Source organism: Seriola dumerili, unplaced genomic scaffold (assembly GCF_002260705.1).
Source record: "Seriola dumerili isolate Sdu_G_001 unplaced genomic scaffold, Sdu_1.0 BDQW01000017.1, whole genome shotgun sequence".
Classification (NCBI taxonomy): Eukaryota; Metazoa; Chordata; class Actinopteri; order Carangiformes; family Carangidae; genus Seriola; species Seriola dumerili.
The window spans coordinates 7,045,463-7,117,551 of record NW_019174272.1 but is presented as its reverse complement, the minus strand read 5'-3'; the positions used below and the strand labels follow the sequence as shown (position 1 = coordinate 7,117,551).

Genomic DNA, 72,089 nt, shown 5'->3' with positions numbered 1-72,089 from the left:
GAAAGTTGGATTGCTATTGTTGAACATTGATTTTATTCGACCTGGGCTCATATCATTGGTTAGGTAACAGACGGCAGTATTTGCCCTGTGTTTGCAAAGTGTTTTTGCGGAAATATTTTATGCAGTGTAAAAAAAGTTTTCAAGCTTTTGCAAATATTCAGGAGACTGGTTGAATTTGCAATAATTCTTCCCTTTATAGTTGGATGTAGAGTCAAAGGGGATTAATATACATTCCTACTGGCATGTTTTCTTTCTTGTTTTAGAGCAATTAGCTTGTGTGTGTATATGATCCTGTGCAGTTCCATGCATCTCTGCCCTATTGTTCTAAATTCACTGACAAAATGGGAAAAACACAGGAATAACAACAGAGCACCTCATCATTGTGGTGCAGGGAGTCGAACCCCACGGTTTACATTCCATATGAAGAATATAATGTCCTGTGCTCACATGTATCACTTTGTACTTTGTACAGTGTTGTTGATATTTATTTTTTTTGTCAGATGAATTTTCTCTAAACAGTTTCAATAAAAACTGCAGGGGTGATACACGTTTACGACCATCTTTTCTTACGAGGTGTTTACTGCTCTGCCCTGAGAGATGAAGGTTACCATGTGAACTGAATGACAGTCTGAAGAAGCTTGGCCAGCAAATCCAGCTGGGGATGAGTAAGCCTCTGTGTCTGAGTGGGCAACAGCAGTGGGCTTTCAGCATTTGCTTGGTTGCAGCAGTAATCATCAATGTTCTCTGTGGACCTTTAGTCAGCGAAATGCTTTCAGCTGCCAAAACACAAAAATAAAACCTGTTTATTCTCTGATCATACGGTAATTTTTCCATATAATGGTGAATTACTGAATAAGGCATTGTCATCTTCCACACGGGCAAATTAATAGATCTCACGGCAATACACACACCTTCTTTTATCTCTGTAGGAGACTGTTGTGGCTGGATGAGTCATTGTTTAGTTTCCATTAAGGTAAAAGTCTCATCTGACTTCTTGGTGTTCATGCAGTGGGATTATCAGATTTACAGTCCTCTCTCTGGAGTCTCTCATACACACTGAGCCTGCTCTCTCAAATTAGCCTCCTATTCCAACAACCTTATATTTCTATTATAGATCTTAGTTCATCCTTTTTGCTCTGCTCCTGTCACTTTGCTTTCATCACTGCTTTTATCATAGAGGCCTGTGATGAGTAGAAGAATAGTTATTACCTCCACCAGGGAGGTTGTGTGTTCACTCGAGTCTGTTTGTTTGTCGGTTCGTTTGTTTGTTTGTCAGCAGGAAGTACTGAACCGATTTGCACCAAACAGTGTAGGGAAGAAATAAAATTTTGATTCTGACCTGGTTTAAAAGGGCAGATCCAAGAATCTGGGCATGTTTCAACACTTTATCTCATTTCTCAGGAAAGAATGATGTTAAAAATCAAACACACTTAAGGTGTTGAGATCTATGACTTTGTACAATTTGTACAATTTTACAATATTCTGGATCTGACAGTCGTGTAGGATTTTTGGCCTTGGTGGAGGTATGTGCTCTACTTCTAGTTCTTTCTGTTTTTCCATCTGTTGTTTTTCCTTTTTTTTCATTCATTATCATTCATTCTCTTCTCCTCTGCCTTGCCGACAGTATTGCTCCTTCTCCTCTCCCTCTCCTCCCTTTTTGCTCTTCAGTAGTAGTGTGTTACACTCATGAGACATCAGCAGGCAGGTAGTGTAGCGATGGGTGGCTCAGAGAGGTCAGACCCCGGTGATAGTGGCAGCTTCATTTCTGATTCTGCAGCACGCTGAGGCTCGTGGTTCTTGGTGGGGAGATAGAGAGAGTGTGAAGGGAAAAAAAGAGAGAGAGAAAGAGGGAGAGCAAGTGGAATCCAGACTAGGTTACTCCTTCTGCCACTGCTGCATGATGTTTAATATGCCTGATAGAGGACGACTCGCTGAGGTCTTATACCCGGGACAAAATGCTGCAGAGCTGAGGAGCTTAGACGGTAAATCCTGCCTCCATCCCATTTTTCATTTTGCCCATTCTCCCTTCTTTGTCATTTGCATTCATATCTAGGCCTCGCTGCTTTTACATATCTCTGTCGTGATCATACGTTAATTCAATATCACTCGTTTCTTTTACCTCACTCTTTACCCTTTCTTCTCTGCTCTATGTGATATTTCTTTTGTCCTCTCCTCTTTTCTGTGTGTGTGTGTGTGTGCGTGCGTGCGTGTGTGCGTGCGTGCATGCGTGCGCGTGTGCGTGTGCGTGTGCGTGTGTTGAGGGATGTACTTGTTGACCTCTGGGAGTTACACTTGTTTTTCCTGTAAATCTGTGATTCAGCAGTCAGTCTGCATGCTACTGTGCATACACACGCATGCTCACAAACACACTCATGCACACAGATATACACTTGCAGGCGGCAGACGAATACAGTATTAGTGGAGTGCAAGCATCTGTGCCTGCGCTCACAGACTTAAGCTGGAGGGGTTATGTAACTTACTCTGCCATTTCAAATGATTTGAAATCACAAGGGCTTGCTGTGCTGGACTAGATTACTGTGTGTCTGGGCCAGCAGTATGTGCAATATAGTCATATACTACATGTTATACTATGTGTATGCCATACTATGTGTACATGTGAAAACCGGTTCTTGGGTGTTGAGTAACAGAAGGGAATCCTCTCTTAAAGACCCTGACAGCACAGTGGCTTGCTAACACTCGGCATCTGTGGTCTTTCCTTCAGCCTCATTAATGGCCTTTCCTCTGGCTGCAGCTCGGCTGCAAGAAACAAACACATAATAACAAGAAAAAAGTGTCTCTGGACAATATATATATATATATATATATATCAGGGAGCACTACTGACATTTTGAGAGGCAACAAATTAGCTGTACAGCTACAGCAAGTGCCACAGTTAGGTGTGATGTACTATTTGTTTCTGAGTGCAACTACTCCCAGGAAAAAGTCAAGTGCTTTTTCTCTTGTGTGGCCATGAGTTTTATTATAATGTAGCTCCGCTGAGTTGTATCACACTGTGTGCCCGCATATTTTTTAGAGGATTAGCATTCAGTGTCATAATTAGATGTGAAGTTAACCTAAAAGGTTTTGCAAGAAGAAGGGAGGCTGCTTTAAATCCCATCCCGGAGCAAGTCTAACTCCTGTGCATGTCTGTCTATGTTTGATATCTCCATCAGATATCTGCTGTTTGCATAGAATCGCCCCATGGTAGAAAACGTTTGCAGTTTTTTTTTTTCCTGCTCAGCCATTGGCAGGATTATTACCCATCATTAGGCATCATGCATATTCAACACAACAAGGGATGAAAGAGAGAGAAAGACAGACAGAGAGAGAGAAAAAGACAGCGAGAGAGAGTAATGAGGTTACCCCTGCTCGCCAGAGATTATACACAGAGCTTTCCCAACTACAAAAGATCAGAAGACTGAACACTGAGAATAGGATGGGGAAAGCCTCCTGTGTTAATTAGTCGTTGCAGAAATAATACTGTAGCTTGTGAACCTCATTCCATCGAGATGTTTCTGTGCATTGAATTTACGGAGGAAAGTCAGCAGCAGCGAACATAGTTAATGTGAACCGTATATTCACCATATGCTGCTGCTGTGTGATCCCAGGGGAGCTCTCCATGGTGCTGAACACTGAGATGCCTGCGTTCAGGGCTCGCAGCTGAGGCTCGGCTGTTTTCACTTCTTGTCCTCTTTTGTTAACCTCTTTAGCTTGCTTCAGTTCTGGTATTGTAAATGATAATTAGTTGTCAAGACTGGATTTTATTTATTATTGATAAACCAGCATTTACTTGATGTATTTGTAATATGGGAAGCAGAAGCTAGAACCTGAAAATGTTTGGTGTTTTTTTTTTTTTCTTGATGAATGACGGTTTATCAGGTTTATTGGCTGATTTAATCCTGTTGATCGACTAATTGAATATTTGATCATTTCAGCACTGGTGAAAATGCTAGAATGGCAGCATTAACACTACATAATCCACAACGTTTTCTGTTCCTCACTCTGGATCTTGGCAAAACCTAAAGCCAAATCATACCTTTTTGTAGACCATTGGTTTTCAAAGATATACTATCATCTAACAGAAACCCCCAAAAGATAGTTCACCATGAGAACTCTCCAGACTGCACAGACCTACAAGAGTCATGGAGGTAGTATAGATCACTGTGGATGTACCTGTCTTGTGCATGCATTTGCATTGGTGCCACAGAGGCACGAATGCTAGATCCAGCCTTAGGGGACGGTCTTTCTCATCTGTCTTCATCTGCTGTGCAGTAAACGCCTCTTCACTTAAACAGGAGCTCATTACTCACAATGGCAGCCATTTGAATCTTTTATCAGAGGGATTTTTAATTGAACATTGGCAAATGTGTTCCAAACAAATGGGCCTGAGAACAAGCCTGAGAGCTGGGTATTTGCATGTGTGTGTGTTTCTGCAAATGTGTGAGTGAACGATTCATCGTGCATGTTAGTGCAGTGTCATAGCCGTCTGGTTCTGAAAACTGCACACATTAGATACCAGCCCACATGGGAGATGGCAAGCTGTCTGCGGAGGCTCTGTGTGATTCACTCAAAGGAAATCGTTCAGAGTCAACATGGTAGTGTATGCTGTGCATATGTATACTTCTTTTTTTTTATGTCGAATCTTTTTTTGCTGGTGTCATTTAAACATTTAAATCATCTTTGCATGAACCAGTTTTAACGATATAGTGAATAAGAAAGGAGGATTTTAGGTGATAGAAATCCCATAGAAACTGCAGTAACACCTGCAGTGGCTAATATAGCTCCCTGCTGAGTAACTAAGTGAATCATCTCTCAAACATTGATGTGACAGTATATATCCTGTTTATCTGAACTATTCAGTAGAGATTCTGAGAACAAACGTCTCTTGATTTTGTGGCTTTTGGTTGTGCTAAATTTAGTGGTTTGTGAAAAGTTTGCAAAGCCTGACCTCATGATTATCCATTTTATTCTCAAACATAACTCTAACCCTAAATTTAAACAAATCCCAAACACAGAAAACATTTAAATAATCCTTGAACATAATTTTAATTCTAAATCCAAACCGCAACCTTACCATTATCTTAACTCGCCTCACTTCAGAGGACATTTATTTCCCATGTCTTTCTGTCTATGTGAGGTTTTTAGTCCTTGAAAGGATAGAAATACTAGAGCAAATACACACATTGTACATACAGTTACGCAGGATCATTGGTGGACCAGCTATGACAGAAAAGGGGTCAAAGACTTAATCATGCCAACTGTCACTTGCCTGGGGTGAAGTGCCACAAGGTTACAGATCCTGATTATTGTTGGCACTCGCAGGGCAAGAGGTGAACCCGCAGATCTAGCAAAGTAAAATATCCTCCATTTAAATGAATTCCTACATATATATATATGTATATTCAAAGTCAAACCAAACTGTGAGCGTTGCTGTGATGAAGTGCACATTCATGGGCTCTCACATGTATTGTCTGCTGTGGCCTTCTGGTCGCTCTGCTGGTGCTTATTTTAGTTTTGCAGAGGGACACGTGGTGCCATGCTACCAGAGAGAGAGAGAGAGAGAGAGAGAGAGAGTGTGTGTGTGTGTACATTGCTAGCTCACACTGACACTGATAAAATCCTGTTTAATTCTATACGCTAATCTTGGAACATCCAGCTGCACTTTCATTCCCATCCATAGCAAGGATGTTCCTCATACACTGATAGAAAGCTCCGTCTGCTGATAAACAGAGGATCTGATTGGTGATGTAACATTTTCATTTATTTTTACTGTAAGAGCAGTGCAATAGTGGGCTAAGCATTAAATGAATGCCCATAGAGAAGAGGTGTATTTTCTACCCTTCACTACTGAATGCATCCAAGCTTGGCAGAATGTGTTACCTCCTGATTAGAGTGAAGTCACAAAGAGATGTGGCATCTCCAGGGCAGGACTGAACACACAGGCTGCTTTGATGGGGGTATCCCATTTCTAGCTGTCTGCCCCTACTGAGAAGCCAGCTCAGATGAGTTGTCTGAACAGCACTGATAGACTAAACAAGTCGTCCTCTGTGGAAACTGTGGCAGACTTTAGTCATGTTTTGGCTCTAATCGCACATTGTGAAGAAAGCTGAACTTCTTTTCATTGTAATTCCAGCTAACGCAGCATTCAACTGTCAGCTCAGTTAAACGGCTGCTTGATGGAAACATAACAGACATTCAAAAACCGGCAGGAAGGAATATTATAGGTGTCAGCTAAGCAATGGAGAAACCTTATATTATTACAAATGGACAGAGGATGCAATCTACAGTATATATGCTAACATATTTAAGTCCTTACATTTGAGCCCTTCAGTTTATACATCCATATTCATTAGATGTTTTGACTGATGTCAGCACAGCAGAGATGTAACTAGGATGGCAGTCAGTAGAGCGCGTAACTCCGGCAAGGCCAAACAATCATACATATGTCTGTCATAACATAAATGATTTATTTGTCATAAGACATAGTAAGTCATAAGATCCATACATTATTTCCTGAGAAATTGATTAAGATGTTGAAAAATTTTGCAATGTTAAGGAATGTGACAAAAGAAAATCCTGGATCTGCCTCTTTAACTGGATCGGAACCAGTATTTCATGGTGGCCCATGCCTCATCCCTCCACCAAGGTTGGTGCAAATGGGGTCAGCAGTTTTTGTGTAATCCTGCTGACAAAAAAAAAGATAAGCAAACAAACCAACCAGAATGGAGAACATACCTCCGCCAAGGCCAAACAATCAACATTTTCTTCCACCAGATCCTTATTATAATCTGGGTCTACACCAAACTGTGCAGACTCGTAGATCTCAACACTATATATATGGCCCAGCCCTCCACCAAGTTTGGTGCAAATCAGTTCGTTACATTTTGTGCAATTCTGCTGACAAACAAACAGACATGGGTGAAAACATAACCTCCTTGGCAGAGGTAATTAATAACATTAATTAAGGCTGCATTCCATTCAGAATTATCAGTGCCAGGGCTCTGCTGTTGTGCATGCCGGCATCCTTAAATGGGCCAGAGGCATTATTAAGGTTATTAGTTACACCTGTGCTTTTGCTGTTATGACAAGTGGAAACCTCTGCTGTAAAACATGGTCAATAGACTCAACAACTAACAGTATGGGAAAAATGGGGGGGGGGGCAGATTCACACCACGGCTTGTGAAACTTGTAAGTTGAAGTTTTTTAAACAGATTTTTGGCTGAATCTTTTTCAGTACATTATTCATCACAACGCAGCATTCAGTTGTCACTACAGTTGCACATCTTGATGGAAACATGACAGACTTTGAAGAAACCTTAAGAGAATATCAGGTGTCAGTTATGTACTGATGGGCCCTTACATTATGACTAATGTGAGAGAATACAATAGTATACTGTGCATGTCTGAGCATACTGAGTTTTTATCTGATTAACATGGGAGACAGAAAAGACCTTTTAAGAGGAGGCTGTTCGACATGTTACAGTGCAGTGTAGTCTTGTAAAGAAACTAAAGCAGAGTTTTTCCTGCATAGAGAATAGGGAGGAGGCCGCCTCCGTCAAATTTCGTGCTGCCTCTGCCTCCCGACAAAATTCTATTACTTGTTTGCAGCTGTACACCGCTACAGCAATGTAGTGGCGCTGTTTCGTAATCCTTGCATCAGGCAGAGCCATCTGAAAAAGAAGAAGAATATGAACGCGCTGGATTTTCTGCCTGCGGAAGGAAGCGGTGACCTGATTTTGTGGCTCTTCAAACAGGTGAATAGGGTTGCCACCCGTCCCGTATAAGACAGGATCGTCCCGTATTTGAAAATAAAATGATTCTAGTACTTGTTTTCTCAGTACTCTGTGGATTTGAATCAATGCGGGATGCAATTTGTCCCGTATTTTTGTTCATGTAATGTCCTCAGAGTGCAGTGAATAATGTAATGTCAAGTAAAACCAAACCAGTTGCCACCTTTTTTCACATAAAAGGGGGCAACCCTACAGATCCAGACATCATTAGTTCTTCTAATGTGGGAAAAAATGGTAATTCATGTTACTGACGAGATATGGTTAATGTGTCAGGACTGAAAGTAGGCCTAGTCCATTTACATTCATGATCACTACCTTTCAATCTTCTTCTTTGGGGACCCACTTGTTAAAGAACTGCTCCATAGCACTACTATAGGTCAGAAACTCCACAGGGAACCTTTAATAATGTCTGCCTTTCAATTAGCAGTGTCAGGTTTAAGGCTTTGCTGTTGTGCAATTGGCTTTACACAGGGCTGTCGTTAATGTAATTAGTAACACCTGTGCTTTTTTCTGCTATCACAAGTGCACATGTTTGCTGTGAAAAAAGTAATCAGGCCTAACAACCTTACATGAAGAATGGAGAAATAAGAGTGATTCAAGGAAAGGCAAGGCTTTTAGCTTTTAACTTAATTTTTAATAGTCACACTGGTGGCATCAAAATTTTAATTATCTAATTCTTTGGGTTAATACTTGTAAAACTAATTCTCTCCACCCCTAGCCGTCCTTTTTTGTGTAATCCTGATTAACAAAATTTAGCATGCTATTTTGCTTAACTAAAATGGTGAACATGGTAAAGATTATACTTGCTAAACATCAGCATGTTAGCATTTTGCGCATGTTAGCATGCCCATGTTAGCATTTAAGTTAACGCACCTGTGCGCCTAAGTACAACCTCAGAGTTGCTAGCATGGCTGTAAAATCTTAGTCTTGTTAAATTACAACTATGAGCGGCCAACCTGAGTGAAGCCCTTTAAACAGATTTTTCTTTGATCTTTTTCATCACATTATTCCCAGAGGACCACACGCTATTCACCTGGCGGCCCTCGGGCCAGCTCCGACCGGCCTGCCGATCAATTGTTTAATTGCAAACATTTTTTGGCTACAATAAATCCTCTAAACCACAGCGAGGCTGTAATAATGCAGCAGCTTTCTTGGTGAACAGTTTCACCAGTCCCAGACAGTAACAGCAGTGTCAGTTGTCAAAATGTTCCCATATTTCAACTATAGCCTAATTAACTATATTAAACAGCCGTATTGATAAGGTCAGATCTCTCTCTCTCGCTCGCTCTCTCGCTCTCTCGGAGCCTGTGTGTGTGAGGGGTGGGGGCAGCTCTGTCTCATGCTGGAGCACCTGGAGCTCACAGACACAGAGAAGCTGCTCGTAGTGACAATGGCAGAGAGAACTAAACATTCAAAGTGTGGTTCAGTCTTTTGCATGTAAGAGCAGAAACACGAGCGATCTCTGGAAACATCCAGTGAAAGTCCGTCACATACAGACGGAGAAATGTATAGTTTTCGACCGACTAGCTCACACACAGAGTTAATTATATGATGGGTTAATGAGGAAAAGTAACCATTAACAAGCTGATAGCTCTGGGTGTGTTCTTACATTCAATCTGAAATGGACAGAAATTCAGTTTCAGGTTCAGATCACTCAGAGCAGGGGGTGGGGGGTGTTGGTGATGTTAGGGCTGCTGGTAAAACTACTGCCCATTAAAATTACTGTCACAGCAAAAGTCCTGGTGTAAATCATTGAGTATTACATTTCCATCATCACAAAATTAGTCTATAATAGTGATTTGTTCAAAACAATGCTGTTAAAGTTTGCTGAACAGTATAATATCTTAACGGTTTCCAGATAGCTGTGTGGCATCAAATGCTTAGGCAAGTTCAGCTCATCTTGAACTTTAGCATTCTCTTTGTTCTCTTCTGTTGTTTGCCTCACTTAAAAAATGCTGTGATGTAGCATTGTAAGAGATGTCAGAATTAATCAAATTATGTGCCAGACAGCTGACATGATGTGTTGTAGAAAACTATGTGTTTACTTTTGTTGATATCGCAGCTTATGTTGCACAGAAAATCAAATGCAATATGGCAAAATAACAGTTTTGAAAACGTGGTGCCATGTTGTGTCAAGTGTATAATGAGAATAGCTCAGGGAAACTTAGCTTTCAGGAAATGTGGTCCCCTGAACAACATAGTTGAAAAGCCCTGCCCTACACCCTCAACATTTGAACCTTTCAATCATTCCAGCCTCCTGTCTGTTTTCCAACAACAAAAACATTTTGTAATATCTATTAGATAATCTCTGGAAATCTCCCTCTGCCTCTCTGTTGCACACACACATACATATACACATGAACACACACACATGAACTCACATACCTAAATACTGCTGAATGACGAAATGCTCCATCTCTCTCTCTGTCTGCCTAGTCTCACTGACTTCTCTCAGGAAGCTTCTGTTCCTTACAAACCATAGCAGCCGTCCTCTACTTTTTTTTTTTTCTCTCCCCAGGAGACTGAGATCAGCACCAGAAGGAAGGAGTGTGAAGCACTTGAGGCGGAGGTGAAGAAAAAGAATCAAACATGTCAGACTTTGGTAAGTGCTCCAAAAATATACCTCGGCCTCTGAGTGAAAGGATGGAGGCTGAAATTGATTTGTACCTGAGAGCCTTGCCTGCTATCATCACACACAAATGTCCCCGGGGAAAATGAGTGGCAGTCTACTGTAATGACAGCTTGGTTCTCAGGCGTTGATGACTGAAATTGAAAAATTGGAGCAGTTAACTGCAAGTTGCAGTGTCTGTGGGTTGGGTTTTGTTTGTATTGGGAATACATTTGAGAATGAGAATGAATGAACATACACTTTGTTGCAATAATTATATTCTGTGCGTGATCATGCAAAAATAGAGGGAAGTACAGGGTGTGGTGCTATGATGCATCTAAACAAATCTGTAAAATGCAAGTAGTATCCTCAGGCTGTGGCTTTATTAGTTTATTGTGTATACACATCAGTTCATGGAGGTCAGTGCAACATACAACAGTGCACGGTGCTGTCTGTGTTTTTCAGGTAATGGTCACCACTCTAAAAGGTCAGAGATGTGTTACACAAGTGGTTGGTGTTGCTCTTGAAGGACATTTTCTCACAATGCCCCAGAAATGTCATTCTGCCTGCTGGAGTGGCCTTGACTCAGGCAGCCCCATGTTAGTCTTTTTTGCTCATGAATGTTGAAAGTATGACAACAGAATTCAAATCAAAGGTTAGTTTAAGTTGTGTATATATATATATATATATATATATATTCTGTTGGTGGTAGGGATGGCTCAGGGGTTAGCTATATCACTTCACATGTTGATGCAGAGTTATTAATTATCAGAACTGTAGACTGACCAACTAGCAGTGGCCAGATAAAGGTACCCTCTGGTGCTGTTGAGCAGTGTTTTGATGAGTGGGTTTCCCGTTTGCTTGTATGTTGTCACGAACACAGGAGTGGCTGTGATAAAAGATGGTAATACACCACAGTGATACATCAAAGAAGAAAAGAAGACTGAAAGCTGATGTAAATGATGCATGGCTGAGGTATGACTAGCTTCAACAAGCTGAAGTGCCTCTATTTCATCACTGGCAGAGTTCAAGGTAGACTGAAGTGAAGTGCTGGAGACCAGATGTCTAGTAATTTCCTATGGCCATCAGTAACAAGTGTTGTCTATTGGTTTGGGTGATTAAAATTTCTCATCAATCTTTATTGTTAGGTTGTACTGGGGAGCAGGGCTGAATGTTGAGTACACTCAGGTAACCACTGACCAGCAGTGGCAATTAAAACTATTGTTTTAGTTGGGAAACATACTGAACATCAGGCTCTATCAGTCTCTCACCGCAGGCATCATAGTCTTAAATCACAGTATAAATAAAGCTTAAGTAAATGATTCTGGTCCGAGGGGTTTTACCATTACAGTTACAGGAGCCTCACTAAGTAGAATGACTAATCACTTTATATTACAGTATACTGAGATGGAGAGCTCTGTTCAGCTTCTCTTTAATTTTGTTCTGAGAGAGAATGCCATGTTACTGCTGTGATGTTCCTGCAGCTACTCAGATGAGGTCTCCATGGCTTCTGCAGCAAAATGTTGAGTTTAATTTTAGTTGAATTTATGAGAATTTTATTGAATGTTTAAGTGTAGACATTTGTAAACTTATGGTATATGGTTTGGGACGTGGGAAAAACAATACAGGGTGTTGTAAGACTGAAATAAAAGCTGTTTTATGAAAGTTGAAGTTCAGCATTACATAAAAATGACACGTTTGTAACCTGTAGAAGCAGAAGTAGGCACAGAATGGTACAGATGGCCTGGAGGTAGATTTTTTTTCCTATGAAAGGCAGGAGCTGTAGGGATTCAGCAGTAATTTAAATGGCACTGTTTGGTCATAGACCATTTGAATTCATTCCCTTATGCCCCTAAGCCATCCTCTTTAGATGAGCTGCCCCAAATTTACACTCCATTAGGACTGTTTTCTTTGCTGCCCTCCTCTCACGTTCCCTGCCCACAGCAGCACTTCCCTCCTCGCCCATTGTCAGCCTGCTGAGTCCAAGGGAAGCTACCCAAAGGACAAACTGTCCCCAAATGGTGAGCAGAAATGGCAGGCTGGTCTCCACAGACTGCAGCACAGCTCTTATCTCCTCCTGCACTGAGCTCTGAGAACAGAGACGCAAACACAGACAAGACCAATGAACACTATTGTGAGGGGATGGCGAGTTGACAGTAATGTCACTCCCTGTTTGGTCCATACTGGCTTACCTCTCTCTCTCTCTCCTCTCTTTTTCTCCTTCTCAGTGCTCTCCTTCTCAGGTTAAAGTAAACATACAGAATTAGGTGCAATTGTTAACAACTCAGTGTAGCTGCTCTGCTGGTGGACTTATAACAATCTGTTTACCTGACACTGACGGTATATGCTGGAATATACACTGATTTTTCTTACCAAGTCTTGAAATTTCAGGTGGTATTAATGCCATGTTCCCTACTAGTGAGTTCAGCTGTCGTGTATATAAACACATAGACTGACTTAGTGTGTGAGTGACAGTAAACACTGGCATAGCCATCTGGCACCTCCACCTTCCTGAGTATCGGGTGTATAACTACAGACCATCAGCAGAGTATGCCTCCACTAGCATTTAAGACCTGTTACTATGGCGACAAGCATTAGCTGTGCCAGCATCGCTCAAATATGTAACAGTGCTAATTGAACATCAATACTGGGGAAGACAGCAGGCAGACTCAACAAGTCCAAGGACTGGACTGTGGAGCTCTGCTCTCAAGTGTAGCTCAATAGCCAGTGTGTCTTTGTGGTCAGATTAGCTTTCATCATGAGCCGTTTGCAAACACAAACACCTTCTGTCAAAGGCGTGATTGGCATCTCTCATTGCTTCGCCACACAGCATGCTTTGTATGTGCAAAAGCAAAAACTGTCAGAAATAAATTTCAACATAGACTCTTATTTCTCTTTGTTTTTAAAATCTATTTATTTTTTGCATTTTACGAAGTGCAGTAAATTCAGATACACATTAGTCCTATAAATGATTTTCAATATGGATTTCTACTTTTGTTTGTTTATTCATGTACACCACGGTGTGCAAAACTGAAGAGGAATTCATGTATGTGCTGTTAAAGCAGTGTGCAGGGCCACACACTGTAAAGCGCAGCTTTTTAATCAGTACAATTAAGCTGGACAGGTTTAGCCATTTTAGGCATCTTGTTGGGCTCAGAATTTTCTCAAATTGAGTTGACGCTTTACTGTCATCTCTTAATATCCATATTTAAAGGTCATCAATGTTAGGGGAAACCAGTGGTCAAGAGGAAATATACTGTATGTGTATGTCTTTACTGCAGATGGTCACGGTAAAGAAATAAGAACCAAACTGAAAAGGTTCAGCTGATCATTAGTACTGTTGTGATGGGCTGGCTGTGCTGAACAAGAGCAAATGATGCTTACACTAACTGACTCTACAGAACAGGGAGTAAGTGGGTGAAATATTTGCTCATGTGTTAAATGGCGGAGTTGATTCATCTGTCAGGCTTGTCGAAATTGAACACGTAGCTGTGGCACACCAGGCTGAGTCAGCCCGTGTCTGGACAAAACACACGGCTGCACTGCTTTCAAACACATGAATAACCCAGGTACTCTGCACCAAGCCTAATTATATTGTCCCATTGTTTATTATTCATGGAACTGTCCTGGTTGTCAAGAATGAATAGAAAACTTCCCTGTTTATCACAACACAATCATGTGTTTTAGATTTTTTTTAAATCTTTTTGCTCACTAGATAGTATTTTTTGTAATATTAGAAATTAAAAATAGTATATCACAGTGAATAATGTCAATGATGATCAATTAAACTGTTTACATCAGTTAAACCTACTGTTTATGTCATGGAGGCTTTAATTGGTCATTTACTATTATCTAGTCTCTAAATCGTTACAGATCATTAATCAATGAATTTATCTTGTGTACATTTTACGTGTACATGGGTGTTAGTCCTCAAAGCAAATCTCAAACAGCAGCAGAAAATCTCATGTTTCCAGCTGAATAATGTTGGAGGCAGCTCAATACAGGCCACAATGCATTCTCCCTGTAGTTCTCTCCATCACTGGGCTCTCAGGCTCTCCATAAAAACGTGTCTTGCCAAGGGATTATGACGTATACTGATCTGTTTAAAGCGTTAACACGCCAACAATACAGGACAAAGAAACAGCTGATTCTCTGTGTTCAAGACAATTTGGTTTGCACCACTATGTGTGTGCTGTCACATCCAAATTCCAAAAAGGATTTTAAATGAGGAGAGCAGTCGTGTTAAAATGCTTAAATGAACAACAAGCTTTAAACTTCAAAGGTATTTTTATGTCGTTCTCATCAGTGTGCATGCATGCTGTAAAATATGAGCTCTCTGTGTTTTTTTCAGTGGCTGTTTGTCCTTCAGAATGGACACCTGGAGGCTTAGCCAGCCCACATTAGCACTGAATTGAAGGATCAATGGATATGAATAGGAATGCCAATGCAATCTAGTGCTTGCACGGGAAGCATTAAAATTGACTGGACACAATTGATGCAGGTTGAAATGCCAATATTTTTTTGGATGTGAGGGAAATGAAATTAATGGAAAAACAGCAGATCTCAGATGTGACTTTGGTACTGTCTTCAGGCTGTTGTTTACTTATTGCTGTTTGTCCTTCACAGTATTTCTCCTCTATGGTCTGCATATGTGCACTTTGTTAATACGCTTCATGTCCATGTCAGAATTTATTATCATCATTATTATTAGATGTAGTGAGTAGTAGCAGTAGGGTAGGGGTAAAGTAGAGTAGTAGTAGTAGTAGTACTACTAGTACTAGAAGAAGCAGTAGTATTTCAGATAGTATGAATTAGGGATGTTCCTAATGACTAATTTCCCTTTCGATGAAAGAGAAATTTAGGTTTAGACTAGTCGACGAGTCCAAAAGTAAGAAAACAATGTATGTATAGTGACAATTATTATACCCAATATAATGGACTCATAGTATGTACAACCAATGGTCACTAACCAAGCAATATATACAGTACCATCATGCATTGCACTCGCACTGAAAGAAAGAAAAGCGGTGCAGAATAAATTACCCCAGTAGTGTCCCAAAGTTTTTTTTTCACTTTGCCAATGAGCTCACTATATAGTCATCTACACAGAACTCACTAGATAGTGAGTAGGAAGTATGAGTGAGTGATTTCAGGCAATCATTGCCAAGTGTGGCCAACGGTAGCAGTGCTAGTAGCCTTCTTACTTTGCAGGTTAATGTTCACATGCCATTCATTTTCTAGATCAATATGCTGCTAAACCACCCTGGTTTTACAAGATGTCATCCCGCTACTAGGTGGGACTGATCTGTCCCAGTTTCCACCTTGCTGCAAACCGACAAGGTGCAAATTAGGACAGATCAGTCACACCTAGTGGCGGGTGGCTACATGATATCTAAGGTGGAAGAGTTAACCAATTAATAATTAGTTTAACTCAATAGTATTTCACTTGCCAACTAGTGAGGGTAGCAACTACTACTCATGCACATCTGCAGTATGGTAATTTTGTCTGCATTAGATCAAGATAAAGATACCTGAAACATGTTTTGTGCATTTCATAATCACAATCTTCCAAGATAATTAATTTCTTCATTTATACAAATAATTTGAGTACAGGTCAGCAGATCATATAATACATGTAACTGTTCCGTCAGTACAGTATATGCATTAGTGCACATTGCACATTTAGGTTTGTCATAGCAGAAAAAGCACAGGTGTTACCATCAACAGTTATGATGGCTCTGTTCTATTCATGTGTCCTGGTAAGCCATGACAGTGTAACGGTGAGGCAGAATGCACAAACCCCTAAACTGAAACAGCTAAGTGAATTCAGCCATTATTAATTTTATTATTTACACCTGTGACTTTCCTACCGTGACATGTCAAAATGTCGACTGTGAAAAAGGCCTATTGCTGCGACCAGCCCCTTTTTTCCCTTTTTTTTTTTTTTTTTTGGTGTGCATTTACCAGAGAACCCGCGCTTATTTTATAATGCTTTGTGAGCATCTCTGCAGCAAAGAAAATTGCTAAACATTTTCCAGTCTGTTAACATGTGTACCCTTGCGTGCATGTTACTTTTTCATGATAACTCCTGTCTCCATTTGCCCCCGGAAACATCCTTCATAAGTAAAACATAAGGTAGCAGGAGCAAGCACACCATCACTAGCCATTAAGAAGCACTGTATTTACTGTAAATGTATCATGCATGAGCCAGTAGGTTTCTTGGCTCCTGACAACACTTGGCCTACATGCTGCCGTGGCTGCATGTAGAGAACTCTCCAGTTGATACTGCAAATTGCATCCACGGCACGCCTCACAACTGTTGATTGAATGTAATTAAGTTTTCCTCCTCTGCAATGAAGTGATTTTTTTTTTTAACTCCCATTTATACGTACTTGGTAGGAAAGAGTGGAGAAAGGAGACTTTTCATGAGTGTGTGTGTGTGTGTGTGGTTTAGAGGGTATCAGAATGCATGTTTGGTTAATATCCACTGCTATAAAGAGACAAATAATATAAATGTCCTTGTTTTTTTATTACATCTATTCCGATATGTTAAAGACACTGATATAAAAGCTAACATTATTATTGTTCTGTTTTAGTGGCTAAAATGGCAGCTTCTTTTGGTCAGTGCTTTCTAGAACATACTAGAGAACCTCGAGCAGTCTCCTCAGATGAATAATGCAGAGGCTATAACTAACAAAACGTTGCGTTTGAGTGCTGTGCTCTTGTCAAATCACGGTGACTTACTGGGTTCTAAATTCTGTTCTTTTTGCATCTTTTGCCTAGGAGAATGAGCTTCAAGATTTTCTCCAGGAGAACAAGCACTTGAACCTCCAGTTGTTCAAAAATAGCCACAAGGCATCTGAGTATGAGAAGGTAAGAGACAAAAAGCACATAGCTTTGACTCTTTGACCGTATACTGTATACATCTCAGCACACGCCATTCACATCTGTAATGATTTAGACTTTTGGACTATACTGTCTGTCCTATCAGTACATCTAAGACACAATTTTTAACCATTCTAGTGGCGTGGCTGTCTATATTACAATGCTGGTCTATTGGTCTGCTGTTGTCGGATAGATTGCAGTGAAATTTTGTACATACACAGAGGATGAATCCCAGTCACTATTTTGATCCCCCGACTTTTTCTGTACACCACCATGAGCTTGACATTTTTGGTTTTTTAGTGAAATATCTTGAAATTTATTGGAAGCTGTGAAATTTGGTACAGACATTCACTGCGCCCTGAGAATGAACTTTGGTGATCCTATGACTTTTCCTCAAGTGCCACCAAAGGTTTTAAGTGACATGTCTTGGCAACTATTGGATGGATTGCCAGGAAATGTGGTAAAGTCTCTCATATTCCCCACAGGGTGAATTGTTGTAACTTCAGTGATTCCTTAACTTTTCAGTTAGTGCCACCATCAGGTCAAAATTTCTGTTTGTCAGGATTTTGGTTTCTGACTGGACGAAACTAGTGAGATTCTCATTAGCCTCAGTTATACTTTTTGTTTGGTGCTGATGAGCAAATGTTAGTAATGCTAACCGCTAAACTAAGTGTGCATTATACCTGGTAAATGTTAGCATTGTCATTTTAAGCATGGTAATAATCTTATATTTTACATTTTGCACAAAGCATCGCTGTGCCTATGTGCAGCCTCACAGAGCTGCTAACATGGCTGTAGACTCTGTAGTTTTGTCATAGACCACGACCTCCCTGGTCTTACATTAACACTCTATCAGATGACTTTCTGGGCCATACTATAACTATAACGAACTGGCCTGAGGATTCTGGGTAAATTGAGCTGTTTTCCACTTTTCAGCATATGAATGCAAGCAGTGAGCTTCCAAGTCAATTAAAACATCCTCACCTTCCCAAGTCCTCAAAGGCCTTCGCAGCTGATAACACAAAGTCAAAGTAGATCAACAAACAAAGAGCACAAGGCCTCTCTCAATGGACAGAAAGGCAATTTCCTGAAGGAGCTGATTGGCAGGTGGTTGCTGTTGGGGTTGAAGAAGGGCAGAATGCTGGTTATTGATGTCTTATCAGGACTGGGGTGTCTCTTGGAGCAGCTATCCTGAACTGTTATCACACTGACGGATATGAGAGCAGCACTCTGCAGGGCAGTGCGGATATTAGCCCTCGCTTACACCCCCGTGTTCTGATCCCTATCGTATCTGAATGAACTAGGAGGGGCTACAAACGCCACCTCCCTACGCCCATAATAGACTATTGACCTGCTTCTGCTGAATCCAATATAGTTTTGTTTGATCTGTCTACATTAGGTCTGACAGTCGCTCCTATCCATGCGGGTAGTTTTTACTGTATGGAGGCGGGCTGTTCAGAGGCAGACTCACTAGTTTCTGTTTGTGTTTTGCTTTGCTGGTGTTTGTCGAAACGCCCTCCTGGAGGAATCATTAGTCATTCATGGCTGCTCTGAGGAAGGGGCTTTACCACATTACAGCTGCAAGAACCAGTCATGTCACTGCCGATTAGGGGCTTTTAAAAAGCTGATTGAATAATACTGCCTCTTAAGAAACAATACAACTGGTCTGTGGAAGACAGATTATGAAGAATATGTAGAAATAGAAATAGTCACAATTTTCAGATATTGCTCATAATGGCAGTATAGACCTCATTGGTGTTGAATTGATGTACAGTATTAACAAAATGTGCCATTGCTTCATTCCATTGAATGCTTAGTGCTTGGTTAGCAATGAAGCATGAATAATGTATTAATGTTTTGGTCTACAGCCATTACAGTCAGTGAATTGTGTTACTCTTGCATTATAATAACATTTAAATGCTTTTATCACCAAAACCAGCCAGCTCCCACTTCTAGCCTGTAACAACTTCTGCCTGTTATAAGTACTTGGAATGCTTTGAGTGGCATTAAAGCAAATCTTTTTTTATACTCTGGTGCTTAAAATCAACACTGAACACCAGAAAAATAGGAACAGCTGTACAATTGAAATCAATCCAAATACACAGCTCTACCCTTAGGAACTATATTATGGTCATTTGTTGTTGATATTGTATCAGAGAGGCACTGATTCTACGCTGTTGTCAACTGGGAGACTGTGTGGTGTTATTGGATTGGATCATATTGAATGGTGTTCCTGACATTTTCTCCACCCTAGAAAAAAGGAAAAGTGGAAAACTGTTGGGCCACTGCTGCAAGTGTCAAGTTAATCTGGCTGTATTTGATTTAAAATAACACCACTTACAAGAGGGATGGAGATATGACCAACAACCTAACAAGTAGTTGTTTTTGTGAGATGCTGACTCTGACACTCTCTCCTTCACCTTCAGTTCCTTTGCTTGAATCTAAAGAAAGTTTTTCCAGTGCTATTCAGTGAATGTGTCATTTTGCTACATTGACTTCGTCTGCATTTATGCATTCAATTTAAAGCTCTTGAAATAGTTCCTTATTCTTGGCAACATGGTCTGATTAGATAACGGTGATGGCACAGACTTTGAGCCACTCTTAAAGGTATCCTGTGGTGTTTTTGACCGCTAGTAGCAATATTGTAATGAGTGAGTGGCCATTTTGTTTGTATCTCATGCATTTGCACATACACTTTGACACACATGCCTGCTGATGGATTCAGAATATTACACTGATCATCCTGTGGCAGCGATGCACCAGCAAAAGTAGCAAGGCACCAGTGAAATGCAGGGAAGAAGCAGGCTGCATGTTACAATGCAATACAAAAAAATCTGCCTTGTAAATGTTTTATAGGAAATACATTCAGAATGTTGTTAGGTCTTAAGGATACACACAGTGTGCTTTGATGAAGAACATCCAATGTAAACAAAACTTTATTTACAAGAAAACTGCACAAGGGACCTTCGTTCTCTATGCAACAAAAACCCAGGCTGGGCACCTGCACTAAAGTAGTTCCAAAACAAAAAATGCAGCGGTAAATGTGCATTATATCCATCCATTTATCCATTCTCTATGTCTGCATTCTCATCTGTGTCAAGAGAGTGAACACTATATCTGACCACAGCCACACTGAACAAAGAGGGTGGTGGCTTTGGAGAGTTTTGCCTCATTAAACCTTTGCGTAGCAGGACAAAATGGTCAGGCCAGGAAATGTGAAAGGGCAGCCTCTTTCATAGATGAGCTAGACAATGACCTCTCTCATATCTGCAAAGAAAGACATGAACCTGCTAGGATTCCTAAAATGCCTTAAAAAAAATCAGTTTGTGGTAGTGTGAAAACCAAATATAAAAATGTAACAGATTAAAACTTTAAAAGCCTGGTTTGACCCAAAGAAGATAAACTGTAGTACAGCTACACTCTCAAACTCAGTCACTTTGCTCCTTGCTTGTCCTGTCTGCACAGGTGAAGTCTGAGTATGCCCAGCTCAAAGAGGCCCTTGGTGCTGTGACGCAGGAGAGAGATTTAGCCCTGTGGGAGAGGAACCAGCTCCAAGGCAAACTGGAGAACCTAGAGCAGGTGCTCAAGGTGAGGATGCTGGCTCCAAGGGCAGACGCTATCTGTCAATCCTGGGTGCATTTTCTAGTTCTAGTAGTCCGTCTATCCTGGGATCCTAATTCTGGTGTTTTTTACGGAGCCTAACCCTTTGCCAGTGCCCCTTCTCCTACCTGTGCTACACTGCCTCCATCTGGTTTTCTTCCACTATACTGTCTAATGTCCCTGACATGTCTGTTGCCTTCCAGTGTCGTGTTGGGAGTTCTGACCAGCGGCTGTGAAAGAGTAGAAGCTTGGAGCAGTCTGCCCCACTTTCCTTTCCTATTCCACCCTTTGATGTTCTCCTACCCTCCTTAACCTTTCCCTCCCTGCCTTCCCCCTGTCCCCTCTCCCCCAGCTAGATTTATAAGGTATCACTGCTATGTCCATCTGTTAGGGAGCAGTCCTATTCAGTCCCATTCTGAATGCTTTCTGTCCACCTCAGTGGCTGTGCTTATCTCTCCCTTTATCCGTGGGCTGCTTACCAGACATACGTATGGTCACCTGGCTATATGACCACAGCACTGTGGAATGTAATTTTTGCATGAGGCAGGACTAAGAGTTTGGCTTGTGACGACGGGGAAGGGGAGGAAGAAGAGATAGAGAGACTGGGTCACCCTTCATGATGATAATGTCACCTACAAGTTTGATGACATTACCTATCTTAGACCTTAATTTTTACTGGCATGAAAATGTCATTTGCTTCTTTCACCTGACAGTGTTGCAAATATTCACATATAGTGGGAGCAGTGATGTGACTGGATGACACGGGCATATTGTATTATGAAGAGCCTAGCATTCAGTCCCTTGTATTGTATGGCTTCTTTTGTTGTTATGGATGACCACAGACAAGTGAGCACGCTATGGAGTTTGCTCACCCTTTTCATGTAACGTAAAACCCTGTATTGATCATGCAAAGACAACATCGCTGAGGACAGCTTTTCAAACAGTCCCAGTAACCAGACTTCTAACAGGTATTGTGTTACCTAAAGGGGGCAGCAAACCTGACTGTGGATTGATGTTAGTTTTTTGTTCACACAGCAAAGCATCTCTAGTCCTCATCCATAAGCACCTTTGTGCAAATTTGATCTGATCTCTCCCGCGGATCATTTGACATAAACTGTTCTCACACGGCATTTGCTGTGGCAGAGTTTATGTCTTTCTTGGTGTTAAGGGTTTAAAGCTCAGTACACTGTTAACCAGCCTCTGTATGTGTGATGTGTGTGCACATGTAACACCTGTGTTGTCTCTGAGTGTGGAGGAGAAGACTGGAGATGCATTTTGTGTTGGCTCAGTGCCGTTGGATTTTAGTTCCACTAACAGCAGCCCTCTCTATGCTCCCCCCCACAATCCTCCCCCCCGGCTCTCCACCCTTGCACCCCCTGCGGACAGCATATGCGTGAGGCTGCGGAGCGGAGGCAGCAGCTAGAGTTGGAGCATGAGCAGGCCTTGGCTGTACTCAATGCAAAGCAGCAGGAGATTGACCTTCTTCAGAAGGTAAGGGAACTCATGGTACATAACACTCACAGCACCAGAGGGTGGGGCTTTCTTGTTTGCCCAGCCGGTGCCTGTGCCTGTGTCATGGGTCAAAGAGCTTTTTGTTGAGCACTGGTGCGATACATGCAGTGCAACAAAGGTGAAAGTCAACTCAAAGACTATACTATAGAGAGCAGAGCAAAGAATAGAGCTCTGTACAGGCTATAACACTCACTCCTCTCAACATTTTCATCACCCTCCCAATGCATCCTCTTAACCCCATCGTTCAGCTGTCTGTCACTCTCCAAACCCTGAGTGCTCAACATTTCAGGAGCACTCTTGTTTGTTACCAACGAGCAAATCAAACATTCAGAACCCAGAGTAGATATGACACTTTTTAGAGGCTTGCTTAAACAAAAATGCTGGCCCAGGCCATTTGGTGGTTGGTCTTCCTCCTCTGTGCACTGGAGCTGACTGTAATGTCAAAGCAAGCCGAGCAAAGGCTGAGATTGCTGATAGTGTGAACGTGATAAGAATTGTCACCAATGCCTTCTCTAGAAACTGTGTGTGTACCCCAGTGTCGCTGGTGCTGCAGTGTTGCTCTAACTTCACAGTCAGCCTTTCACAGGCAGAGTTCTCAGCTTCTCATTAACAGAAGCTCATTACTGCCTTATCTTCCTTCAGACACTGGCTGCACTCTGCATTCTCCTAAATTAATTGCCTGCAAAGTAGATTTATGAAATTGTAAAGTCCACAGATGCTCCCATATTCATGTGGAACACTTGTTTTCCTCAACAGATGTTTCTAGTTCCCATAAGAAAAATGGGATGTATTATGCTATGTTTCTGTACAGTGTAATGCTTCTATAATACCCAAACCGTATTCCTCTTGAATGCACTAATGAATTTATTATTGATGGAACACAATTTAAAATTTGTTGGAAATGATTTTTGTTTGCACTTTTCTTAGATATAACCACTGAAACATACACCTTGACAACATGTTCATTTTTTGAAATAACCATCTACAGTAGGCAATCATTATATAAAGAGAAATAATTGTTCAGTTTGTTTCAGAGAGGTGTTGATTTAAGTTGATGGTCATTTTAGCGGCTGCAGTTTGAGTTTGTGGTACTGTTGAATTGTACTGCGTTAAAATGGACAGGTGTTTCTATTATTTTGTCTACCCCATTTATATCAGTGAGAGTAGGCTGAATAACAGAGGTGTATCTCTGTATGGCATTATAACCTTCATGAGGAGTTATTGCAGGACCGTTCTAATAGACTGCATTAGTTTTAGCGAAGTGTACCTAGTAAACTGAGTTCACAAGTACCTGGGATCACAATGTCAGGACAGTTTACATAAATCAGGGGTCTTAAACTCAAATTACTGGGGGCCAGTAGACAGTTGTTCTTTCTTGGGGGGACACTTGAATTCTCAACTGAAAAAACTCTCTGAACTCTGTATACACTCACCAAATGTTAAAGGAATAGCTCTCTTCAACTCGTGGCCAGAAAGTGAATAAACATATTTCCCACAATGTAAACTATGTCTTTAAATGTCAGTAAGTTGAAAATGACATGATTTCTATCTTTGCGGGAACCATGGCTGTATTTGATCCCCGGGTCTGTAGTTTGAGACCCTTAGTTCAAATGTTCTCATGCATTTGGTATTCACAGGTAAGTGTAGAAAGTGACATATACATGCTTCCTTTATTATATCAACTTTCTTGCATGCACATAATTGTTTCATGATGCATTAATTGACTGTTTTGACATTAAAAGAAACTTAAAAAGAATAAATAAAATTGAAAAATTGAAAATGGTGTAAGAAAAGCCACAATATGTTTAGCTAGTTGTTCAGTTTATATGAAAAGAAATTAATATCTGCTAAAGTCAAGGCACTGTGGGTGAATGTTAACTATGAGGAAAAGAAATAAACTGCCAGTAAGTTTCATCCTTCAGTGCTGCTTCATATTATGTGGACAGAGATGAGTGACTTTCCTTTCACCCATTTTCACCCTCAGCACCAATGAATGAAAAGCTTTTCCATTTTGTTTTTCAAGACCTTTCATTGGTGTTTTAAACTGAAACTAAACTGCAATATAAATGAAAGTGAACTGAAACACTGCACCCTGTGTTTCCTAGGCTCAGGTTGAGGCTAAAAAGGAACATGAAGGCGCTGTCCATCTGTTAGAGGTGAGCGTCTGGACTCCGGGGGGGGGTTGTGTGTGTTTATGTGGTTGCTGCTGGAGGGTAAGGGACTAGACAGCCCTGGGGCAGACCTGTGTATACCTAGAGCCATTTCCTGCTCTTCTGGACCTCGCTAACTGAATCTTTGTGCTCCTGTTTTTTAGTTCTCATTTTTTAGATTATGAATCCGGGCTGAGTATATGTTGTACATTTTCACAATATTTCTAAAATGATGTGTGAAATACACATTCAGCCCTTTTTCAGAAAAGTGAATAAATCAAACACAGACTGTCATTATCTACCTTTTTATTTCTTTTTTTTTCTATTAGCCTTATAATAGGGGGATATGTATGCGTGAGTGTCAAAGCAGCCCATAATTTCAAGAGTCTTGTGCTTTCAAGATGTGTATGAGTGATCACATGTGTAATTGTGCTTTATTTCTTTCCTACATCTCTGTTCACTGTACGGGTGTGTGTTTATGCTTATACAGAACCACTTGGACAGCATGCAGGTATTTCAGAACTGCTTTTATTTATTTACTTGATATTTTCTTTACAACTTTCCCAGTAAAGTCACTATGGTATACAGTCTCCACATGTTTACTTTGGCCCAGGATGTCTGGTGATCTAACCTCACGTATCAAAAGAACTGTTCATCATGATGTCAGTTTTGAATTAATTTAAAACCTAATAAATATACAAGTGGTAGTCAGAGAGTAAAACGTAACATGAAGCATACACCAGTTATGAACTGATTTAATGTGTGGTCATTGCTTGGTTTTCTGAACAATTCAGAGCTGCTTCTTGGGCTTTACCACCAATGTTTCACATTTCCAATCAAGGCAAACTCACAAGTGGAGGGCTTTTTGATGACTGACAGCATAAACTGGACGTCTTTCTGACTTGATCATAAAGAAAAATTCAACTGCACTCACTTAACAATTGATGAAAAGATTCAGAAACTTTCAGAATATTGATCGACTGCCATTAAAGATAAATACCTGGGGCCTCACTGACTGACCTCATTTCCACATAATCAAAGCCCATCAACTCACTGAGTCATGTAAATTTAAATTTATAGGACCAGACATGTTTTTAAAGTGTGTGTTTACAAAAATATGACTACAATAAAGAAATTTAGAAAATATGTTTAATTAGCAAAATAAACTGCAATAAAACGTCCTTGTGCATTGCAGGCATTTTAGAATGAAATATTAGTCATTGTATGTATATAATGATGCATATAGTAATTATTAGCTGTTTGAGTATATAAGACTGTATTGGTATCAAAGGATCACATAGTATGCCAAATAGTGTTGAATGTGATCCTTTTCTGCTGTAGCTTTGCATGTGTGTTATCCAGCATGTTTTAAAAACGGTCTACTTGCCATACAGCTGAGAACTGTATGATGCTATTCAAACTAATACCTCTTAATTTACTAATTCTGTTTCACAAATGCGGGAATTCCTTTGTCGTCTGTTTGCTAACAGCATGTTATATCCAGCAACAACCAGTCTGCATGAAATGGACAGTGTTTTAACAGAACAGGACAGAAAGTACTGTTGCAGCAGGTGTAAAAAAAAAATTCCATGGTAGCTTCAGTATCCTCCGGAGCATCTCTGGTTCAGATTGTTGTCGGTTTCGGACTGAGAAGTGATTGCTGACGCATTGCATCAGTCAACTTGAGAAATCATGCTGTAGCACCTGGAATTTCCATTATTCCTGCCCAAACAAATATGTTCAATCTGTCAGTGTTAGCTTGTGCAATGACGTTCTCTGCTCTTAAAGTATGGCTGATGTTATTTTATATTTTTGTTATTGTTAATAAATCTCATGAAAAAGACCATTACCAACAATATTGACCAACTTCACTACCCTTCCCTTGTATGTGGCTCTCAGCCTGAAGACCCTTGATTCCCAGTACAGATGTAAATCAGATATTCTGTATCGTCAAATATATATTTTCATTTGTAAAAAAAAAAAAAAGGCAAAGTAATTCCCTCAAACAGCCACTGTAGTTTTTCTCTCAGATGTAAGGAGTGCATTCGCTGGGACCTATTTTCAGCTGTAGATTAATACACATATGGTGCTCAAGTGAATATTTATAGCAGTTGGACAGTGTACGGTATTTGGGATTGACTTGAAATAGACTACAGCGCCCATGTTCATCATAATGTAGGAACATTGTAGCCAGTGCAACAGTGTGGCTCATTGGCTACACCACTTGTTCGTATTACTGATTTTGGTCTTTTCATGGTATAACTTGACAATAAGTAAAAATACAGAATACTGTCAAGCTCATCCTCTAAGACTGTGCAGTGTGGGTTATGCATACTGCCTTGAAGCAAGAGGCTTTTTTTATTTTCAGTATTATTAACATTAACTGTACTGTAGTTGTGCATGTGATTTGTATACTGTACTGTCAGTAGTAGTTTCAAGTCATTTCAAGAGGTTTTTCTCTGTAATGACTGATCCAAATGTTATGAGTCCTACTGTAAAATTTAGTTCCATGTTCTATTTGTGTGTAGACAGTAGAGGTATAAATTCATATACGTACCTACTGTACATATGTGTGTCCAGTAGCACTGTGTGCAAAATGTTCAGTCCTGCATTCCGTGGTGTCCTTATTTTTCTTTTTCTTTTGCTTGTCTCTTCTTCCCACCCTGTCTCTCCTGTCCCCCCTCTGCCTGCCTGCCTGTCTCTTCTTTTCTTTCTGTCTATCGCTCTCTCTCTCTCTCTCTGTCTCTCACTCCTCTCTCAATGAATTTCCTCCCGCACCATCGTCAGGCCAAAGTCCGTGAGCTGGAGGAAAAATGTCGGACTCAGAGTGAGCAGTTCAACCTCCTGTCAAAAGAGCTGGAGAAGTTCCGGCTCCAGGCTGGGAAGTTTGATATCCTCAGCACTGAACCCTTAACTGTATGTGAATCTCCTGGGTCGCCCAACAAATCCCTGTCCCAGCTCCTTAATGGACTGGCTGCCCCCTTAGGAAAAGGTATGTGTAGGATCGTATTGATGCTCAGTACTTAAGAAGAAAAAGCTATTTTTTTTTTCTTTTACTCTAATATGTCTTATAGGTTATATATTAGTAGTTAAGCATATTTTTATCAAAGAAAATACTAATATTGATATATTCCAGGTGCTCCTTGCTGTAGGGATCTTATTTTCAAGTGTCTGACATCGGAAGTTAATAAATAAAAGGCCACCAAATGAACTTTGGTTGATGCAGCCAACTCTTACTGAAGTGCTGTGCAATTGAATAAATGTAACCGCTCTGTCATGCGAGAGAAGCCGTCAGTAACGCTCTACATATTAGAACAGGAGTCAGGTCCCTCACAATGAGGTGAAAAAACTTTAGCTGAAATTGGAAGTCTGGGAGAGCGGGCTTCTGACTTAATCTGCAGTAAACACAAACTGCTAATGAAATAATCAATCATAGTGAGAAATAGCCTCTAGCTGGCAAAACCTGTTCTCTGTTTGTTTTTGACTTGAATTCACAAATGCTTCACTAATTACAGTAGTATTTATCATTCAACTCTTGCTATGAAACTGTAATTAATAATGTACGTTTATAAGTGATTGGAAACTAAAGAGTATAGTACAGTGAGTTATCTACTCACATGATACCTGCTTAACACAAATATTTGTAAAATTACATCTATGCAAGAGTCTAGCTCTATACATACACACACACATATCGGGTACTGTATAGCAGTGGTTCTCAAAGTGGGGTCCAGGTAATTTGAGGGGTCCCCAGCAAAAAGGGGAATTATTTATTTTCCCTATAGTTCCATCTATAAGAAACACAGTGACACAATGTGTGACTATTTTGGCCATGGGTTTCAATCACTTTCTGTAATAAAGCATCTAAAAGTAAAAATGTTATCAGATGGGGCACCCTGGGACAAAACCTTATCAAATGGGGGTCCATGGTCTAATTTGTGTCCGATGTGTTGCCCTTGATGTGAAAAAGTTTGAGAACCACTGCTGTACAGGGAGCAATCAGATATGTTTGAGAAATGCAGAGGGTATTTATTGCTGTTCTTTTGGCTCACGTTTCATTTTGAATCAATGTGGGTCATCAAATATTTGAATGTTTTACTGTGTTATACTCTTTATCTCTCCTTTGTCTGTCTCTCTCTGTCTCTGAGATGGACATAGACTTAATGAACTCTTTTGTAATATGGTGGTTTTTGTCACAACTTTGACATCAGTTCACTTAGATTGTTGATGTGAGGATCTGATGAGAGAAGTTCTGTTTGTTCCACAGGCAATGAGGCTCCAACAAGCAGATCTTTGATATCTGAGTTCATTCGACCACTCCAGATCAGTGGAGACAAGCCCGAGCTCCTCTCTGTCAAGCCAACATTCCTCACTCGCACTCGAGGCAGCAGCCCAGCACGGGCTTTCCTCTCTGAGGTATCTGATCATGTCCGTTTGTATCCGTTATGGCTCCTGTTTTATTGTAACTTTATTCAAGCTACACAAGCTACAAGGCAAGACTATCTAAACATCCTAAATGACAATCAGGTGCTGCAATAGAGAAGAACAACCAATAATTTAGATCCTTTATTCTGCCCTGTTTACCCAAATGAAATCTTAGGTTAGGTAAAACTTAAGAGTGTCTCCTAAACATCATGAAGTGAGCTCAACTCACCAATGTTAGATCCGTTACCTCGCTCATACCTTTGTTGTCCTTTAGTTCAGACAGCCCTTTCAACAATTTTGGGGGAAAATGCTGCTTCATTTTAATCTAAGTAATGTGTTTGGGCTGAACAAGAGAAAATCCACACAGCAGGGATGCAGGAGGCTTCCTGGTTTCACTCATGCAAACAGACTGTTTGGGACTGATCATAATATTTTTAGTGCACAGGAAGTGAAAAATTGAAACAGGAAAAATATGATTATTCTGTTCTTTTGAAAAATAAAATTAGTTGGGATTGAAGGAGTTTAACACCTTGGCTCTGAACATCTTGGCGTGTTTAAATGAGTTTATTAGGTTCATTCTCTGTCCACTCTTGTGTTCTCAATATGAGGTGAAAGATGAAACCACAAAGAAGGAACATTCGATGTTAAAAGCAGGATTATTTATAAATTTTTTGTCTTCTCTAGATGGACAAAGAGCTCAGATCAACCACAAGGTCCAAACCAAGATTCACAGGGAAGGTTCGTCTGTGTATTGCTCGGTACAGGTACGTATATATGTATTATTGTTTTTAAAGCCTCATGTAATTGATTGAGCAGATAAGTATTTATAGTTTTTTCAAGTCCTTATAGTGCTTTGGAAATGTTTTAGTGGTTTAAGTGCATTTTCAAAGTAAACAGGAGCTTAGTGCTAACACTACAAGACCTCCCAAACAAAGGTGATGCAGCATAAACGTCCTAATGAGAGGGTAATGATAATTAAGAGAGTTGGTCAAAAGTCCTTGACATACCTCTTTACAATAAACTGAACTGGCTGCTCAGTGTAGACAAGTCCTGGGCAAATCTTGCTGAGATTATTTGCTTTCTCTCTCAGAGCTTTAGGCTGTGGTCTTAAAGACGATTCAGTGTTTCTATCTCTAAAGAAAATTACCTGTCAGCTCAAAAATAATTGGAATCCTCATAGCACAAATATGTGAAACAGAGCCAGAGCTTTAAACCCACACTGTCTTCAGCGCTGTCATATTTGAAACAAAATAAAAAAAAAAATAGAAACAAACTTAATACTTTTCAAAGCAGCACTCAGCAAATCGTTTTTACTTGACATACATATTAGAGACTTGCAGTGTTTGACATAAAAGAACCTATGGTGGCGGAACACTTTGGCAGGTGATTTGTGCATTTATGTTTTTTGCTTTAGTTACAATCCTTATGATGGGCCCAATGAGCATCCTGAGGCAGAGCTCCCCTTGGTGGCAGGGAAGTACCTCTACGTTTACGGGACAATGGACGAGGATGGCTTTTATGAAGGTCTGACCTGCCTTGATTACTGTTTATTGTTTTGTCTTTAATATCACCACAATACCAAGTATGTCTTGTTTGTTTCTCAGGAGAGCTGCTGGATGGACAGCGGGGACTCGTCCCATCCAATTTTGTGGATTTTGTCCAAGATGAGGAGACACCCTCTGTCCAGCACAGGGACACAGTGGCTAAAGAACCTGGCTACCTCAACCACAGTAGCCTGGGGCCTCAGAGACTGGGGGTCGGCACAGGAACAGGGACAGGAACAAGCATAAGCAGCCTGCTGTCTGACAGTAAACTAGACTGTCTAAGCACCAGCAGCTTGGGCATGGACCTCCTGGGCTCTTCCAGCAATGGGACAGGAACCCTGGATGTCAGCATTGACGAGGTCGGTGAAGACATTGTGCCTTATCCCCGCCGCATCAACCTGATTAAACAACTGGCCAAGAGTGTAATTATTGGCTGGGATCCTCCTGTGGTCCCACCAGGCTGGGGCTCCATCAGTGGCTACAATGTCTTGGTGGATAAAGAGGTTCGCATGAGTGTCCCCTACGGGGGCAGGACGAAATCGCTTATTGAAAAGCTCAATCTGGCCACCAACACCTACCGTATCTCTGTGCAGAGCATCACTGATCGCGGCCCGTCGGACGAGCTCCGGTGCACTCTGCTCGTGGGAAAGGATGTGGTGGTGGCACCTTATTATTTGCGGGTGGACAGCATCACACAGGTCTCTGCTGAGCTCTCTTGGATGCCCAGCAACAGCAACTACAGTCACACTATCTTCCTCAATGGTGCAGAGTATGACATGGTCAAGGCCGGAGGCTACAAGTACAAGTTCTTCAACCTGAAGCCCATGACAGTTTACAAGGTGAAAGTTGTGGCGCAGCCGCATCAGGTGCCTTGGCAGCTTCCGATGGATCAAAGAGAGAAGAGGGAAATCTCGGTGGAGTTCTGCACTCAGCCTGCAGGTCAGCCTCCAAACCTTTACTCACATTCACCCTTCTACTCTTCAGTAAATGCAGGGACTTCTTCCTATGTGGTGTACGGTCGTATAGCCATAGCAAGACCTACAGGGATCAGTCTAGCCACACATGCATGGCTGTAGGGATGGAAATGTTGGTCTGTTGGTTGGTCAGAAGGTCCACAACTTTGGTCCAGACTGAAATGTTGCCATGAAATGTAGTACATATATCCATAGATAGCCCAGAGCATGAATCCTAATGATTCTGGAGATCACCCGACTCTTCTTCTAGTGCCACTGTGAGGTTAATATTTGTGTTTTTGAGTGAATTATCATACCAGCTGTTAGATGCATTGCCAGGGAATTTCGTGCAGACATTAATGCCCCCCTCAGGATGAATTGTAATAACTTTGGTGATCCCCTGACTTTTTATCTAGTGCCATCAGTGGGTCTGAATTTTAATTCACCCAACACTTAAGGTCATTACGAAATCCTGAGAGACTAATAACATTCTTATTATCCTCGGCTGTACTTTTTGTTGAGTACTAATTAGCAAATGTTAGCGAGTTATCTTACACTAAGATAGTGAACATGATAAACATTATACCTGCTTAACATCAACGTGTTAGCATTGTCATTGTGAGACATTAGCATTAAGCTCAAAAGCAGCTAAACCTACTACCTGAGCCTTTTTTTGGCCACTTGCTTTTTAACTCAAAAAAGCAACATTAGCATTAATTTGGAAACATGATTTTAGCCACCTGGAAAATGTAAATCTTCTTTTAGCTCCTTTAATGCCTGAGAAAAATATGTGGCTCTTTGTGGCTGAGCAGGTGGCATACTGCCTGCTTGCTGTGGCCACAAACAAGGTTGATGAGAGCCCTCTGACTGAACCAAAGTCTTAGTTTTTTTAGTGACTCCAAATGCTGTCAGTATGTAAGTTTTGTGTAAGTTGTATTTATGATAAACTCTTGTAACCCCAATGCAATTGCTGTTCTAGTCTCATATTCTGTTCTGTTTCAAAGTCATCTGATATTTCACAAGGAAAGCCATCTGATAATTTACATCCAACACAGCCATATATTTATTTACTCAGCCACACGCTCCAAGCCCATTACATTTACAAACCTGACAAACATCTCTGCCATTTTCATTTTTCCCCAGCCACTCTGAGATTGCCCTCAAGGATTTGTGTGTGTACTACTGTGATAAGACACATGCATGGTAAAGAAAAAAAAGAAATGAAAAGTGCAATGAGAAAACGTGGAAGAAGCTTTTGCTGAATAGAGCTACATAACACTGGAAACAAGAGTCTCTCGAAGCCAAATTAGTGTAAATAGTGAGCGCAGATCTCTGGGATTATTTCTCCCATGAGAATCGTTGATGCTTTGCTGTTGCCAGCGTTAAATTGGGTCTCACAGTCTGTATGTCTTACTACAGGAAATCTTTTAAAGTGAGAATGTAATAAGAGTGAGTCTCTCCACAGCCAGCTACATTTATGACATTGTTTTTTGTGTGTGTACGTCATAGTATAGGTCCAGTGTAATTAGCCAATTGTGGGTGCAGATAAAATATGGTTCAGACATGTCACATTGATGCTTTTTCTATGACTAAGTGCTCAGCGTAATGGGATTGTGATTATTTATTTTAAGGAGACCAAGACCCCCATCGTTCAGGGTCTGGGATAAGATGAAAGCAGATTAGAAAATTATGAAGACAAGTAATGAGTTGAAAAAAGTGAAGGAGATACAGGAAGGACACAGAGGGTCTGAGGGAGAAAGAAAGAGCAGGACAAAGATAGAGTGACACTGAAGTTTGAATTGACGTTTTCTGTTGGCAGCTGACGAGCTAACATGCTGAGAGTTCATTAAATGATCTGTCTATTGAACATGTTAATCAGAGGCGTCTGAAATAGTCTCGTTATCGGTGGACGACTCAATAAGGAGGACAGTGTCTGGAGGCACTGTATTAGGCTCTCATACTCAGCATGTGCTCTTCAAACAAGTGACTTCATTAGTTCTTAGTGATAACAACATTTTTATTAATATTAGTCACAGGGAGCAGCCCCCAATTCCCCTGCCTGGAAATCAGTGTCTGCTGTTTGTATCCAGTATCAATGAAAGTGGCTCCACTGAAACATTCATTTAAACACTCATTTCAGTTCTCAGAGGAGCTTGTTGTTTATGACTCGTGTAGTTTAAATATGAGAAGAGGAAATGAAATCTCCAAACAGCCACTGCTGCTGTTCCAAGGCTGTGTGTGTGTGTGTGTGTGTGTGTGTGTGTGCGTGTGTGTGTGTGTGTGTGTGTGCGTGTGTGTGTGTGTGTGTGTGTGCGTGTGTGTGTGTGTGTGTGTGTGCGTGTGTGTGTGTGTGTGTGTGTGCGTGTGTGTGTGTGTGTGTGTGTGTTGTCTGCTGACAGTCAGTGTAGAAATGTGATTAAGATTGTGTTAATGTAGACTTTCGGACCCCCACACAAACACACACACACACACACACACACACAGCTGCACGTTGCAGCTTGGAGATACTGCTGACTGCATCTGCTCGCTCTGTCTCACTGTGTGACTGCAGGGGAGCAGCAGCACTGCACAGATGGGTATGTTGTTTAGTATGCAGGCAGTGCTGACAGATTGTGGAAATAGCAAACTGTGTTTTTTTGACGTTCCATAAAATATTGTCAGCGAGTATCTGGCAACAGGATATTGCAGTGCATACAGTGATGGCCGAATGTTGGTGAAACTAGCTTTTTCAGCCAATGTAACATCTTCCCCAAATGAATCTGGGGATACACACCACAAACCTGCACAGAGATGACTATGAATATAAAAAATCATCCTACAAATTAAAATATTGGAATAAATAAATTCTCAATTCAGCTGTCACTGACTCATTGTATCACAGCAAATGCCAGTGGCAAATGACATTTCAGTGGAATAATTTAGAACATGTAACACGGTTCCCCTTGAAGGAGGATATCCTTATTTCATACCACTGTGAAATGGTTCCTGAATATGAGAAGTGCATAGTACTGAGGTCAGCACATTCATTGTTTTGATCAATTTGGCAGAAATGGTTCAGCCACTGTTGAGCTGTGTTTTTTTTCTCTCCTTATCCAGTGTGTGTGTTGTGCTCCCCAGGGCCCCCTCTCCCTCCCCAGGAGGTGCAAGTCCAGTGTGGTCAGACTCCTGGGGTCCTGCAGATCAGATGGAAGCCGCCACCTCTGACACCTTCAGGAACCTCTAACGGGGCCAGTGTGATTGGCTATGCTGTGTGCACAAAGGGACAAAAGGTACCAAATGTCATACAAGTCACTCTTACGATACAGTTTTTTTAAAAAGTGGCCTTTGCCTTCTTCAGTGGTGACTTCTGTGAGTAGTGCTCTATTGCCATCTCCTGGAGAAATGATGTAATGCTGATATTCAGCTCCCAGGGGCAAGACTTGCTTCAGACATAAATTCAACAAACCTGTGTGTTATGATAATATGGAATAATCGGGTACTTCGCTTCAGCCAGCAGATAAGAGAGCTACAAGTGCATGTAGTCATGATTTTATGATGGTGTGGTTCAGAGTACGTACTTTTGCATGCTGACATTCTGAATTGCCCTTTGGTAAGGACTCTCTGGTTCCTTTGTGAATGCAGATAGCAGAGGTCTTGTACCCCACAGCAGACTATGTGACCGTGGAGTTAAACAGGATTCAGTGTCTGGAGGCCAGGGAAGTCATTGTAAGGACGTTATCGACTCAAGGAGAGTCCCAGGACTCGCCAGTGGCCGTCATCCCGCACAATCTCTTGGGATCTCCACGTCTGTCCCACCGAACCACTGCGCCTCCCCACCCTATCCCTCACCCGCAGTCCCACCCAGTGCACTCACAAACCCATCCTCCTTACCCATCAACGTACCCCCCAAATCACCCTCAGCCCCAGATGCAGCCTCTGCCTCGAGCCCAGCCCCACACGCTGCCCCACGCACAGCCACACTCACAGCCCGTCCGTCACCCTCCTCCTCCTCCTCCTCATTCCCAGCCTCATTTCCAGTGCCACCCCATGCCCAAGTCCAAGACGTTAGTAAGTGCCAGAGAGCCAGAAACCAAAGAGCATGAGGTGGGCCTGCGGCCAGCCCAGCCCTGGGAGCGCTCCCCCTCTCCGCTGCCTCCCATGCGCGGATCTAACTTAGAGCCGCCGCACTTCCAGCCACGGCGATCGCCCTCTCCACAGAGGATCCTGCCGCAGCCTCAGGGAGTCCCCATCCCCAACACCATCGCCAAGGCCATGGCCAGGGAAGCTGCCCAGAGAGTGTTTGCCGAGGGTAACCGGGTACGTGGGGATTTCTTATTAACCAGAATTCATCTCAGCATGTGACAGCATCTAGTACTGAGCCTGGAAATCATATTTTGCATTATGCTATTGCAATATCTGTCAGGGTGAGGAGCTATTTTCCCTTGTTTGTTTTTTGCTTTAAAAAACCATTTACACAACTATTGGTTTCAAGATAGAATTGTTTGTCTCTTGAAAATGACTATGAAACTACATTTGCAAAAAGTAGAAACTAGTTTAAGAAAAAATAGGATTTCAAGAATATTACACTAAATTATTTGGATCCTTGTTCAATCTTAAAGTCTAACATTTCTCTTATCAGGTTGAGAAAAGGAATATCTTTAGTGAACGAGGTAACGCCTTGCATCCACTCAACTCGGATGAGGAGGAGGATGGCTACGACTCTCCTCATGCGAGGAGGAGAGGAGCCTCGGTGGATGAATTCCTCAGAGGCTCAGAGTTGGGCAGACAGGTACTTTACAGAAAAAACAGCCAGCTGTGCTCAGCCAATCATTGAGTGCTCATCTCTTGTTTCTAGGAAGAACATGGAGTCAGTTACCTACATGTAGGCAAAATCAAACTGAATCAAATCAAATCCCATATGAATCAAATTGAAGCCCTTCTTAATGTGTATTTCTGTATCTATATTCTGTCAGTATTATAGACTTTTATTTTCTAATTTTCTGCCATCTATTTTTAGTTCATTTTTTAAATAAATATTTTCAAAAAGTTTTAAAGAATCCAGTTTTAAACTTTTAAAATTTTGGCAAAACATTAGAATAATTTTAGAGTACACTGTATTGTTATATAATTATAATATATTATAATTATTATATATTTTCACCAATGCACATAACTTTCTGTCCTTAAGGTTAACGTTGGTGTTGATCACTCACTGCTGTGGTACTCTCTAAGACTCTATAAGACTATAAAGTTATGATTTCTACCTAATACACTTCAACTTTCTCTCTCTTGCTCTCCCTTAGCACCATCATTACCACTACAGCCACAGCGAGGAGTACCACACAGAGAGCAGCCGGGGTTCGGACCTGTCTGACATAATGGAGGAGGACGAGGAAGATCTTTACTCTGAGATGCAACTGGAGGAGGGCCGCAGGCGCAGTATCAACTCTCACAACACTCTTAAGGTATACTTACTGCACGCCTTCACTCTGTGATGGCCTGGGGGAGGAAGGAGGAGGGTGGGGAAGACGGGGGTTTAGGGAGGCAGGGAGGGTTTTGCCACCTGCAGTGGTACCTGCTCTCTCTCACAGGCTCTACAAGTAAGCCCGTTGTGGCTTTGCCTGGCTGAGCTCCCCCGCCTTGCATTAGCTGAATCAGCCTCCCCACCCCAGCCTGCTCCTCCACCTCGACCCTCCAGCACTGCTTTATTCATTCAAGGCTGAGCTCATGGGAATGGCTGTGTATACATAACTGTACAGCATGAGAGAGGGGAAGGCTGTAAACGGAAAGCATAATGTTCTTTAAGGTTTGCATTGCATTTTGATGCTCTTTATACTGCACCAAAAGAGTACTACAAGGTTTAAAGTCAAATGTTAGAATGTGATATTGAAGTGTAAATATTAATATACTGTACTGTATCAAAGGGTCATGGCATATCAAGTGCATATGGGAATCTCATTTAAGTGCGTACTTAAATGGAAATATTCACTTTTGTTTTTATGTCTGTCACGTCCTGATGTTTAATTTTTCTATTGTCGATGTAGATGTTAACATTGTCGGTACACAATCCTGTCTTCATTTGGTGTGTCAGTGGGGATGTGTGGATATAAAGCCAATCTGCCGTGTTTTCAGAGTTGGAGGTACTGTAGTGGCTGATCTGTCCTCTGTATTATAGTAGACTTGCTATCAGAAATCAGTACATTACCACTGCAGATTTGTTTAAGTTATCCCTGCTTTTGTACAGTAATGTGGTGTTCATGAGGGGTATTCACTGGTGCATTAACTTTTTAAATACACCAATGCAGCATCTCCTCTTTGTCATTACCATCTATTTGTAAATCACTGTTGCACATTATCCATCCCCGTCTGTAAAAATATTACTGTTCTAAAATATGTATAGTAATAATACATTTAAATTAGATGTTGTTAAGGGAATAGATAAAGGTGAATTGTCAAATTTGCTTCTGCCATTGTTTTCTGTGAGGGGAGTTCTGTATGTTTCACTCCATCTGAAATTGTTGCTAAACAAATGTCCTAATGCAGTTTGTCCTCAGTAGCTAATTCTCCTCCTCACTTAGCTTCATGTCTTCAATTTCTTTTTATTATTTTTTTTTATTAATTCATTTCATCCACATTGATGTTTTCATTTATCCCTCACCCATGGAACTAACTAAGCCTGTCACATACTTTTTGTTTGAATATTTCTGATTTCCCTACTCCAGATTTAACCTCTGCCCACGCTCAGTTTATCAGTTATCACTCCATATTTGAGCCTTCACAGATTCCTGTTCAGAGCATGCCATTTCCTCCTCACGGAATGAGACTGCATGTCTTACTACATTGCCACAAATAACTAATTCTGTCTTTATTTTGTCTTTCCCCCCCATTTGTTCTATTCACATTCTGTGTTGTTTCCTGCCTGTTCTAAAAACCTTCGAAAAACTTTTCAACCCCCCTCACAAAACTCTAAACTGAACCTTTTGAATTGAACATACTGAACTGTGAAATTGTGGAACTTTGCCTCCTGTGTTCATGACTGAAGGCATATTACAAGCGTCAGGACTTAGCTGAGGAGAGAGACTGCTGGGACCTCCAGCGGGAGGTGGTGAAGCAGAAGTCGCTCCGGAGCAAGCGTCTCCACAGCATCCCCGAGGTGGCCGAGGAGGAGTCGGAAAGCATGGACAGCATGGGCCAACGCCTGTGCTTCGAAGAGGGCGGGCGACCGGGAACGCCACACACTCAGCGGAGGATGTACCCCCAAGACACCCACATGTACAACCATCTCACCCCCAGCAAGACCTCCCGCCACCTGCAGCGCCAGCGCTCCTCCCCTCGCTTCACCGATAGCCGCTACTGCTACAGTGCAGACGACCGCAGCCTGGGACGCCCCAACCGCCAAAACACCAAGAGTCCTGACAGTGGTTTAGACTGCGGCAGCGAGGAAGAAGGCTCTCTAGGGCGGGGTCACCGAGGCTACTATGCTCATGGGAGCCCACTGCGGGGACCTGTGCGCATCATTCACTGTGAGGGCCCGGTAGAAAGGCGGGCGCTGGCTATGGGCCGTAAAAGAACTCTGACCCGCCAGTGCAGCGTGGAGGAGGACTTCTCTGACGTTCCAGTGACTGCAACCAAGTCGGTACACAGGGGCGACTTTAGGAACAGGGAGCACTTTGGGCCTGGTCGGGAGGCCGGGCCACGAAACTACTCCAGGGAAGGGGCGCTGAGCGAGGGCAGGCTGAACGAGCTGGACAGGGTCTATTACAGCCCCCACAGGGAGGCTAGGGCCCAGTCTTTGTCCAGGCTCAACCGGGACCAGCCGCTGGTGTGTGATTCAGACTTTCTGCTGTACTTTCCATCCACAAGCTGCAGCCATTCTGTTTTCTTAATGTTGTTTGTTTTTCTTTATAATTAACCCCCTTCCTTTCATTTGGCATTTTGATTTTCATCTTATGAGAAATTATCACACGTTCATGGTTGGTCTGATTTGATGTTTTATTTTTGTGTGAATTACTTTGCTTGTACTCAGAATGTCAGGTGGATTTTAAAGTAAAGCTTTTAATTACCTAAAGGCCATTTAACTAAGTTTTGATTTCTCATGTCTTTGAGGGGAAAGGTTCCATTTAAAGGAAAGTCTCTGTGCAGTGCATGGGAACGTGCTGCTCCCGTCTTCTCTGCCCTTACCCCTGCTCTCTCTCTCTCTCTCTCTGCCAGCTGCTGGCTTCTTATGTCGCTCTCCATGTCTCGCCTCCTAGAGCTGCAGCCATAGTGCTCCACCTTGTGATAGGAGCTTTATTTCACCATCTCCTGCCGCTCATTGCTTCATACAGAATAAGGCCGGATCCAGACTTTTACAGCCTGCTGTGATTCATCCAGCCTTCAACCCATATGCAGCACTTGCTTGTCTCGTTCACTTGTTTCAGCAAAAAATTCTCATCATGTTCATCATCACTACCATATAATAAATGTGTTGATTGTTGTAACGCAAAGCCCCAGGCTGAAAATATAATGGCTTTGCTCATCTAACCACGTCATTATCCATTTTCAATCACACTCACATCCACTTTTTTCATTTTCTTTTCATCCTCTCTCTCTCTCTCTCTCTCTCTCTCACTTCTCTCATCATTTCAGTCTTTTGTGCCATCATTTGCTTCCTTTTCTCATCAAGGAGCTGACATGCACAGAACAAAACAAACCAAACAAATGGTCTTTAGCTAAACATCTGACCCTTTCTAACCCCCAGTCCATGTTGTTGTGTTGGGGGTTGATTTGATTTTCTTGTTTTGGTGGTTTGTTGTATTCTTTTATTGTTTTATAGATTTTCTTTACTATTATTTTGCCTCCCTAAGGACAAATGGAAGCCACATCATTTGCTCTTATGGTTTTCAGTTGTTTAAACAGGATTGTGGGATTCTTTTAAATGGTTTTAAGTGTTAACGTGTCTTGACATTGCAGGTGGTTTGTTGCTCTAATCTCTTATCTGTTGTTTTTCACTCTAAAGATCATTGGGAACTCACCATCACATGGAAGCGCCGATCGTCTGGACCACTCAGGGAGGAGGCCGGTTCACATCGGCACCCCCCCTCAGCGACGACCCATTCCATCCATTGGTTAGTGAGGTCACCACATGAGGAGACGCCTCATCCCCACCTGCAGGGCCACTGATGTTTGTGCTATTTATACCATGTGTTTCCCTTACCCATGTGAGCCGAGCTGTACATCTCTCCCATAGAGCTTAAACAAACCACGTAGACCCTTTTTTTGTGGGGTGTTTGCACACCCTCTAGCTGTCCATCCTCATGAGCTGGATTCGCCAAATGTCCACATGCAGTTTTGCAGGAAAGTTATCCCAGATGCACTCCCTATGCCTGTGTTTACTGTGGGTTAACATGTTTACATGACCACCCAATCTGACCTCCCCGCAACAGTAAAAGCATTGCTGTTTTACACCCAGTGACTCCAGAGTGAAACCTGTTGCCTTGTACACCCCCTCCCCACCTCAGGGCAACGTCATCATCCTACTGTCTCAGCATGAGTGAATGGGCCATGGGGTAGAGCAGAGTGTGTGTGGGGGGGATCTCTGACCGTAACGTTGTGATTGGTGTCTTCTGTAGAGATCACCATGGACAGTAACAGTGAGGGGAGTGAGGGGAACCTCTCACCCGTCAAGGAGGATGTTTACTATGGCAGTGTAGCTCGGCGCAGGATATGGCGATCTATGTCCTCAGAGGATCAATATGGTATGTGATGCAGCTTCTCTCCAAGATGACAATTCACCTTATCAATGCCAGAAAAGGCCAAGAATCGTTCTTGAACACATGCAGTGATATCATGGTGGTCTTTGTTCTGTGCTGGGCAGTTAGCTGCTTTGTTTAGTTTAGCTTAGCTTAGCTGAATAAAGCTGACGGGGGAAGACAAGACTGGCCACTTTTTCCCGTTGCTGGAGAATGAAAATCCTTTTTCCTGTCTGTACTCCTACTCCCTCAATCCCAAGAAACCCCAAACCACCCACTCTACCCATTCACCCTCCATAACCTGGCCACTCTCCCACTCCACCACAACTTAGCCCGCCCTCCTCTTCCTTAACCTTTTCTGCCACCTCCTCTTTTCCTTCTCCTCCTGCCTTTATGAGCCAGCAGCCCGTTTTCTTTCTTAATTTTGCATGAGCTGTTTACAATGCAGTGAGAAGGAAAGACACATTTCTGGAAGAGTTAGTGCATTCTTGCCTTGTTGGTATCACTCAGTTGCACATTCATTTACTCTGCTGCCATCAAAATCAAACATGTTTTACCGTTGAAGCACGTTTTACATCTTTCAAAAAAGCATACGTCAGTTGCTTAGTTGGTATTGGTTGCTATATCTCTGAGCCATTATTCAGACAATCTGCCATTGAAACATTTAACATGGTGATCCATGAGAAGCATGGAGAACTGATATCAGGTTCATCCCTTCCCCCTCACTGTCCCTGATATCTGTGTTGCCAGGAACTGCTGGGGCATTTGATGTGTTCTCTCCCTCGGGACCGTGCCTCCTTTGCCCTTTTTACGCTGCACATTGTTTCCAGATGTGGCCTAAAAGCATGACATCACACCCGCATTGGATGTAGGAATGCTCTCCTCAACATGTCCAGTCCCAGCAAAACATGCATGTTAATCAGCCTCTGTGAGATAAGGCAGTGAAACAGCAATGAACAATAGTGCAGTGTTACTTGTGTCATTCAGTTTCCCTTGCACCCCAAAAACTGCTTGACATGTGTTTCCTGTCTGTGCTGTGTTGTACTGTGTCCTATGATGTTTGGTGACTGTCACGCCAGCAAGCAGAGATGTGTGAACGAAGAACCCTGCTGTGCTACAATTGTACCGAGCCTTTCTTGTAAAAACGTTGTTCGCTTTTAGTGCGTGAACACAACAGAAGAAACGAGATTAAAACTAAAAGTATAATTATTGCATTCGATCTCTGGCTCTTTTTTCACACATGAATCTCATCGCCCTCTCCCCTGTCAGCTCTAACAAAGAGACATCTTCTGCTCTCATTGCCTCTACAGCCAGCGTGGCTGTATAAGGCTGGTAGTAGCAGCAGAGGCCTCCTCTATGTTTCAGACGGCTATGGCGGTCGCAGGCACGGGCGGGGACGGCGTTCCCCGGATTACTATGAGGAATCAGAGCCAGAGGAGCTGACCCGTGTGTTTGTGGCTCTGTTTGACTATGACCCCCTGTCCATGTCTCCCAACCCTGATGCTGCTGATGAGGAGCTGCCATTCAAGGAGGGCCAGATCATCAAGGTGGTGGCTTGATTCTTAGACACTACTCTACTGAGATGGATATGTTTCATACCTAACTAAAAAATAAAGTAGAGAAATTATGCTAGACTTCTCATTTGTCTTTTATTTCTTTAAAATCGCCCATGTTTGAATGCTGTCTAAAGTCCTTAGAATTACACATGAATTGTAGGAATCTCTGGCCAGGTTTGATGGTATCTGGTTGGATGTCTTCCCCTGACACTCTGTCGTTCCTTCAGGTGTTTGGGAATAAAGATACGGATGGCTTCTACAGGGCGGAGATTCGAGAACGAGTGGGTCTGATCCCCTGTAACATGGTCTCTGAGATCCAAACAGAGGATGATGAGATGATGGACCAACTCCTTAAACAGGGCTTCCTGCCACTCAACACTCCTGTGGAGAAGTTAGGTCAGACATCGTTTTCCCCACAGTATCCCCTCAACTTCTTTTTTTTTTTTTTTCTTTCTTTGACCTTATACCCTTTATGTCTTTATGGGCAACTTTATGTTCTACTAAACTGTCTTTTACTGACGCATTTCTCCTTTCCTCTACTCCTCTCACTTAATTATTTTTTTCTGCTTTCCTGTGAAGTGAACTGCGACCGTTTCAAAGATGGCCGCTCAATAAATCGCAGGTCCAGAAAGTCCAAGAGAGGTCTGTGCCCAGTGAAATGCTCTTCTTCTCTCTGCTTCATCTTTCCTGCTTTTTTCACTCCTCGCCATCCCTTTTCATCTGTGAACTTTTGACTAATTTCTCCTATATTTACTGTCACTAAGCCTTTCCCCAACTACTAACATGGACATAGTTTACTTTGAAATCCAGATGATCACATATTGCAAAGACTGTTGGACTTATGAGGCTATTATGTATCGTCACTGGTCATCGCATCCTTCAGTGGAGTTCTTATATTATTACTTCTGATTACTCTCATCTTTGTGTCTGTCTTTATGACTTTTCCTCTTCACAGAGAGGAACAGGCGGAGCGGCCGTCAACACCCGATGTCAACACGGAGAATGGTAGCCCTGTACGACTACGACCCCAGAGAGAGCTCCCCTAACGTTGATGTAGAGGTACTGTCCTCCCGTAGTACCAGCTATCCGCTTTGTCTTGACCATTCTCTGTCACCATCATCATGTTAACAAATGCATAAAAGCAGTGAAAGCACTGAACATTTTCAGGTGCACAGGCAGTGAGATAAGGATACTGTGTTTGTCATTTAGAAGTTCAGAATTCAAATGAATAGTTTGACATTGTGAGAAATATGCTTATTCACTCTCTTACCGAGAGTTTGATGACAAGCTTCATATTACTCTCAGACTCTATTGTCTGTCTGTTACATGTAGTGATACAGCAGCTGGTTAGCTTAGCCTAGCACAAAGATTGGAAACGAGGGGGGGGGGCAGCTAGCCTTGTTCTGTCAACAGTTTAAAAAAATCTGCCTAGCAGCACCTCTAAAGCTGACTAATTAACACGTTATATCTTGTTTGAGTGACTGTAAAAATGACAAGTTGTGCTTTTACAGCAGGCCATACTGAATTCACATAATGTCAGCAGAATGTGACGAACAGGAAAAGCTTCCAGTACACGGATCCCCACTGTTGGCCCTGTAGTTACATCACTTAAATAGCCTAAATACCTACCTTTGTGGTGTCTTATATTTGGAGCAGTTCATTAACAGGTTAAACCAAATAGAAACTAACTCTATACCATCTCTGAAATTAACTGAATCAATTGCATCAGTGTTAATATTGAGTCTAATTCATATGCAGCAGTCAGCTGTGGGGGCTTTGCAGACAATTTACCAGTGGTTTGTTGTTTGACAGTTCACCATGTGGGAGGAACCGTGGCTGTGAGAAATTCTCAATATCTACCACTTGGAATTAAAACTCAGAGACTGACATGAACTGATGTTCTGATGCATAATTTCAGTCTAAATGATAACGTCATGGTGAAGACAAGATTCCAGGAAGTTACTGCACCCAGCCAAGAAATAGTCTGGCACATAAACAAAACCACAAATTGTAATTTTTACACTTTGGGCTTTTTTTTTTTTGTTTGTTTTTTTTTTTGCATGGATTAAACAAACAAAATACAACATGGAGGTCAGCCTTGGAGGAGCTGGACGTTTTTGTTTCTTTTTTTTAACCTTTGGACAAAGCCAGGCTGTTTCACCCTCCTTCCAGTCTTTGCACTAAGCTAATTGTTTTCTTTTTATTTACCAGGCAGACATGAGAGTGGTATCTATCTCTTGACATGACAGTGTCAAGCTATTCATTTAAGTTGGAGTGAGAGTTGTATGTGCACAGTTGAGGTTGAATGAGGTGTTACAGTTAGCAGTGTGTTAACTAGAGGATTGAAAGTACTTTCCCGTGCTGTTTTTTGGCCCTTCCCCCCCGGTTTCACTTACTCTCACCTTTCTATTGGCACTGCCACCGACACAGTATGAGGGCAACAGACTGAATGAGGAGGTGAGTGAGGGTGAGGAGGGTACGGTAATGTCTGCTCTGTTTGTGTTTCCTCCCTCATTTGTTGGAGTGCAAATAAGGAGGTGGGCTCCGGATGGTGGGCCATGGCCCTCTGTCCCCGGTGGTCATGAATACAGCCCCTCATACATTGCCTGAGCCAGCATCTCCCCCCCTCGGTTTGGTCTTTTGTGTCGACCTGTCTCCTACATACTGTACATATGCTGTGTTTGGTTTGTGTGTTCTCAAAAATCCCATAGGAAAGATGTGCCCACTGTGTTGCAATCCCGTCTTCACAGTTCCAACATTTGATGCATTTACAGTTGCAACAGTCCATCTGCTGGGACTGGATTGACACTCGTGTTTAAGATGCATCACATTGATTTGGAGAAGGAAGCACAGCATTTCAAACTCATCAAACCCCAGTAGATTTGATGTTGTGGAAAGTCTTTGGCAAACTGCTGTAAACAAGAACTGAAGTACAACAGGCCAAACGTATCTCAAGGCTCTTTCTTCTTTGACAGGCTGAACTGACTTTCTGTGCCGGTGACGTCATCACAGTTTTTGGTGAAATAGATGAAGATGGCTTTTACTATGTGAGTACTAAACATCCCCATGTCTGCTGATCATCCATTTCTGGCTATTTCGAGCGCAATGCAGTAGGCATGACTTTACATAAAAACACATCTGTGCAAACTTAGTCATAGAGTTGTGGGAGGATTCATTTTGGGTATCCAAAGTGTTTCTGCAGAGACAAAAATCAGTGTCAGTTTCAGCACTACCAGCACTAGTGGAAATTCTCAAAATTTTGAATCATCAGTACAAGAAGATGATTAAGAAAGAATGTGATTTGATAAAAAAGACAAAGGTACATAAAGATTTGAGGAGAAAAGTAAACTACAGTTCCCGAGGAGCATTCCTGCTTCATTGAACTCTGACTGGATTCTTCACTTCAGCAATGGCAGCTGCGTATTGTAGTAGTTAGTGCAATCCACCATAACAGCCTGATGGGAAAAAGAAATTGTATCTGAGAGACAATGTAGAAGTAATTAAAACTAGTGGCAATAACTGAAACCCGAACAAGTGATCCTTTAGTAACGTACTGTTAGATTATCCAGGAGACTGACGTGTTTCTTTGTTGAGGATTTCATTACAAGAAAACTGCTCCATGCATGAGATAGTGTTATGTTTAGCCCTTATCCTTAAAGCCATTTCTCATGCAACATTAAAGTGAAACATGATGTTTAGAATATGAACAAGTGCTGTATGTAAACTTAGGAGCGAAATACTTTATTTAATCAGGAAGTCACATTGAGATCAAGATCTCATTTACAAGTGAAACCTGAGTACAGAAAAATAAAATAAATAACAAAAATATACAATCAACTGGCTCTAAACAACAAGGACGATGCTTCAAAAGAACAATTCTGTTTCTTTATTTCCACATCTTCTACATGGATCATTAGCTGTGAGGGTGCTGCATTTTCACTTGGGTTCTGAAGCTTTAGCCCACAGCCTATAAATAAAGGTGGACGTAGCCTCCGTGATGTCACCCATAGGTTCCTGAAGAGCGGTTTTGAAGCTCAGAGTGAGCTGCTCCACCGTCGCCGTCTTGCCAGTAACTGATTCCACCAAACTATCGGCTAATACAAAAACGGGCAAAGAGGAGGGGCACGTGTTGAGCTGAGACTTCGGTGCATGCCGGCTTGAGGCAAGAATACGCTCACCCACCTATCAGAGGTCGCCGCTTGCTTTAGCCTCAGTCTTTTAGCAAAATATCGCATGTAAGTAGCTTCAAGTGCACAATGAAGACTCCTTTACAGGCTACTCATTTCAAAATGAGTCAGCTGGAAACATTAAAAAGTCAGCAACTCATGAAGCAAAAGTTAGCGCTAGCTGCAGATGATAAAATCTGTTAGTGACAGTTGTCATTTCAGACAATAAAATCAATGGTCACCAGCTAGAAATGAGAAGCCTGACCTTACCGAACTCTGTATGAAATCAAAGACCCCGTCTTTTGATAATCAAATAATCTTGGGTAAACTGCGTATGTGCTGTGCGAGAGTAGAAAGCAACCGTAACTAAGGGAGGCAGGGCCTTAAGTAACACTTGTCTCACTGCTGTTGTGTGCTCCACAGGGCGAGCTCAATGGACACAAAGGACTTGTTCCTTCCAACTTTCTAGAAGAAGTGCCTGATGATGTAGAGGTTTTTCTCACTGACTCACCATCTCGATACCCCCAGGACAATCCAGCACGGATAAAGACCAAAAGGGTACATGCTCCTTCGCAGTACTAGCCCTCTGTCATCCATTTACTCTTTTCAGTTCCCTCTATCTCCTTTAGTTTCGTGTCTGTGCGTGTGTGTGTCTCATTGATCAAAGTACAATGGGATTTCTGACTTTGGAGCATTACACTGTAAATAAATAGATGTCTAAGATCTATGAAAAAATAAAACTTTAAGACTAATACTTGACAGAGGTACTTTTATTTTTCATGTTTACTGCTGTGAAAGGGGGGAAGTTCTGCATTGTATAATACATGGGTATATTGTATTCATAAAGCATTCTCAATGAGAGTAAAATGGAGGGGGAGAAGCTCCTGTGACTTTTTACTTGTTCTGTCATGTCTTGAAAAGAGCAGTTAACACTTTTTGCACATGCATATTTAGCATTCTGATACAGATGCTTTATGAATATATTCTGTGTTTGATCTCAAATAATTTCTAATAGAGTAAATAGTTTTGTTGTACTGAAAGATGAACTATGTAGTCTGTAGCTCAGCATGTTCTATAGTCCAGATGCATGAATTCTTGAACATTTTATATAAAGAAAAGATAAGTCTAGTGTAGTACGACTTTTGTATCTGCTCCTGAACGCCTTGTTTTGTATATTGCTTTCTTGTAAAGTAGCACGCAAAGGTCACTTAGCCTATGTTTCCATCAGAGAATAATTTCAGAAGTAATTATTTACTTAATGTAAATATGTGATGTTATTTTTGTGTTTAACAAATAATGCAATTGTTGAAATATTAATAGGTGTCATCAAGATATTTCTTTCCTTGTGTTCTAATTTGCCATTGTCATAGTGCAAACTATATTGAAATGCCATCACCATATTTTTTTATTTCTTTTCCTCACCCGCTTGGCAAAACAGAAGAAGAGTGTTCATTTCACACCTTAAAGGCTCTGTTTCCGTCACGTAAGTGAGCAACTGAGGATACCAAGATTACGCTCCCCTCGTCTAATGCAGATGACATGGGTTCCCTTAGTTTCTGGTATGCAACATGTACACTCAGTATGATGTTCCTTTAGGTAGTTTTTAGGAATCTTCCAAAACACTCAGTACTGTTTGTTGGTAGGAGAGAGTCACCCTAGCCAATGCATTAGACAAGAAGTATGGTATCTTCAGTTGTTTCTCTGAGTGTTGTACATGACAATGTCCGTCTCCTGCAATAAGTCTCCTGCTGTAACTCATGGTGAGCTAAAAGGCCATTGTTGCACAGTTACCTGCAATTATTGGAAATTTGAGTTAAAAGTAACAGCACTGCAAACATTTAGACTTGTATGACATGCTGCATCCTAGAAAATATTTACAGAAAATCTACCAATTCTATGCAAAAACCCAAAGAAAAGCGTGGAAAGTGTTCATTTGGTTTCACGGTTGTAGCGTAAGCCTCTCGCCAAATTTAGGACACATTTTCTTGTATGTAAAGAGTAATGTCAAATCGTAAAAAGAAACAGTCGTGAAATCTAAAAGAAAAAGCTAATTTTGGTCAAATCACTCAGCATTTTGGTTTTCAAATCCTCTCTAATTTGTGAATCAAGATGAACTACTGATTAGACTGCTAAATAACAGTGACCGATTTAGAGTGAGACTACGCATCTTTTGCTGAGCAGTGGCCGCAGTGGACAGAGAAACAAAGCCCCTGAGTGTATTGAATTGAGAAAGGTTGTGTTTTGTTTCTTCAGAATTTAGCTTCCATTTGTGAGTTGAAGAATGTTTTGTTATCTCAAAAGTTACACAGTCTCACTTTAAACTTGGAATAATAAAATACTAAATGCAGCAGAATGATTATATGATTTGATGTTACATGTTCTGGTGTTTAAATTATATCCACACATACTGTAAATAGAAATATAACCTTATATAAATGTAATCTTTAACCATCTGTCTTCCCAAAGTGCAATTTAAAGGAGCCTTTTAGCTCATGATTACAGAAAAGGAATAGTGACTAGTAGTTTCTCTGTAACCCAGTTGTATCAGTAAATATTTCTATATATTGAAGAGAAAGGAAAGTGAATGTGATATAAATACGTCCCACTTGTCCCAAAATGCAAATGTATCTGTTAATGTGAGAGGAACTGCCCTGCCTTTGATAGTCATTGTTGGGAAATGTTGTCACCTTACATTGATGTGAAAGTTAGTCAATGTCATGTTGTTGTAGCTTATTCATAGCAGCTTCATACAAAAGAGAAAAAAAAAAACAGTTTCTACCTGAGAGTGGGAGGGAAAGGCGAGGAGGAGGGAGGGTGTGTGTATCTATACCTGAGTGCACAAGACTACATCCAGGGAGGTAGACTTCAGAGCTATGGTGGCCCTGCTGAGACAGAAAGGACTTAAGAGAAGGAGGGGAGTAGTGACTGAGGTGTGAGAGACGGCTGGCTTTTTAACACCCTCAACTGTCCCTTACGGGTCTCCCATTAGGTTCCATTGGAAAAATCGGGTCCGCCCAGAAGAGCAGCCTCTCCCACAGTGCGTCCACACATCCCTGGCTCTGGCCCTGCCACCGTGGGGCCCGGCAGTCCCATCAGGGCCCCAGTGGACATGTACTCCTCCAAAAAGAGAAAGGGACTGCTCTCCAAAGGGAAGAAACTATTGCAAAGACTTGGCGCTGTAAAATAATTTCTTGACATACTTGCGAGAGTGTCATCCACTTCCTTGTAGTGTTAAAAAAAAAAAAAAAAAAAAAAAAAAAAAAAAAAGAATACAGTGGACAGGTAGCATTTGTGAGCTTAGCAAATGCTTTATTCTTGTACATCTGTTGTATACTAGAATATTTGTATTTTGTTAACGGTATCAACTACATATTTTCAACAACACATTTCATATTATGGTCCCGAGACCTCATGGTGTCGGCCAACGTAGTATTGAGTATCTAACCTCCAAGTCTCTGGCTGACGACGTTTTGCTGTAGACAGAGACCGAGCCGGGGGCATTCTCCATTTGCACTTGGTCAAGTCTGATGACACTTAATACACCACATTATGAGTCTGACCAGTGTCTCTGTATACAGGAACCAGAATATCACTCAAACAGAGGGCTCAGTTCAACCCTGGAGTCCGTTTTGAATCTGAGGAAAAAGCTGGACTTGTTGGGCCTCGACTTGAACTTGTTCAAAACAGCCAGTTGCGTAAATGGTATGAGAGGTTTGCATGCTTTACTTCAGCACATTCCCTCCTGACCCTGTGAGAGCGCATGCGATGTGATGGGCTCAGTATGGAAACCTGGAGCATGCAGTACTTTTAATAGAGCGTGGCAGACTCGCTGTGCAGTTTACTGTGACAAATCAGCAGAATTTACTCCTACTCTTCTGCCCTATCTTAAAAAAACTGTAATGGCGGCAAGTGCCCCCCCCCCCTACAAACATGTCAGACACCTACAAAACAAGCACATACTGTTCCTACTACAGGGTCTCTGCAGTAAAATGAGCCTGAATGGAAATGCCTAGTAGATCCAACCTTCATGTATTTGCCTTATAATCGCACAATGGTTAGTACCTTGTCCAGTGGAGTGTGCAGTTCCATGCAAACTATTTGTTTATCTTGTTACATCATAACACAAGCTCTGTTTGCAGATGTTAATCCTGACTTGTGATGTGCAGGGTATTGTGTGACTGTCGTGATTTCAATAGGACAAGAGATTACACATAACCGACCAAGACTCCTGTGTCTGCAATGTCCATAGTCCATAGTTAAGCCCAAATAAGAAAAAATGATTCTTAGAAAATAGATCATTCAGAGGATAAAATTCTCCCTGAATAACCAAATTCTGGCGCTACTGAAGAAACTTTTTTATTTCAGTTGAGTTTTTGGTGCCATACTGATGCGCATCTGATTTAATACAATTACTACTCTTCAAAGAAACAATATTACATAATCAGATTAAAGAACAAATAGAAGTAGTTAATCTGTGTGTCAGCAACTGATGTCCTTTTGTTGTAATGCATTTGATTCATAACATGCAACACTTCCGGGCTTCACTAGAAGACTAAAAGTTTGACTCCTTTCACAGTAGTGAGACACAAGGCTACCTCTATGCTGCCCCTCCACCCCCAAATCTATTAGATCTGAAATATGTTTATTCAAGCCAATCTGTCATTGATGCCTGTTCAGTGTGTCCCGAGTAATGTTGGTGCAGGATACAAGTACTGTAAATCAATATAATATATATATCTACACCTTAATGTAGAGTAGTGAATGTATGATGAATTGAAAGCCAATGTATTTTCAAAGCTGCCCAAAAGGATTGTGCAGATGTCCGTCTTTGTGCGTGAAATGAAACAGTCCACTTTTATCTCCTCACACCATTCTGTTTTCCATTTCATCCTCTCATGTATTTTAAAATCTAGCCTATTTTTTCTACACACAAGAGTTGAACTGAAACTGCCAAAAAAGAATGTATGCAAAACATTCTGTAATACTTTCTGTACAATTCTCGGCCACCTGATGTACATCTTTTCCTATTGATGGACCATGTCCTCACATTGCTTCTATTCATTTTGAGTGACTGTTGCTCTTTTTGTACTTTGTCCATTTGTAAAATTGTTTTTAAATGTTTATACTTGATTTTCAAACTGCCTTTTTTGTACATTTAACTTTATAATCAAACAGTGCAAGCTTTCCCCATGGTGTCTTGAAGACCATATTGTTTAAAAGTCTGCAATTGTGTGCTAGCTTTATGATAAGAATTATCAGCCTATATTAATGGTTACAAATTATTGTGTGGGTGTGCATGTGCAATCTTTTCTAAAAAAAAAAAATCTAAATAAATTTGATATTTTGTAATGTTTGCATGTCTGATTTAACTTGAAAATGCATAAAGGACATACCACACAAACAAATATTTATTAGAACCATTTGCAAAAGTAGTAACAGTTCTTAGGACCTAGAAGTTATTAACAGAAAGTTGAATTTCAGCATGTCTTTACACCCCAGTATGGAGGACAGCCACTTGTATAATAAACAGATAAAGAAACAGTCTAGGTTCCCCTACAAAAAAAGCTTTTCTTAGATATTTTTCTGCACTCGAAAGGAAAAACCCCACATTAACTTAGACTAGCAATGAAGATATATTAATTACATGTAATATTGTTGATAATATTTCTTTGTCCAGAACATGCCAGAATCAACTCTCACTGATCAGGTTACTTGTGCCATTTCACTGTCAACATCTTCATCCAGCTTATGTGATCCTCAAGTGCATTTCCAACAGTACACAGGTGCCCTTTGACCTCTGAATTGTGGCTTTGTCTTTACATTAGACTTAAATGTGTAGTTTTATACACAGGGCTATCTGACTCAGTCTGATGCTACAAATGCAAAACTCTTAGCATCATCAAAACTTAACTTACATTCATTTAAACTGAAGAGAACTTTTCTCACAAAAGTTCACATACATGAAGTTCTTTTCAAGGAAACTTTACAGTCATAGCCGAACAAATTGCTCATCTTTTGAATCCTTACAGGTAGAAGAGGAGGTCGTCCAGTTGCACATTGGGCTCCCTGTGGATGCTCTGACCCACAAGGAAAGCCAACTTGTGGGCGTACTGGCAGGGAGCGGGCACTCTGATGATCCCCTAAAGCCCAAATGCAAAAAACGTACATCATATTTTGTATGACTTAATCACGCTGACTTTTATTGGGTTACATCATGCTGGCTCTGATCATCTGTTATTCTTAATAAATGTCACAAATTCAGTAACAGCAAAACAACATTTATCATCACAACTGCACTAATACATTTCAAACCTGTAATCTGTGGAGAAACTATGAGAACACCCATCCAAGGTGAAAGGCACACTAACACGGGGATTTCAAAGCCATCCTACCTGCCAGTTGTAGTACATGTGGCACAGCTTGTACGTAAGCCGCTGCATATGATCGGGCTTCAGACCGCTGGTGTCGTACACAACGTTGTAGTGGGTTGGGGAGACGCTTCCGGTCCTGACAGCCTGGCTCACGATGTAGAAGTCATACCTGACAAAGGCTGCGACAGTTAATAACTACCACTAAATACATAAATGAAAAGATGAAGGAATAGCCAAGAAACACACCACTCAGGACGGGTGACATCTGAGTCAACGATGGTGCCTGGGAGAGGGTTGGTCACTTTGCCATTGATGTGGGCGAAGAACCTGCAGCTGATGCGCTTCTTCACCACCACCACACTCAGCTTGGGCCTACGATGAGCAGATGGAGACGCTCCGTCAAAAATTTACAGGAAAATTTGTTCAAGTTCTTTTAGTGTGTGAACTCCCCCGCATTCAAACCAGAGTCAATATCCGTTGCTCAGTTGTTGACATGGCTTGTGTTTCAGCACCTGCTGTTCTTAGTGACATTCATGAGTCATTCCCATTGGAGATTAAACAAACAGCTTCAAAGTGCAGCAGCGTTTCTTTAAGAGGAAATCTTTGCACATGAAAAACTCACGAGTAGTCATGCCCCATGGACTTGATGGAGTCCATGATCTGTGAAACCTCATAGTTAACCACGCTGTGCAGCTGGCCATCTCCCACTCCATCTCGGTACACAATGATGCGTGAAGGTAGGCAGTTGTTAAACTTCAGATAGTCTTTTAGTGCACCTGGAAGACAAAGTTATTCTGAGACTTTTGACAAAGAAGTATTGTGCAAAAATTAAGGAAAGCAACTTACCACTTAAGGCCATCTTCAGTCCATCCATGATTTCCTGACCTTTGTGCTGCAACACACACTTTGAAAACCACCTTGACAAAGAAATTGAAAATATCACACGACTTACTGGATGTACTATTGCACTAAACCAAAGATAGGGAGGTCACCAATACGAATACTGTAATGCAGACCTGTGCACATGTTAAGCACAACCTAATTCAGACTGTAGATCAAGGTACAGTAACTAGTGTCACCACTCAACCCATGATGACACACAGTTGCCCATCTCTGTTGAAGATACTAACCTGCTCATGCCCTGGTTGAGGCTGGCAACTAGAGCTCCAATGGACCTTTTCCCAGCTATAGTGTCATGGTAGCAGTCAATGCCCACAATCATCAGCTGTTTGAGCTGCAGGTGACAAGTTATCAGTACAATGTTAGCATTACATCATTACTTCTTATTTGTTGTCTTGTGTATTTTTTACCCCAACCTTACCCTTTAAAATGACTAATTGTCATGGAAACTAATGCATCGCCTGCTTCGTCAGCCTTGGACACATAATTTCAAGAAGTTACAGATGCATTCACTAACCACTGCCAGCCGTGAAACCTTATGAGTGACATGAGTAGAGCTATCTGTAAACAAAGCTCATGCCCCAAAATGCAGCTCCTTGTGACATCCTGTTTAGTGTCTTGTTTAAATGTGAAACTGTGACAACAGTTCGTGAGACATTACATGGTACCACTTTCATTCTCTGCTCTAAAACAACTTGTGACAGCTTAATCCGTTCAAGAACTACTTGAATCTTGTTTTCCCGTAACACAGCTTGACTTTTATTTTCTTTGATGTACAAATTACTGATGACTTAATGACTTACAGGGATTTCCACGCTCCAGAGCTCTCCTCCCATCTTGCAAGCCATCTGTAGCGCAATCTTGGTAGCCACAGTCATGAGCGCCTGAGGTCGGCTGAGGGTACGGGATAAAACACACTGGCTGGGAGTGGGGCAGTCCACACAAAGGTACTTCTTGACGCTGTCGTACTTGTCCTTCCTGTTGCTGGGGAGGACCACCACCACCTAACAAATGGCAAACAGTGGAAGGTGTTGTACTGCTTTTATTAATGGAGCGCACATCTGCCTCAACACACACACACAGCAAACATTAAATTCACCCATGGTTCACAAGGAATGTTGCATAACTGACTAAATAAGAGGAAAAGGTTAATGAATGTGATCTGCTCTGCCTTCATCTATTATACATTTAGTCACTAACCATCTGTATTTGGGGTCCAACATTGTGCTGCAGAGCTCTGAGGAGAGACTCCTGATGATCCTCGTACTCAATCCTGAATAAGAGGAGAGCTCAGATGATTAAATTACATAATCATAAGGTTGGTTGATATGACCAAAAATCAACTGAACAATTTAGTTAACTAGTCAATACAGACAATGAAGTTAAATCGTTACAAATATTTAACTTCCAATTCTAAATTAAACATTCAAATAACATTTTAATATTTCAGAAAAAACTGTGTCATGCTCAGAAATTACTTTCTTTCTGGAGGGGAGGAAAAAAACCCATTGACAACTATGATAGATTGCACTTGTGCTAGAACTCACATGACTGCTCTCTGCAGGCGGATACCGAGTGGGTTTGAGACTTTGTTGAGGGTCTGCAGGAGGGACTGAGCTTCGTTGGTGTTACGACGTGTGTAAAAGATGAGCCAGTTGTTCAGCGGAGGAGAGTGGATCAGAGGCACCCCGCGCATCTCTCTGGACCAGTCAGCTGCCGTGGGGTTGTAACCATACTAGGTGACACAAATATTTATGTTAATCTCTCAATTAAGATCATATAAATAAATCCATTTAATTAATTAAAAAGAGCAAATTTATGTAACCACAAGCAAATTATACCGATCTTGATCCCTGGAAAATCCTCTCCGCTGGGAGCATTCTGCCAGTCAGATTTAGGAGTTGCTTATCAAAGTTGAGTCCCCACTTATCCAACTCTGCCTGTGCGTCAGCATTCCTATGAAATAATTTTCAGGATTTAAATCAAAGCCTGGGATTATACTGCCTGAAGATGTTGACAGAAAAATGTACTACTCCAGCTTCTGTGCATATGAACAGACTAACAACACAAGCTGCTGAGATGAACACAACTTTTAGAGAAAACAGTGCAGAGGCTTCATGATCAATTGAAAGCTACATCTAAAATGTGGATAAATGACAGCATTTAAAAAAGGCAGGAGTCTATGTGAACATTTGACAAATAGCATTTGTGATGTGTATAACTTCTCCACTGACAAAAGGAGCTAATGATGAGTAATTAAGATTTTAAAAGCATTGAAATCACATCTTGGCTGGCTGTGAATTCTGACAATATAAACAGTGCGTCTTTTCCATATTTCTCATATTGCTACAATGTGCGCTCTCTGTTAAAATTAATGAGTGCTTGCAATATTTCTGTCTATGAAACTTTTGGCAGCGGGTACACAGATTAACATGGTTAGATCAGTGAGACATTATCACCTACTTCTGTATATTGGTGACAAATCTGTTGAGACGTCCCTCTCTCTGCTCTGGGGACAGTCTAGTGTGGCCGCTCAAGTCTTTCATGATATTATAGTCAGATCGCATCTTATCCGTCAGTCCTGTCAAACACATTCATAAAACTTGTGACAACTTTCACTTTATGATCACTTTACCATGGATGATATCTAAACAACAAACTAACTGTCGTCTCCAACAACCAAACAGGGATTTCAGAATCCTTTACGCTCTTGAATGTTGTCTTGGAACAGAAGATTGTACTGGTCAAACCTTTCACCTTCTCATAATATACATTTAATACCACACAGATTCTGTAGGTGGAGCGATAAATGTCATAAATGTTGACATCTTAAGTCTGAGTTTAGAGTCGAATACGACAGAATAATGCAGAAACCTGTGAGGAAGCACAGCTCTGGGATGAGCATGGCCGGGCCAGGAGGAGCAGCTCCAGCTGGACCCTGCCTCTTCACGTGGCTGACCAGCAGCACCTGGTTCCCATCAGTGATGTCCAGGCCATATTGCTTAAAACAAACAACAGGAGTTTGAGATGGATGCATAATTCAACACTTGTTTTAATCGAAATTTGCAGTGTTTCATATTATTTGCCCAAACCCCATTGCTTTCGTTCTTATATTTGAGTGTAAATGTCATTTGTATGCATCTGTTGACGGTTTGTGTCAACTAGTTTCCTGGTTATACCAATACTTATGTTGAGTGTATGACACCTACAGTCTTGTAGTAGTTCTTGAAGGAAATATCTGTGTCTCCCCTCTTGAATGTGTTGTTGGGAGTGTGATCCCATGCAATGTCATCAATCCTGTAGGTTTTGTTGTTGTACCTAAAAATTAAGAAGTAAACAGCACATGTATTAAATGTAAGTAGTTAAGGTTACACTGAGGTGCTTTAACACTGAATGATAAAACATCACTTCCAAGCGCAGTATAATAAAGATATAGCACTGTCATATGAATACAAATATTTGTGTGTGAGATGTGGATCCTACTTGGTGAGGACTATTAGTCCAACAAGCTCCTTAGTGCAGATCTCAGGGAAGCGTTGAGGTCCACACTGCTGCCTCAGGTTCGCCATAAAGTCTAGGACCGTCTCACTACGCAGCACTCTGTGGCTCACGTCAGTACACAGCATGATCGCCGACTCATACTGCAAGATGGTGGTGGTGTAGCCTGGCCAGATGGTCAGCCTGAGATAAAGGACGGGATCATTATTTTTCATCTCTAATGAAAAAGTCGCTTTCCATCATTGAAGATTGCTCATTAACACTACTTCAGATAACTGGGCTCTACTATGGCTCCTCACTGGATTTAAAGCTTTTAAGATTTTAGTATTTAAACACCAGGACAACTTTTTTCAAAAAAACTCAGCAATAGTCATTCACATTATCTGCTTCTAAATGGGTAGCAAAGCATCAGGCCTTTTCAGACTGCATTTCCTACACAGTATACAAAAGCTCCTTATAGAAAGCAAAACTAACTTCTTTTCTTTTTTTGAAGAACAGTCTGACTGCACGAGTTTCCCAATTTTGAAAATAAAAACATTTGTGAAGACTTTACTAATGAAGGCAAAGTTGTTGATGACCTTTTCGTAAGGCTCAAGTTAAAAAAAACACTGTGCTCATTCAAAGTTAGGCGATATGCATTGAAAAATAATGACATGCGATTTAAAATGTTGCACTTTCTGGTGTTAATATACATCACTGCCATTAATTTACTTGTTCGAGAATCTAAAGCTTATTTTTTAGACATTCATGGAAGATCATATTAAAAGAAAAAAACTTAAAAAATCTTAATACATACTTTGTGTGATAATGCTGTATGAAAGAAAATTATACTGAAGAAAATGTATTACCTGTGCTGAGGGATGTTGAGTGGATCACTGGGATTGTAGTAGTTGCGTCCAATCTGCTGCATATTGAGAATTCTCAAGATCCTGCAGAGACAACATAACACCATTAATGTAAAGTTTGTAAGTTTCAAGGACGCAAAATGTATGGGTATCTAAGCTTTTTTAATCAGATGTAAAGATTTACTTTCATTTGCACATGCAACAACCACATGTACGCTAGTCACAAGTAAATCCAATTATTGGAGGATTTTTCTTTGGCTTGTACATTACCCATTTCAGTCCTTACTGTGCATTACTTATTTTGAAACTGGAAAACTTGCCTTCTGAATATGATGTTGTAAAACTGAATACACACTGGTGAAGTGGGTGGCAGTTCATTTGTCAGTGTAACAGTTATCTGAACCTTCTCCCCATTCCTCGTTTCGCTGTGGAGCACAGTCTCCTAAACACAAGGTTAGACACTTCTATAAAGAGCCAGAAAACTTTCATTACTTTATCACTGTTATTACTGTTGTGGTGTGCGGCTAGGCTTGGAGTATTAAAGTACCTTGCCGTGCAATCTTAGGGGCAGAAAGAGCAGAGCTCCATCAAAGCTCCGTGCTGAGCCAAGAACTTCCTCATGCTGGAAGAGAAGGGCAGATCTCAGACGACGAGACTCCATTGCTGGTTTGAAGTCCACGTGGTACTGATATAGAACCCACTGAGGGCGGGACATGATGCGAAAGAAGTTGGCTGTCAACGGAACGGGATTCCCACTTGCACCTGTGGAAACATATATACAATTCTAAGGAGTAGTCTATTATCCTCTCCAATTACAAAATGTGCATCTTCTGAATGTGTCTCTGATTGTGCATTTCAAATAATGACCGACCACACTTTGATTCCTTGACATGCTCCATAGCCTGCCGGGTGTTAACCCCTGCATCGTGAAAATCCCGGCGGCGTCCACCTCTTTCGCCGAGCTTCACCTGCTGAAATCCAGCTGAAATCTGTAGAACAGCTAATAAAAACATATTCAGACCATCAAGACCAGTTTTCACACATTATCATGCAAAAATCAGACCAAAAATAATGTAATTCACTGTATGAACTCTGGAGTAGTACACATTTTATAATCCTCAGAACATACATCAGGCATAGGTAAAGCATTAGGCATGTAAAATCAACAGGTGGAGTAAACACCTTTATTTAAATCTCATGGTTTGAACCCAATTCCCCTGCACAGCACTCCTTACCATGGTTAACTTTGCTCTTAGTCTGCAGAAGGTGCAATAAATGTGTGAAAAACAGTGCATTCATATTTGCACCGTAAGACTTTTTCCAATCCAATTGTTTAATTGCATTATCAGGCAGACTTTCAAAAAAGAAGAACAGCCAAGAACATTTGGCAAAATAAAGTATTATGACTGAGCTTTACCTTCTGCAGAAAATGGCCCTGGAGCACCTTTCTGCCTCCCTCTACCAACCAGCTCCCCCTCTGCAGGAGGAATGGCTGCTGGTGCAGGCTCTTGAGCCTGGCTCTTCAACAAAGAAAAAGGCGTAAATGGTCTGATGTTTTGAAGGGATGACAGTCAGTTCTGTTATCCTATTTGAGCCTCTTGTCCGTTGCATTCAGTGTGACTGAGCTGAATATGCAAACAGATTTCCATTTCAAACCTCCCAAGCAGAATTAATCCAATGAAAGAAAATTGTATCATATCCAATACAAGTTGCTCACCTAACACAAAACTTCTCATCTAAGCTTGACTCTGAATTTTGCAGCCTACTAATTATTATTCAAAAAATGGCATCTCCAGACCCTGACAACGTTTAATATCAAACTTTTGAGGAAAGGTAATAATTTCCATTGTGTGCCATTTACAATATGAAAAACAGAAGCAACAATTCTGTGTTTTGTGAACACTCCCTAGTCACCAGTTTTTAACGGAGACCATTTCTGGATGCACTTTCACAATAAACACACCCTTCAGTCTTATATTATCATCACAGCCAAGTATGGCATCACCATCATCATAACCATCACTGTCAGGAATATGTTTCTATTGATGCTGCATTTGTATGATACTCATTTCTTCTCCAAGAACTGCCTCTCTAGGGAACAGTGAGGTCTGTGGATCATACTGAGTAAGAGGAAGATTATTTAGATGACATTTCATTACTGAGCATCACAGCCGAAAATACTTCACATCCAAGTTATCTTTATCACTTCCTGAGATTTCAGTACAAGCTGCTCTTACAGCTCCAGGTGCTGTAGTCTCTTGACCTCGTGCTCGGCCTCTTGATCTTGCACGTGCCCTACCAGTCATTTTCGGGCAGTCTCAAATGGTACAACTATTTGAAAGAAAAACACTGTCAATAATTCAAAATTATGATCAAAGAACTAAAGAAATATTCAGAAAGTACATATTCTGACGAGCCGCTTTAACTAAGTTTTCAAAAAGCAAATTTGCATCAGAATAATTTGAACATGATACACGAGTTACAAGAATAATGCAAAGTTGCACATGCAGACGTTAAACGTGATGCAGTACTCCTCTTGCCCTATGGCGCCTGCTAATTGTTCAGTTCAGAAACAGCCAGCGGTCAACCGGCTAGGCTATGGTCGGGCTAGCTAAGGATAGCATGCTAACAAAAGCTAACACCAAGTAAAACCGGACTTTACATTAACATGGTAGGACACTGAAAAATATTACTTTTTGTTTTTGTGCATTAGCATGTTGGTTAAATCCGTTGATCTCCATTGCTGACATTAAGTTACAATAGTCTTATGTTAACTTAGTGGACTGATTTTACTTACTAATTAACATTAATTAGCAGAGGTGTGCCGAATATGACCTCATTAGCTGGCTAGAGCGGTATAATCTCGATTAAATCTAAAACAAATCAGATTCACTCGCACAATTTAATGTCATGGTGACACATGCTATATTAATTTGAACAGTTTTACCCACCTTTGATAAAGTTTCTCGCAACTCAGTTCTCACTGATAAAAATTCGCTGCAGGTGTAATCTCAATGAAGAGAAGAAATTGCGGCAATGTAGTCAAAGGCCTATTCACTGAGAAAATTAATACGCTTGTAATTTTTTTTTACTTTCATTAAACACTTCACACATTTACATATTGTATCACTGTGTATTACAGGTACAGTTGCTCAGAATGAATGAATATAATAAAGACGTTTTAGAAAAGCTGCTGAAATAATTAATAAAAAAAAGCTGGGACTACTTTTTTAAGCGCACCGATCCGTTTAACCTAGTGCTGTTGTGTTGTCTGTCTGTTTTTAACTGTGCGATCTCAATTGCCACCATCAGATGGCAGCAAAGCTCGTACAGTAAACGGACCGACTGGGTTACCGACACCCACTTCACTGTCACTGATGAAACTCAGAGCTCTGATACACATAATCTTGGTGTTTTATAGATCAGCAACAAACTGGCAAATATCCAGTTGAGCTTGTCAGCTCACTGTGAACAAGGACATTTTCCAAAATATCACGTTGACCTCTTGTCATTGATCATAATCAGTAGGTAAGAAGTAGTCTAAGGTGAAAGGGTGAACTAGTGACTTCTAGTTTGTGAAGAACATTGCATGACAAATTCTATGTTAAATCATTTTAAAGGCATTTATTAATGCTTATTTTCATGATAAATTTTGTAAATTTAAATCAAGCTTATGTCAGGTTTAATCAGTGTGTAGACTAAGCGAAGGTGGATTTAACCTGTAAGTAAATGTTGAAGAAATCAGTTTTAAGGGGGCCTGTAGGCCTTTTAATAAGGCCTAAACTGATTCAGACTGAAGGTATGAATGAAATTAAAGTGTGACCATGAGTGTTTCCTCAAAAGCATTGACTGATTGACCAAAACTGAATGATTGATTAAGTATTGACTGCCTTTTATGATGATGTACACAATTAATTAAGACATGGGGGCTTGCTCCAAGACTAACAAGGTTTTGTGTCTGGAGTTGATCATTCCCTTTCTTATGAAGTTTAACTATGATGAAAAAATAACGGTTCAGGAATGTGTTAAGGATGCTTTGACAAAGCCAAAAAAAAAAATCCTCTCATGTGCTCCTTTTAAGATGCACCTCATCATGAGCTATTATTTCTTCCCAAACTTTTCCTCTCTTCTCCACATCCTACCATTTGAAGCAGAACTTGGCAACTCAGAGGGCATTTTTAGGAAGATGTACGCAAGTCTTTCATGTCTGAGATCTAAGAGTGATTACAGATTCAGACCTGAGGGACCTGCTTCAGTCACTGTTTACCTGCTGGAAAGAGACCGAGCAGGGATGAAGAAATAGGCAGGGACATCAGTGTCATCAAGCCAAGTCGCACTGAGACACAGAAACCCACTAGGGTGTATTTGTCCATGAGCATGTTAACAGTTAGAAAATTACAATTCAGCATTACACACACATGGTAATATTATGTTGCCAAAATGCTGAACAATATGGGTCTGACAAATGGTCCAGGACTGTAAAAGCTTTGATTAAAAAAAAGAGCGGTTTTCTTCAAAAACAACGCTATCTCTTAAAAAACAGCAAAGGCCACTGAAAAACAGTAAAAGCGAAAGAAAAAGAAAAAATCGTGGCTAGGGAGAGGGCTGCAAGCTGAGCGGTGTGAGGCTGAGAAAGGTGCACCCTGCCAGGGACGTTGATGAATGCGCTTCAGGCTTCAAGCTCGCCCTGCAGCCCCCAGCAGTGTGGATTCCACGCTTACGCTAATCATGCTCTGCAAGATACTACGGCCCAAAACTGATGAAAGGAAACATGCAGCACAGTCAGTATATCAAACTGGATGCACTTTCACAATATACACACCCTTCAGTCTTACATTATTATCATCACAGCCAAGGATGGCATCATCATCATCATCATCATCATCATCATGACCACGGACCAGGAATATGTTTCTATTGATGCAGTATTTGTATGATACTCATATTCGACCTCAATTCCTGTTGGAAACATGAAAAACAAATCAGGATCAAAGCCTCTGTTTTAAATAAATAAATGAACAAATAAAAATCACAGTGGCCCCATGAAGCCTGAACCCCTGATTGCAAAATCAGAACAAGAGGGGATTCTGAATAATAAGGATCTACCGTGCCATGATATCAGTAAGCGGGTTAGGAAAATTAGATTATTCTCTTGCCTGCCGTGGAACCTAATCTGCTCTGCATCAGTCTGTTCCCCCTTAAAAAGACGCAGGTACTGCATCACACACACACACACACACACACACACACACACACACACACACACACACACACACACACACACACACACACACACACAAAATTGGACCATGGATTTCTAAAGCCCATGCAGAATAAGCAGTCAAACCAAGCATATAGTATGGTGAATCTAAAACAAATTAGTGTTCTCTCTATAATAAAGACAGAAAACACTATAACAGTTTTAGGCTTTGTCAGCGATGGTGCACAGTTGGTATTGTCAAAGTCACAGAGGCTCACTTCCAAAAGCAGTCCTCCAACAGAAAGAGAAGATCATTTCCAGGCAGATTCTGAATGAAAAATACCATAAGGGATGGTTTCTTCCCCAAAACATTAATGATTCTCCTTTATAGATGAAAAAGTTTGTTGCCTTGAATGATTAATAAGCCATAAATTGTACTTTATCTATATTGAATACAGCCAAAGTCAGAGTAAAAAAAGACAAGCAAAATATTTGAATGAGTGCCGACCTATTGGAAATAAATGAATTAAGAGGCTTTTTTTTTGCAGCATTGTGACTCTCATGAACATTGTTGTTTTGACTGATAAATATTGTGAAATATAAAATATTATTAATGGTGACATAGAATTATATGAATACATCTGACGCCACCAACAGATTTGACATCAGATGAAAACTGAGATGACTCAGTGACGCCTGAGCAAATTCCTCCACTAAGGAAGAATAAAAGCTAGTAAGTGGATCTTGAGTTCAGCTCTTAACTGTGTACACTCTCTCACCATTCACCATCTTCATCTCCAGTGTAAACTGGAAATGTTATGTTCATCACATTATAACTTTTGACTACATTGTGCTATTTTTCTGCAGAGAACTGACAGATTTCAATGAATTTGTTTTTTAATCTTAATCCCTTTATGTGTTTTATGTGTTACCATGTATGCACAATGCATACAGTATATTCTTTCCATTTTGAGGCCCTGGTATATGTATACTTACAGGGAAACTCAATATTATAAACTGTCTGAGTAGTAAAGATGATGAATGAATTTTTTCTACTAACCCCATTTTTTCCAAGTTTCCCATGTGGACGCTGAAACTCTGGGCAACAAAGTATCTGGCAAGACATCATTTGAGAGCTTGTGGGTCAAAGTGGCCATAAACAGAGGCTAAGCCAGGAACAGATGAGGGAAGTCAAAGATTTAAATCATTGTCACATATTGTATAATCCCGACATTCTCGTCCATGTCTTTCAACAACACTATCTAGTAAACCAAACGGCCATGAAAATAATCCACACGCACTATATCTGAATTGCTATATACAGTATATAAAACCAAAACATTTACTGTGTACGCACAAATCATCATCATGGCTTTCAAAATACAGAAGCTTTTATTCATGTTTGATTTGATTCAGTCCCTTATCCACACTTCCTCCAAGCATGAGCGCCAAGGACATATCTCATTCAAGCTCTATTTTGTTCAGCATTTGGCAAATACTATTTCCTGTTCATTTGATAACAAAAACCTCTGGCTGGTGGCCTTGACATGTTACAGGATTATTTGTGTATACAGAAAAAGGAAATCTAGGTACAAAAGGATATGCTTGAATGGGCATGGATTTGTCCACTGAATACTGCAAAGGTGAAAAGTAAACATTGTCAATCACTTGTGAGTTTGCTTCTAATGGCAAGAAAGAATTTGAGTATTTTTTTTTAGGTTGATATGTTTGTGAATATGCTTGGTGTGTGTGTGTGTGTGTGTGTGTGTGTGTGTGTGTGTGTGTGTATTTTTTTTCATTTTGGAAATGCGGGGGGTAAAGGCAGTGGGAGCAGGAGGAGGAGGAGGAGGCCTGTGCTGACCGTAGCAGAGTCCTGCAGAGGCAGAGCCCCCTCTGAGCCAGCCTCAGTGAGGATGCCATGTGATCTCTGAAAAGTCAACAAGGGTTGGTCCACAGCTGGGCTGCAGGAGAACAGAGAGCAGACACGTAGCAACACCCTCCTGCTGGGAGAAGCCGAGGAGACGGAGGACGCGCAGCCTGCCTGTGAATCTACTGTAGATTTCTTCCCAATGCAATGTGAGCAGACTCATCTCCCCAAATTCAGTTTTATCACCACGGAAGCAACTGCTATTTTTAACGCTCATTTTAATTTATATACATGGTTGTTTGCTAACTGTTGCACTCCTGCATTTTGATTCCTTAACAATGAATATCATGCCGTCTGCTCCTAGCAAACTCTAAATCCCTCTCCTCTGTGCCTGAGAGCCACCGTACAATGGGAGCACTGCAGCTTTAATTTCCACAAAAGATTAAGTTGCCTTCTGCATCACTGAAACTTTCTTGGAGTTTGAAGTTGAAATCTCAGTGGTTATTCCTTTCTTTGTCCAAAGAATCAGTTTGAACAAAGGTGCAGTGAAGCATCAGCAGCATAGAATCTAATAAACACAATGTGGGAATAAAGCAGAGGGGAGTGCAGCATCAAAGGCAGCCAGGCACAGCATGACTGGCATTGGTCTGAACTCCCAACCTAGGACACTCAGCATGCTCTTCAGCAATCGCCCCCTTTAGACCAGTCCTGGTCAGTAATTAAAACCATCATTCCCACTGCCTCAGTATCTCATTAGCCACAGGACCCTGGGCTTTCATCCCTGCATGTCCAAAAATATCACAACTCCACACCAGCAGAGATGAGTTCCGCACAACCAAAACACACGTCTGTGACATCTCTGAGCTGAGCAGAGCATTATCTAACTTATCATCCAACTCCAAAAGAGCAGTGGGAGATCACACAAGCCTGTCTATTCATGTCCACTGTAATTATTATTGCACCTATCAGAGATGACTTGGAGGGAAGCTGTCACCCTGCTGTTGCTTGATTAAATCTACCTGTGCAGCAAACAAAGAATAAATACAGATATGAAAGAGAAGCCTGAACGTAACTGTGACTCATTTACTCTGCAGGGAACAAGGTGGAAGAGTGCTTTTGTATAATTTTGTGTTCAGTTGCAAACATCAACCGGTGTTTGTGACTGAAACCCATTACAAAATGAGGACAAACTGATACATTTGAAGCACCTACGCTTTCACTATCAAAGGGAGGATTTGAAGTGGGCGAGTTTCAGTTGCAGTGGTCAGATTTAGCACTTTGGCTGTAGATAAAAAGAAACTCTTCTTCCCATGTTTAATTCAGTATGAGCCATGACTAACTCATGTAATATATTGGGCCTCTGAAGTCAGTCGAAGGCTTTCCGCTCGCTTTGTGTACTTTAGACAGAAACGTATGTGTCACTGTATTTTGGCGGTGATGTACCTCAGCACGGGGATGCAGGTCAGGAAAATGTGTTGGGCTAGGTTTATTTTATTCCCATAGTAAATCAGTTCTTCAGTATAGCAGCAGTGCAGAGCTACACTAAAACCTTAATCCACTGCATGTTATTAACCTACTTGGCATCACCGCCAAGCTGTTTTAGTGCTTTCAAATGACAGCAAGAGAGCTAATGTAAAAGACAGGATGTCAGCAAGAGCATTGTTGTGTTTGTTGCAGGTAAACAGTGACCTATCTGTCATTCAAGTACATACAGTTTATATGTTGAATGTGTCATGCGACGATCTAGCTCTGCAACAAAATGTGGGAGCATCACTCACATGGATAATAATGGAATTCCAAAATGATTCTACGATCCTCCATTGACAAGCTGCTAAATAGTTGCAGTGCCAGCATGCCCCACCCAAACATATAAAGCAGGATCAGTCTGTTCCGAAAGAGTGCTGTTACATCGCCCTCACAAACATGCCAACCACTCCTCCCACTCTCGCTGCACAAGTGTGTATATGTGTGTGTGTGTGTGTGTGTGTGTGTGTGTGCGGTATATGTATTTGAGATGGAGCCTCCCCTTTCTTTGGCCATGAGAAGCCTCTGATCTTTCAGTGACACAAAGACTTGTGCAAGATGATGACGAGCTCTCAACCTTTGTAAAGCGTCCAGTCTAAATCCACTGCACTATGAATAACAGCAGCGCATTGTTTATGTGAGCGTTTGCTCACAAAGGCCTTGATACCACAAAAACCATTACAGACAGGGTCCCCGTTTCCTCCTCAGCGCCATTATGAGTCAGTCGAAATTAAAACCCAACCACAAGCTGGTTCTCAGCCAAATTCAGCTAACTGACTCTCTGCCGCTCTGTTTCTTTGAGAAGCCTTTGATGTTAGCAGGGGGCTTTTGCACTCGCAGTGATGGTAACGAATGATACTTTAAGCGATTCTTTTTTATCCGGCGAGCTTAATGAAAGATTAATGGGTTTGATATTTTCCCTTGTTTATATTTTATTTAAAAAGTAAGCCGTGGTCCTTGGAACCTGTTAAAAGCTTCTTAGTAATGATTTTATGGATCAGTGGAAGTCATATTATGGTCTTTGGCTCTAAATGCAATCAGAAGTGTTGATTGTCTTCTCAGAAACATTATCTTTACATAAAGAGCACTGACCTTGAGTGCTGTGCCTACGTCTTTGTCTGATATGGATTGAGCATATTGCAGCTGCAGCAGAGATATGTTCATTTCCATATGTTCTAATTCCGATGGCTGCAGACTCCCCATTTCACTCTGTTTCACAGCTGAAAGGATGAAATGGTTCAGACTAAATGGATTTCGCAGCGACAGTCTATAGATTTTCTCTCCAGCATAAGATATTGCTCATTGAACAGAGGGTTAATGCATGATTTGATGATATAAAGGAAACTTACAGCTGCCTGCCAATCAGAAAAAACTGGTCCTCCTATTTCAGGCTTCTCAGTGGAGTTGATATCATGACCTTCAATATCAGTATATTGTTCATTGTTTACTTTAAGTACTTTGAATTCACCAGCTCCTACTGTATATTCGGGTTGGATTACAGTTTCTGTTCCTGTAAATTGTCCTTAACTGAAATGGATCAGTAATTGTTTGTGACCAACAATATTCCTCTGTAACGTTATCAAATTGAAAACGTAAGGAGATTTTATTTTTTTCTCTCATCTTTTTAAAGATCTTGAAAAGTCTTTTCCCCTATGAAAAGCTCAAAGAGATCAAGATCAAAGACCTCCTCTGAATATTATTCTTAACGCATTGTATTTGACTGATCAAGCATTTTTTGCTGCTTTTATGGGATGTATTCAGAAGAGGTACTTTTCTCCCCATCGTGAATACAATGAAGATCATTCGCCAGTTGTCTTTAAAACTTGTATACATGAATAAATGTGATTTTTTTTCTTCCCTGATGAAGATAATGTTGGGTGAACATTTCTTGATTGGAAGTTTCTTCCTTCAGTGGGTAGTTTTTCTTCTTTGCTCTATGTAAAGGGCACTTCACTGATTTTACACATGACGTTCAGTTTACTTGTTATGAGGCATACTGTCCTCTCATGAAAAGCAAAAGCATCTGTCATTTCAGAAAATGTCCAAAAACAACATATGCTTATGTTCTGGTGACAATTTCCTCCAGCGGTTATAGAAATTATGACTCCTGTCCACTGCGATCAAAGGAGGAACAAGCATGGCTGCGTTCATTTTCAAACTGTAACCGAGTGGTTATTATTGTAACCAGGATGACAAAGCTCCCCTAACGTTAACAAAGTAGTTAAACTGTGGAAAAATGACAGTGATGATGTCAAGGTCTGATGAAAGACGTGATCAAGTCACATTATCAAAAACTTAGGATCCAGTGGTTTTGGAGCTTGATTTAACAGGAACTCAAAGTCAGGACATCTCAGCTTCTGTTCCTTCATGTTTGACCATTCTATTTTTTTTTAGGCTGTGTTGCCTTTATTCAGATGGGGACAGTGAGAGAGTGACAGGAAAGTTGGGGAGATGACATACAGCAAAGGGCCATGGGTTGGACTCAAACCCATGGCCACTGCAGTAAGGACTGAGCCTAAGTGGTATTCGCTCTACCAGTTGAGCCACGGGAGCGCCTCAACCGTGCTCTTTAAGATCTGTTTATACTGGTTCCCCAACTTTATGGTAGCGCAATAATAAATTGCAGAATTGACCCTTTAACTAGATAATAAGTGAGGTGGTGTCCAATTAGAAAACAGGGTAAAGAGTAGGATTCAGGCTTAAATTTTATATTGAAAGTAACTTATTTCACAATTTAATTACTGTGCTGACTACTGTTTGATAGTTATCACTTATAACGCCACGGTGATGTGGAGCACATCATATATTTCTGTTCTAAAGACTTCTATCTGCTAAAAATATAAGAAGAGTGTATTCCCAAAATTAAGCATGGATAAATCTGTTTTTTTTTTTTTTTTTTGTGAAGATGTTCGTTGTGAGACATTTTTTAGAGAATCTAAAAATTCCCTTCACTGGGAGCTGGAAACAAGAAGAGTGGCATAGGTACAGATCAGCAGTGGCAACCATTATTTCCTGTGGTCTGGTTCTTACTGCTTTAATGTGTACAGGATGAATACGTGTGGTGTAATCAGGAACCCACAGGGCCAGTAAAGCACCCAGTATAGTCCGACTGCTTCAGCCACAGGAAGGATGTGAACCCTGAGAAACAGGCTGTAAGAGTGTTTGTGTTTGACTGTGTGGGAGCAACGAGAGAAAGAAAAAAAAAAGAAGGAAAGTAAAAGACGGGACAGAGTGGGAGAGCATTTAGGGGAGAACAGTATGTTTCTGAGTGTAAGGGCCTCCTCTGGCCCTGAGGCGATACTAGCCTCTCTCTCTCTCTTTTTACTTTCTCTGCCTTTCTCTCCCTCTCTCCCACCTCTTGCTCTGTGATTTATGCCTAACCTCTATAATTACAGTGCCAACCGCAGCAGCCATCAGGTTCAGATGGGGTAAGGCACAGACATGCCCCATCACCTGAGAGCAGCGACTCACCAGCTCTGCTGCTAAATACAGCTGCAATTTTCCCTTCAGCCTAATCTCCTTGACATTGGCTTTAGGAACATATTTGTGTGACAACAAGACACCGCAGAGGCCTACTGCCAAACATCAGTCAATTGTTTTCCATTAGAAGACACAGTAAGGTTATGAAGAATGTATGTTCTGAGAGTGAATCAAATTAATTTCTGTTGATTGATTTTTGCTCTTATCAATGAGCTTTATTTGTGATAACTTCATGGGCTCAATTAATATTAAACAAACCAGTGAAAGGGTACAATAGCAGTGCAAACTAATAATGCACATGACACCACCTCACTTGGCATGCAGCTTAACTTTTGCAACAGTCTCTCCCTCCACCTGTGAGAAGAAAGGTGATTGGTGGTTATTTGGACTTGGTGACCTGCAGCGCATATTCACTACCTGACGTGACATGTTCCTGGATTCAAAACACTGATCCCACAACAGAGGGGAAATATATCCGCTGCCATGTGTTTTGGGAATGGAAGCTCTTGGACTTTCAGAGCCTGCTCTTTGCACTGTATATGTATAGGGATGTCCATGACACACCAGGCATTGTCAGTGGACAGAAAGCTCTCTTTGGCAGCCCCCTCGGTGAAACAGCATGATAGAAAGTCAGAGAAAGAAAAGAAAGAGAGGAAGAAAGAGAGAATGTGCCCACATGAGTGTGACATAGTGCTGCCGGACTGATTTGCTCACCATGACAACCGTGCACAGGGGGGTGGGGGGCTGGGGGACCCCCAGGCTTTTTGGCCCGGCACAATACGGAGAGGCACGGCTGTCTTAACCTCAGTGACATCCCCGTTGTCAGTGGGTCAAATCCTTGAATATCAATGAACTGACTCAGTGCCCCTTGCAGTGGTCCTCAAAAGTGTCTGACTCACATAAGAAGCTCTTGCTGTCGTCTCTGACCCCTCCTGACCTGCTTCCAGCCTCTTGCTGCATTCAGGCCAGAAAGACTGATTCCACGGGGTTAAACAACACTTAATCAACACACATGCATTCCTGCTTCCAGTTTAACTTTGGTTCTGTCAATTTGTTTTTTGTTGGAGCACTGATTCCAAACCAGGGGTACTTACACCGAGGGTTCCTCTGCAGCTGCCAGAGGTTACTTGGAAAGACATCCATACATTTAGAAGAAAAATACTTATCGAAATAGGATTACAAATTGATGTGATGCTGATCTTTTGTTTAGTTATTGCCATAATATTAACTAGTAAGCTGGCTTCAATTGGCTGACTGCACAGCACACACCTCCTGAGACAGCTGTGACACACTAAAGCCATAGACCCATATGTTGCCATGGAGACTGCATGAAAACTAGTCGAGAAATGTCAAAAATAATTAGCTAAAAGTAATGGTTAAAATGGTTTAGGTTACCTATGAGAGGAACTAAATTAGCTGACCAAAATTACTGGATAAACAGGTGAAATAGTTAGCTAAAGGTACTAGTAAATGCTTGAAATAATTAGTCAAAAGTAATGTTGAAG

General features: G+C 41.2%; 2 protein-coding genes across 2 annotated transcripts; one reads left to right on the top strand and one right to left on the bottom strand.

Annotated features, from left to right (window-relative positions):
* The first annotated feature begins 17,202 nt into the window (after positions 1–17,202).
* Positions 17,203–50,086, top strand: rimbp2 (RIMS binding protein 2). The gene is made up of 20 exons (XM_022755866.1): positions 17,203–17,271; positions 22,270–22,374; positions 24,501–24,551; positions 27,333–27,537; positions 28,813–28,961; positions 29,655–29,734; positions 30,385–30,494; positions 30,575–31,453; positions 34,585–34,736; positions 35,089–35,310; positions 35,509–35,763; positions 36,086–36,235; positions 36,750–36,911; positions 40,445–40,553; positions 42,543–42,724; positions 42,961–43,129; positions 43,689–43,792; positions 45,709–45,780; positions 47,323–47,457; positions 49,889–50,086. The coding sequence occupies exons 2-20, from the start codon at positions 22,273–22,275 to the stop codon at positions 50,084–50,086; spliced, it is 3,486 nt and encodes a 1,161-aa protein (XP_022611587.1). The 5' UTR covers positions 17,203–17,271; positions 22,270–22,272.
* A 2,836-nt stretch (positions 50,087–52,922) lies between these two features.
* Positions 52,923–60,819, bottom strand: piwil1 (piwi like RNA-mediated gene silencing 1). The gene is made up of 20 exons (XM_022754871.1): positions 60,745–60,819; positions 59,931–60,018; positions 59,385–59,513; positions 59,061–59,275; positions 58,834–58,955; positions 58,517–58,597; positions 57,654–57,851; positions 57,380–57,488; positions 57,045–57,171; positions 56,634–56,751; positions 56,012–56,126; positions 55,718–55,905; positions 55,371–55,443; positions 54,974–55,174; positions 54,401–54,504; positions 54,117–54,187; positions 53,893–54,046; positions 53,517–53,642; positions 53,292–53,439; positions 52,923–53,039 (listed from the first exon to the last, which is right to left on the bottom strand). Exons 1-20 carry the CDS (start codon positions 60,817–60,819, stop codon positions 52,923–52,925), a joined length of 2,559 nt encoding a protein of 852 aa, XP_022610592.1.
* Positions 60,820–72,089: the final 11,270 nt, after the last annotated feature.

Coding starts and splice junctions, on each gene's coding strand:
- rimbp2 (XM_022755866.1), top strand. CDS start 22,273: ATGCGTGAGGCTGCGGAGCGGAGGCAGCAGCTAGAGTTGGAGCATGAG. Junction 22,375..24,500: donor AGATTGACCTTCTTCAGAAG/GTAAGGGAACTC, acceptor TGTGTTTCCTAG/GCTCAGGTTGAGGCTAAAAA. Junction 34,737..35,088: donor TGTGCACAAAGGGACAAAAG/GTACCAAATGTC, acceptor TTGTGAATGCAG/ATAGCAGAGGTCTTGTACCC.
- piwil1 (XM_022754871.1), bottom strand. CDS start 60,819: ATGACTGGTAGGGCACGTGCAAGATCAAGAGGCCGAGCACGAGGTCAA. Junction 55,906..56,011: donor TTTTCCAGGGATCAAGATCG/GTATAATTTGCT, acceptor TGTGTCACCTAG/TATGGTTACAACCCCACGGC. Junction 55,175..55,370: donor TTGGACCCCAAATACAGATG/GTTAGTGACTAA, acceptor GCCATTTGTTAG/GTGGTGGTGGTCCTCCCCAG.